This window comes from Ptychodera flava, chromosome 7 (genome assembly GCF_041260155.1).
Source record: "Ptychodera flava strain L36383 chromosome 7, AS_Pfla_20210202, whole genome shotgun sequence".
Lineage (NCBI taxonomy): Eukaryota > Metazoa > Hemichordata > Enteropneusta > Ptychoderidae > Ptychodera > Ptychodera flava.
In genome coordinates this window covers 24,737,565-24,798,512 of record NC_091934.1, presented here as the reverse complement: position 1 = coordinate 24,798,512, position 60,948 = coordinate 24,737,565, and the positions used below count along the sequence as shown (strand labels likewise).

The window sequence follows — 60,948 nt, the reverse complement described above, 5'->3', positions numbered from 1 at the left end:
GTGTTGCGAGTGTAGCGAAGGCTAGGAAAAGAAGTCTAATTACAGTGAAATATATCAATGCGCAGCCTATTTTAGATGGGACTATTTTCACATAGAGAGTCTGGTATGGAACAGCTCGGTCTTGCCATCGATTTACATATCGTGAATAATTATGCCTTTAAGAAGAGAAAGAAAGTTGAGAGTAGTAAAAGAGAGAGGGTCATCGGAACTTCGTTTAAAGGACCAGGGACCCCTACAAATAATATAAGAACTATACTAGGGACGTTGGTGATTGATGATAATTTTCAAGATATGTTGAGGTGATGCATGTAGATATTAAGTATGGAATAGAACAGTAAAGTTGTAAAAGAGCAGTCGCGTCGTTACTCGCCAGAGAGACACCAATCTTGTAGCGTAGTTAAGAATGTGTAGCGAGGTGTAACCAAGTCTAGGAGTAAAATTTTGTGAAAATTGGAGAAGGGGGTGTAGCGGACGTAACGAAGTGTAGCGAGGTGTAATAGGCTGTAAGATGGTCACTTTTTACTCGCCAGAGAGACACCCATCTTGTAGCGTAGTTAAGAACGTGTAGCGAGGTGTAACCAAGTCTAGGAGTAAAATTTTGTGAAAATTGGAGAAGGGGGTGTAGCGGACGTAACGAAGTGTAGCGAGGTGTAATAGGCTGTAAGATGGTCACTTTTTACTCGCCAGACAGACACCCCTCTTGTAGCGTAGTTAAGAACGTGTAGCGAGGTGTAACCAAGTCTAGGAGTAAAATTTTGTGAAAATTGGAGAAGGGGGTGTAGCGGACGTAACGAAGTGTAGCGAGGTGTTAGGGGCTGTAAGATGGTCACTTTTTACTCGCCAGAGAGACACCCATCTTGTAGCGTAGTTAAGAACGTGTAGCGAGGTGTAACCAAGTCTAGGAGTAAAATTTTGTGAAAATTGGAGAAGGGGGTGTAGCGGACGTAACGAAGTGTAGCGAGGTGTAATAGGCTGTAAGATGGTCACTTTTTACTCGCCAGACAGACACCCATCTTGTAGCGTAGTTAAGAACGTGTAGCGAGGTGTAACCAAGTCTAGGAGTAAAATTTTGTGAAAATTGGAGAAGGGGGTGTAGCGGACGTAACGAAGTGTAGCGAGGTGTTAGGGGCTGTAAGATGGTCACTTTTTACTCGCCAGAGAGACACCCATCTTGTAGCGTAGTTAAGAACGTGTAGCGAGGTGTAACCAAGTCTAGGAGTAAAATTTTGTGAAAATTGGAGAAGGGGGTGTAGCGGACGTAACGAAGTGTAGCGAGGTGTAATAGGCTGTAAGATGGTCACTTTTTACTCGCCAGACAGACACCCATCTTGTAGCGTAGTTAAGAACGTGTAGCGAGGTGTAACCAAGTCTAGGAGTAAATTTTGTGAAAATTGGAGAAGGGGGTGTAGCGGACGTAACGAAGTGTAGCGAGGTGTAATAGGCTGTAAGATGGTCACTTTTTACTCGCCAGACAGACACCCATCTTGTAGCGTAGTTAAGAACGTGTAGCGAGGTGTAACCAAGTCTAGGAGTAAAATTTTGTGAAAATTGGAGAAGGGGGTGTAGCGGACGTAACGAAGTGTAGCGAGGTGTAATAGGCTGTAAGATGGTCACTTTTTACTCGCCAGAGAGACACCCATCTTGTAGCGTAGTTAAGAACGTGTAGCGAGGTGTAACCAAGTCTAGGAGTAAAATTTTGTGAAAATTGGAGAAGGGGGTGTAGCGGACGTAACGAAGTGTAGCGAGGTGTTAGGGGCTGTAAGATGGTCACTTTTTACTCGCCAGAGAGACACCCATCTTGTAGCGTAGTTAAGAACGTGTAGCGAGGTGTAACCAAGTCTAGGAGTAAAATTTTGTGAAAATTGGAGAAGGGGGTGTAGCGGACGTAACGAAGTGTAGCGAGGTGTAATAGGGCTGTAAGATGGTCACTTTTTACTCGCCAGACAGACACCCATCTTGTAGCGTAGTTAAGAACGTGTAGCGAGGTGTAACCAAGTCTAGGAGTAAATTTTGTGAAAATTGGAGAAGGGGGTGTAGCGGACGTAACGAAGTGTAGCGAGGTGTAATAGGCTGTAAGATGGTCACTTTTTACTCGCCAGACAGACACCCATCTTGTAGCGTAGTTAAGAACGTGTAGCGAGGTGTAACCAAGTCTAGGAGTAAAATTTTGTGAAAATTGGAGAAGGGGGTGTAGCGGACGTAACGAAGTGTAGCGAGGTGTAATAGGCTGTAAGATGGTCACTTTTTACTCGCCAGACAGACACCCATCTTGTAGCGTAGTTAAGAACGTGTAGCGAGGTGTAACCAAGTCTAGGAGTAAAATTTGTGAAAATTGGAGAAGGGGGTGTAGCGGACGTAACGAAGTGTAGCGAGGTGTAATAGGCTGTAAGATGGTCACTTTTTACTCGCCAGACAGACACCCATCTTGTAGCGTAGTTAAGAACGTGTAGCGAGGTGTAACCAAGTCTAGGAGTAAAATTTTGTGAAAATTGGAGAAGGGGGTGTAGCGGACGTAACGAAGTGTAGCGAGGTGTTAGGGGCTGTAAGATGGTCACTTTTTACTCGCCAGAGAGACACCCATCTTGTAGCGTAGTTAAGAACGTGTAGCGAGGTGTAACCAAGTCTAGGAGTAAAATTTTGTGAAAATTGGAGAAGGGGGTGTAGCGGACGTAACGAAGTGTAGCGAGGTGTAATAGGCTGTAAGATGGTCACTTTTTACTCGCCAGAGAGACAACTAGAGTGTAGCGTGTTACGACGTGTAACCGAGACTAGAAGTGTTTTTCTTTTTGAAAATTGGAGAAGGGTTAAGTGTTTTGTAACCTATTCTAGAGATTTATTTTTCCCAAAATTGGAGAAGGGGTGAGCGTGTGTGGATGTTTTCTTCATGATAATTCAAGTAACCAAACAAAAGGTTGCAGAGTGTTTTTATAAATTCTTAAGAAATTACTCGAGCATTTTCCGCCTGAAATTGTCATAGTCTTTCCAAATTGGCGCAAAGGAATTAATTATTTACCCTCGCGATACGTTATCGTTTTTCGACACGATAAAACCTGCGCAATTCTTCTCGAATTGGAACTTATAATACTGGCGTCACTAAATACCAGCAGTGTTTCGACAACATTGTCTTACTGGTTTACACATTTACAAATTCAGCCGGTAACCTATCTCTCTCGTGTAAGTATTCTGCGTAATATTTCCGTTGTATTTCAACCACTTCTATGTAATATTCAGCTGTTATTAACATTGTATTGTTATATCAACTTATCGTACATGCCCAAGATACTGTCTAAATGGACATACACACACTATAACCAGGACTAACTCAGGCAAGGGACACAGGACTCAATCACGCAGCTAGACACTCACAGGCAGACTCATTGACTGGTGTATCAGTAGCTGGGCCGTGAGGCCTAGGAATGGTTCCGTATTCAATAACAAGATCATGGACGTACTACAGACTAAGATCAATAAAAAGTTTCACATACTATTTTCTCATGTTTCTAGTAACGAGATCGACAGTGACAGGATCTTTCTTTGTCATGACAACATCCGAAAACAAGTAAGTCTTTTGACCGCAAATGAAAAATGTTGTGACTGATTCTGAGGCAGTTCACTGCTAGATTTCAAAACGAACAAATACGTGTTGGAAAACACTCGAAGCTCCGTGTACACACAATAGATAATTCTTGCATAGTAAAAATACGTCAGTTTCGAATTCATTCATATTCTTCAACAAAACAATCTTCGTCAAAGTAGGTTGTCAGTTATAAAATTCCCGCACAAACGTGTCAGGGGTTGCTGGGCAAGCCTGAATGTCACGAATTTGAAGAAATTTTCGTATTATGTTGGGCCGGGCTAATTTATGTTTTTAGTGTACGTCAGGGGTTTCATCAAGAGCCGGCAGCCGGCGAAATTGACCGGTTACTCTTACGATTTCGCCGGCTACCTTTTTGGAAATTTGAACTCTTTCATTATAGCTAAAATATGTTTTACCTTCTGAAATGATACGGACAAGTTTCATAAGATGTGTAATCAAACTTTTCAACGGCTTTTATGTGAAACAAAATTTAGAAGACGAGCGACTACTACGATCGCTTTGTACTACGATGCAGCACGGTCTTGCGTATACTGCCTCAATAAAAATCGGAATTGCAATTGACGATTCTATTGGCTACCTGAATTGCTGATTCCTATTTGGTGACCTTTATATACGCTAATGAAAACGTGCATACTACACCTGTCGGCCGTCGTTAGCTCAACTCAAAATGGTCGATGAACAAATGAAGACGGAAGCGATCGCAAGGTCAAGCTTCGCTGTACGATCCTCGGTTTTGAAGTGGACCAAGAAACAAGAGAAGGATAATTACGTGGATTTAAACTGTTTTCGTAGGCAATGACCTGATTTTTTTTCACGAAAATCTTTTTAGTAAGCCGATGTGCGTTGCACTGCGGTTGGCGTAATTGTGAAGGAGTATAGCCAGCAGGACGTATGATATGTACTGACTGCTCTTCGGTCTATCGACCCAATAAGAACGTCGCGCAGAGTGGTTACAATGCGATCAGACCTCTAAATTCACTTCAAAAGATTTCGTCAAGTTCAATCCAAATGTGCGCTTCTGCATGAACGTACAAATTTTCATATCCTATATTAAGGTTCTTACTTTGCATACCCATATAGTCAAATAACCCTGAGGATCTTGGATTCTATTTGCGAAATATGGTAATGATTGTCATTTTTTTATCATTATTCGTTATATAAATTATCCTTTTTACCTCCACTTTTTCATCTACAGATTTCCATACCAAACATCAGGGTTCTTAATTTAAGCATAACATTATGCATTAATAAGTTTCTAATTTACTGTGCTTAAAATATGAGTTTTTCATCCAGGATGGCATCAACAAGGGGAATGTTTCCCCTTTACCAGAAAATTTCGGGGGCATTTCACCAGTTCATGTGTTCTACTTGTACCTCTAAGGTGTGACTGACACCATTTCATGGCAAGAGGGGGGGAGTGGTCCCCTTGTCAAATTAATTGGGGGGTGCCAACATTTCAACAGAGGGGGAATTCCCTATCCCCTATCTAGATGTAACACTGTATAATATCATCTACATATCAAATTTATATCATTAATAATGGTGAATTATTATAGTTTACCTCCTAAAAGCATAGAGGCTCTAAAGACTTCAGTTTTCTTTGTTCAAATTATCGTCAACATTACCACATTTTATCATTTTTAATTATGAATTATCATATTTAGGCCTAATCTCCCAGGAAAATGGCTTTTATGATATGAACACAAATTGCCCTGGAGCACTGCTGACAATTCCCCCGAAAATACTATATAGAAATTCAAGTGACTGTAAGCTGTAAAAAGTAAATTTTAGCTCATATTTCAGGGTTTCCAGCCTTCGGCCGGGAGGGGGAACACCCCCTCCCGGACCCTCCCCCGATGACGACTGCTTTGTGGTCATGGCAGCTGCAAGCCGCCTACTTTTCCATTCTAGCCCCCAACTTCAAACTTCATGAAACCCCTGAGGTAGGCTGTAGGTATTATTCATGCTCGGAAAAGCACGTTTCATACATCGGGTAAATATCGGACATGATGTCGCTTGAAGGATGTGTGGTTTCCATGGCCATGCTTGTTAATCATATGTCTGTTAATGCTAGCAATGTTCACCAAAGGTGAAATAGTCTGTAAAACCTACGACCAAATCTGATAAGTAGAATGCCGGTCAATTTTAATTATACTGGCCGTCAGCGACAAATAAGGGACAGAAAACTACGGGGCGTGGATGTGGGCCGGTGTTTTTCGAAACACCGCTACATCAAAATAGTGGCCCTTCAAAATTTCTTGCACACAAAATTAGTGAACATCCCCTTATCCGTGCATGAAAATCAGTGACCCTCCCCTGTTACTCGAAGCATTTAGGGGTGGACCATTTGTTATCCTTGGGGGTCTGAAAGATTGGGGACATTATTGTTTTTTTTCTACATGTTCCACTGGATTTTTTTCCTTGTGAATTCTGGCATTTTTTTTTTTGGGGGGGGGGGGCATTCTTCCTTCACAGAAATGTTGTAATGCAGCGATGTTGCAAAATCAATCTGTTTGTCTTACATCAACGGACTTGTACAGAAAAAGGGACCGGTCCCCCTATTCCAACTTTCGAAAACAGGATGACCCCCATTCAAACTTTCGAAAACAGGGTGACCCCCCTGCGCGCGACAAAGGTAAAACAAAAATTGGAATTAAATTGAATAATCCAGTGTGTGTGTATATATATATATATATATATATATATATATATATATATATATATATACAAAATGTATACAATGTGCCCTCCCGGTTATCACCATAATGGCTTTATGGCAACCTATATATATATATATATATATATATATATATATATATATATATATATATATATATATATATATATATATATATTATATATATATATATATATATATATATATATATATATATATATATATATATATATATATATATATATATATATATATATATACTTCTTTAGTTCAAGATCAGCTGGAGTGCTCAATACTAGAGTAGAGCTAAATACATAACTCAGTTGATCAGGGTAATCTAAAAAATTACATTTCCACTACAAATTTGTTTCGTATAGGCTTCAGAGCCGCCTACACTCATCGGGTGGTTGTGATCGACTTAAACGTTTGGGCTGCTGATTGCATATGTTGTTAGGCGACAAAAAATGCAATCTGTGCCTCCACGAGAAATTCATACTCCTCAGATATCCAAAAATGTGCTCCCTCAACAATAGAAACGAATTAGTATCGACCTGCAGACACAGGAGAAAATTTCTCCTGTGCAGTCACTAATTATGCACCCTTTTGCAACAAACAGTGCCAACAAAAACAAAAGATATTGTTCCCCACCTAACAACATATGCAATCAGCAGCCCAAACGTTTCAGTCGATCACAACCACCCGATGAGTGTAGGCGGCTCTGAAACCTATACGAAACAAATTTGTAGTGCCTGTAATTTTTTAGATTATCCTGATCAACTCAGTGTGTGTATATATATATATATATATATATATATATATATATATATATATATATATATATATATATATATATATATATATATATATATATATATATATATATATTATGAATGTTTAAAATATACCAAAAAATATATATATGTATAATATTTTTGGTATATTTTAAACACTCAGTCATACTGTATTTTAATGGAATTGTAGTCATGTCAGTTGTAAGATACGAACTTAAAAGTGTCCATTCTAAAGTTTGAATACAGTATATTGAATGAGCTGTGAATGTACTCCACTCTTTTTATGCATAACCAGATGTCCAGAACTGTTGTAAGAAAAATGTGATTGTGAAATATTAGTGCATGTTGCCTTCTAATACTGAATTCTCACAGAGAACAGAAAAGTATCAGGAACTTGTCATGCTTTTCATATGACCAGCAGATTTCATAATGATCAGTACACTGCGCAAAACAGACTTTCACTTTACAGACATCAAGATATTTCTGACATATATCTCTGATATGTTAATTTACTGCGACCGAAAGGGCGCCGAAAAATATTAAACATCCAGATATCTCTGATATACATAATATCTGATATATGAAAGTCACGCAGCTGAAGGGGATGCTGAAAAGTATTATTTTATATTTTAAAGAAATGCGCCCGAAGGGCGCGCCGAAAAATTTTAAACATACAGATATCTCAGATGTATGTATGTCTGATATATTACGTTTTGCACTAGGACGGGGATCTGAAAAATATGTCTTATTATCATTAAAGTTACGCGACCGAAGGGCGCGCCGAACGATGCAACTGAATAATGAAATTTGTGGCTGACACAATGCATTTTATGTAATTATGAGCCTTGTCGAAATTAAAAAACACACTGACACCCTACCCCCCCCCCCCCCCCATTGGGCATTTCAAAACATGGTGACCCCCTATCACCAAAGTCAAAAACAGGGTATGAAATTGAATGATGAAATTCATGGCTAGCACGATGCATTTGATGCATTTTAGGCAAGTATGAGCCCGCGTCATATTTAAAAAACACTGACCCCAATAATATTGGGCATTTTAAAATACATGTAGGTGACCCTTCACCAAAGTAAAAAAACAGGGAGGACCCCATGAATCCACCGGTCACCTAGGCCAAAGAAACTGACCAGTCCCTCATTCCCGCTAATTTTAAAAGTATCCCCGAAAGTATCTTGTGCGAATTATCATATCCAAGCCCTCCCCCAGTATATTTGGTCACAGTGCAAATTCGAAAGAGTTATTTCTGCCATAGTAATGAAAAGATACTGGGCCACGCCCCAAATGAAATGGGAAAATTGGACATTTGGTATATTGGAAATTGAAAAAACGGAAATGTGCATTGTGGGAAATTGAGTTTGTCAGAGAGAATTTGAATGGGCGCAAAGTTCCATCCTCTGTATACACACCCACGGCTCGAAATAAACGTTTTCGCCTGGTAGTCCACCATGGGCTACCATTTCAGGGCTCGAAATTAGCGGTAGTCCCGCGTCCACAGACTACCAACTTTTCCCTGGGGCAACCAAAATCCATGAAATGGTAGCCCATACGGACTACCAAAAGCCGGGACATAAAATTCAGCCAGTATTTGGCGTGCAATGGCCAATATCTGAACTGACGTACTTGAGTGACAGCACTGGAAGTGATGGTCAATGAAAACGCATTTTCATTGCAATTGGATCATAATGTATCAATCACAGACAATATGTCTCCTCCCAACAGAAAGCCCATGGTCTATTTTAGCACTGCTACAGTATATCTAGTCTCGACGTGCTGAGAAAGTCGTGGTCGTTGTCATGATGACTATCAAAATTTTCATACAACTCTGAGAATGAAACAAGTTGTCAATAGATTACCAAGCTTTGAGTATCACTGTTGTCCATTAGGCCAAAATAATAAAGATCGTTTCTGTCAGCTGGTCACCGCGTGCGTCATTTCAGAACCTGCGCGTCATGGCTTTTTTTGTGGGGGGGGGGGGGTTGTTACATAGTGATCAGTACAGCTATCCTTGATATCCCTGTTTGCATGTCCAAAAATGCTAAACAGAAAACGGAAGTATTATGCAGCCAATGATAAATTACTAGAAATTCACTTCATGGGCAGAATCTTGCAAAATCGCTTTTTCTTGTCTGGTTAGTGAAAAACAATATCCCTGAACTAAAATATGCATGGGCTACCAGCCATTGTCACTTGGTTACCAACTTCAGAAAATGGTAACCCAAGTGGAATACCAGGGAAAACGTTAATTTTGAGCCGTGCATTTCATGGATTTTGGTAGCCCCAGGGAAAATTGGTAGTCTGTGGACGCGAAACTGCCGCTAATTTCGAGCCCTGACACCTATACATATGTAGTATACATACCCGTTTCCTATATTCAATCTCAGCCCAAAGATTTTAAATTTAGAAATAGGCCTAAGAGTTTATAATCAAGATGATAAAACCATTAGAAAATTGAAAATATAGTTACATTTTGATTTTCTTTTTTGAACATGCAAATTGGTTTATGGTTGGAGGAAACGTGCCATGGATTATAATACTTGACGATGACAGTTTTGTTTTAACATCTTCTGAAATTCTGTCATTTGTCTTGTCAGTGTGATCTGTCCATGTCGCATGCAATCATACCAGCGTATTATTTATTGGTCAACATACAAGAGATGATATGCATGTATCGACAGAGTGTCTTCACTTATCTAAAATCAGTGAACAATTCAAAAAGCAAAATGTAACTGAAAATTAATTTTAAGAGGCTTTTGGAAAGACAAGAAGGGTGCATGGAAATGAAAAAGTTACATCCCAAAGGTTCTTGCTGATACTGATAGATTTTTTTTCTTCCACATTAGCTTGCCAGTTTTTTTTACAGAACTCATCTAAGGCAGAATTTTTTTCCCCTTGTATCTGCTGGGATTTTTTTTCTCGAAAATCTTCCAGACCCCCAGGATATCAAATGGTCAACCCCTTAGTAAAAATGTCGGGCCCGACAGACACATCTCTGCGACATTAGCCCACAGGTGTGAACATGTTAGCTGAAATTGTTAAAAACTATCAAAGGTGCCAAGTCATGCTCTGCACAGTTCGAGCAAGATTGTTTTTAAGGTGTTTCGGACACTAGTAACGATACACGACGACACTGCACAATGTGGATCATATATAGACACGCTCATGAGTAAGGCTAAAATAGCCGGTATCAACAAGCTAAATGTTAGTGATTTCGGACTCTAATATCGATAAGACAGTACTACACTCTTAAAATATCTCGACAGCCCGGGTCTGCGAAATCCGCGATGTTTTACTCGATAAATTTCGGCAATTGCGGGATTCTAATATCGATACCGGACGGTACTAGATTAATTTGCATTCAATTTATGTCTCCTCACGCCGGGTCTGCGACTATTTTGATTCTAGGCCTATATGCCTTTATTGTGTATCTCGTTTACTCGCCTTGACATGCTGAGAAGTACTGGGAATCTTCAAAGTAATGACTACACGAGACGTTCAGAGTTCGCTGGTACTATAGACTTTATTTTTCGGTAGATAAGCTTGGCAGTTGCAATCGCCCAAGATGCGCTTCTGCCATAATCAAAATGTCTTGGGTCCGCTGTGTTCCTCTTTCCAATGTTCGTTGAATTGTCTTATAATATGCCTTTAAACATTTTTAAGGCGTGGCTTTGACCTTATAGGTATGAATTATGGATAAAATGGTACATCCAATCATGAATACAAATCTAACAGTTAATGTTCAAACGTCACTTTTACATGTTGCAAAACCCATCATGTGAAATTCCCGTGTTCCTATTTTCATCACTAAACATATAACACGATTGGAACTAATTTAGGATAATTGGATGGTGAAGTAAGGTCGTTTTAACCTGAAATGTAAGCTCAATTGTTTTTCTTTTTACGTTACACACTTGTTTTATGAGTAATTACAACATTCAGCTATATGGCATCTAATACTTTTGAGAAATTTGAAAAATAAGTTAAACAAATTATCCCAAATTAGTTCCAATCGTTTACAAAGGTGACAATTGCAATGTCATTTGAACTACTGGAGGAATCAATTACATCTTACATCTGTAAGGAAGCTTCAAGTATACATCAGTGTACAGCTGATACAATGTCAATACTACCAACTGGGGATGAGATCTGATTATGATCCCATGAAGCTTCAAGTATACACATAGATGTATACTTACAATTTTCTTGAAAAAATAATGCTTTCTATGATAATATATGAATAATATCTCTGACACATTGAAATTGGTGGGATTCAAGTTGATGACCTTGCCATTTGGCACGGAGTATTAATGTGATATTCACGATGGCTTACATCTATTTGAATATATTCCAATACATTGTACAAAACACAAGAGACACACACAGATCATCCCACAATATGACAGAGACAGAAATACATGTAATGTTGTATAAAAGCATGTTAGGAACTTTTATTTACCATTAAAATATCTGTATTACATTGTAAAAGAGTGATACACAATCAACCAAGTGTTCTTACATATGCAGGCCTTGGAAAACAATAACATATATTTTACTTAATTACAAAGGTGACAATTGCAATGTCATTTGAACTACTGGAGGAATCAATTACATCTTACATCTGTAAGGAAGCTTCAAGTATACATCAGTGTACAGCTGATACAATGTCAATACTACCAACTGGGGATGAGATCTGATTATGATCCCATGTAAATCAGCATGCAGTATTGTGATAAAAGTCTTTACTGTGTAACAAGAGAATTTCACAATACACAGCTTTAATACTTGGCTGCATATTTTTACAGGCATACCAATGAGCACATAAAGCCTAAGACTGATCATTGTACATAATCTGAAATATTCTGAGGAAAATGATGCATCATACCTATAGCTGCATAAAACAGGTTCACAAAGTTTTCAACACTCAAACATGTTGTTTTTAACCAACTGTACTGGGGTCCACTTGACCTATTCAAGTATAGGTTGAAATGTTTAGGGGAAGAAGAGTTATGCCAAAAAGTGACCTAGCGGCTGACAGAGTCCTGCTGTGGTGTGCAGAGAATAACTATGTGTGAGACAAATGTGTTGATGAATAATGTACTTGTCGGTTTCAGTGAGTGTTTTTCCAAGAATTTTGGAAAGGTGGGACACCCTAATCCATGATGGTTAAATAGGGGGTCACCGAGTGAGTGAAGCAAAGCAAAGTCACTGAAGGGAAAAGTACTAGGGGGCGTTTTCCAATTGATAATCAATGTCATGAATACATTCATTTCAAAACAACATGGAAACTATCTTTTAATGGTTTGTGACATATTGGTATCATTAAAAGTTTTTATTTGTAAGCAAGCGTAATGGCAGCTGATAAAGCTCAGCTGTGTTATGTAGAGACTACCTATTTCTGACACTTATGATGAAGAGGGTGGAAATCTTTGATAGCTCATTTAAGGACAGCTGTAAAAATACACAATGTCACAATAAGATCATCCGTAAGAACATGTCTGCCAAATATTAAAGCTATCAGATGAGCATTTTTGAGAAACAAAGTTTTTCACAAAAATGGCAAAAACGGCCCCAAATAATACATGTTTGAGTCATGGCTAAGGACATGAAAAAATTGTAACAAAATGGTCGCCATGCGGCAATATTGGATCATATTGTAACACAAATTGATGTGCATATGTGTGATATAGGTCAATGTCCTTGTACCAACTTTGAATAAAATTGATGTTGAAAGTGCCCGATTTTTGGCTCCGTACATGAATAATTATAATCAAAGTGAGACTTGAGTGGACACGTGGGTCATCAGTATGTATTAGGGAGATGGTGCAGTGGCAAAGAATGTGAAATTTTCAGAAGAGTTACTTTCAGAATGTGCTTAGGAATACAATTCAGAATAACATTCAGACACTCACTATGTGAGATAATATTCTGTATATTCCAGAAGAGTCCTTTCAGAATGTGCTTTAGAATACAATTCAGAATAATATTCAGACACTCACTATGTGAGATAATATTCTGTATATTCTAGAAGTAACAAGTCATTGACAATGACATAGTCCCCACTTGTAATAGGAGTATTAGTCTTGATGGGGCAGGGAAATGAGGTCATTAAGAAGTATCACTGGAGTGTATATGTTCAGATCTATGGACACATAGGTCTATGTCATTGTTCCCATTTTGAAACAAGAGGCATGTCTAAGTTATGGTTCTAAATCGGGAAAAAAGATCAGACCTCCAGCTGTATTGGCCTGCCAAGAAATACATATGTGCATAATAAATGAGGTACAAGATGTGACATCTTAAGGTCTACTATCCTATCAAAATTGAAGCGTAAAGAACTTGTGGTTACTGAGTTATGCATATATATGCATATTCAAGGTCAAAGGTCATCAAGGTCACGTGACATTTTGCGAAAAAAACCATTGTATTGCTAATTAATCCATATATGCCAAAATTCAGACCTCTAGCTCTATTGGCTTGCCCACAATTATATATGGGCATAATTAATGAGGTAAAGCATGTGTTGTCATAAGGTCTCCCATCCTACTAAATATAAAGGACATAGCACTTGTGGTTACTTATTTATTGACATAATCGTGTATTTTAGGTAAAAGGTTATCGAGGACACATGACATTTTGTCAAAAAATTTCTATCCTATAGTCTGTCCCTATATACTAAAAATCATACATTTACCTCTATTGGCTTGCTCAAAATTAGATATGCACATAATTAATGAGGTACAATATGTGGCGTCATAAGGTGTCCCATCATACCAAATATGAAGGGTGTAGCACTTGTGGTTCCTGAGTTATGGACAAATATGTATATTTGAGGTCAAAGGTCATTGAGGTCACGTGACATTTTTCAAAAAAAATTGTATTGCTAAGTTATCCCTACATACCAAAAATCAGACCTCTAGCTCTATTGGCTCGCTCAAAATTAGATATGTGCATAATTAACGAGGAACAATATGTGGCGTCATAAGGTGTCCCATCATACCATATATGAAAGGTTTAGCACTTGTGGTTACCGAGTTATGGACAAATATGTATATTTGAGGTCAAAGGTCACGTGACATTTTGTCAAAGCGTATGAGATATCTGCATGAACGGATGGACTCACATGGATGGACTAACGGACTGACATGACCCAATCTATGAGCCCCCTGGACTTTATCTGTGGGGACTAAAAACTGTGTCACTGCATCCTTTTTGCAATATGAATACGATGAGAAACTAAATTTTTATTTTTCTTGGCCTTATACATGGGAGTCTATGGACTGCCTTATACATGGGAGTCTATGGACTGCCTTATACATGGGAGTCTATGGACTGCCTTATACATGGGAGTCTATGGACTTCCTTATACATGGGAGTCTATGGACTGCCTTATACATGGGAGTCTATGGACTGCCTTAAACATGGGAGTCTATGGACTGCCTTATACATGGGAGTCTATGGAGGTGAAAACTAAAAAGTCCTCTAACACGGCCAAATTTGATCGCATTGTGAAACAAATCAACGTGCATCTGTATGAGGTAGAGTACTATCCTTTTACCAAGTTTGAACGAAATCGCTCCAGGCGTCTCTGAGATATCTGCGTGAACGAAAAAAGTCATAAAATATGCAAATGAGCAATTAATTAATAAGCCACACCCACCAAAATCTAATCAGATCTAAGTCTCATCATGATAATACCAAATACCAAATTGCATGACATTGGACCTAAGGGTTCTTAAGTTATGAGTGGAACAAATCTGTCTACGGACGGACGGACGGACAGACGGACGGACAGACGGACACACACACAGACATTGTGGCGACATAGGACACCTTTGGTGCTTCGCACCACGGTGTCCAATAACAAAATGGCTGTCATGCCGGCATATTGGATCATTTCGTGAAACAAATTGACGTGCATATGTATGATATAGGTCAATGTCCTTGTACCAACTTTGAATAAAATCGGTTGAGATGTGCCTGAGTTATGGCTCTGCACATAAAAAAATCGTAACAAAATGGCCGCATGGCAGCCATATTGGATCATATCACAAAACAAATCAATTTGCATATGTATGATTTATGAAGTAATCCTTGTACCAAGTGTGAGTGAAATCGCTCCAGGCATCTCTGAGATATCTGCGTGAATGGACGCACGCATGCATGGACAGACGGATGCACGGACATGGCCAAACCTATAAGTCCCCCGGACGGTGTCCATGGGGACTAAAAAAATGACAAGAATTGCCTCAAAATACAAATTTGCATATTTCACTAAAATTTGAACAATTAACCTAACTGAGGTCACCCCAAGTGAAATGCATATAAAATTTCAAAGCAATCAGATAAGCAACTTCAGAGAAATAGATTTTGTGACCAAAAACAGCAAAAAAATACCTAAAATATAGAAATATGCAAATTCTGCACGAGTATCAAATTTCAAAGCAACCAGACAATTTATGTGATTTCAGAGAAGAGCGCAATTGTGATGGATGACGGACGGACGGATGATGGACGGAGGGAGAGATGGGCAATGACGTAAAATCAGCCCATTTGATAAGCTCCGCATTGCTGACAGCAGAGCTAAAAGGCTGACAAACAACAATACATATCCACTCATTAGATTAGCTCTGCTTTGCTGATAGTGAAGCTTAAAAGCAAATTCACCCCCAAAAATGCTAAAAGTTGACGGATGACCAACAACAACACACACCTACCAGGGTACACAAGATAGGCTCATTCACACTAACTGCAGAGCTAAAATAGAAAACAGTTTGATTCCCTGTCTGTTCTTTTAAAGTTATATCCATTAGAATACAAATAAACAAGTGATGATTACATATATAAATCTCTATTTTTCATAAGCTTGTCTGACTGCTAAAGGTAATTTTGTTGAAATATTTTCACTTATTGCAACATACACCTTCGAGAAAATGGGACAGGCAACTGCTGTGGTTTCTTTGTGTAATCTTAGTAATATTGAAATATATTAAGTTTATTTGCCAAGCGGTCCCCAACAACAATACTTGGTACTTAACATTGAATCTCATGAACGATCAAACTGATGTTCTGAATATGTACACTTTGCTCTTGCATAGCACTTTGCGAGTAATGAGGGTCGATGATTGCAAACAATAGTTTTTATCTCCAAAGCCAACTTCAGATGTAGTTTTGAGCTTTTTTTCTTGATAATGGAATGTGACTTGGTGTGCTGTATTCATAAGTTAGTCCCATTTGCAATAATCTGCAACATTCTCTGTATCCTTTTGTCCACAAGTTGACATTGCCTGAAATCCATATCGCACAAGCTTGAAGATATATCTCCTAGGGAGCCATCATTAGTTACAGCCTGGGGGTCAGATGAATGTGAAGGGGTCACCCAAAATATTGAAAGCTATAAGGGGGGTTATTCAAAATGTTGAGAGAAAGAAGGGGGGGTTATTCAATTTTTGGTGCAAATGTATTGAAACACCTCTCAGATTGCCTACTTCACACATCAATTTCTACAAATTTTTACTCAGTAAAATTACACATTGAAAATACCTCTTAGATTACACCAAACTGCACCAATGCACACTACAATTTCTCAAACTTTTCCATGCAAGGGAGGGGAGCAAGCCAAGCGGACACTTTCCCCATCAGCCCTGCATGTTCTTCAATCTGTACTTTCAAAGTCTACCCTGTCGGATATCCTAGTGAGGACCCTGTTATGATACCCATACATACAACAAAACTGTATGTGGTTGTATACTGGTTATAGTGTAACCTTTGACATCTATGTTTTGTTGTGACTTTGAATTTCATTTTGTTGGTTTCACCTTGTTCAACCGTCATGAGATAACCAATGATTATCTCGCAGGGTACACAAGGATTTGAATGGTCTTTCCTCTTGCTGTATTTATGTAAATTGTAGAAATACATGTATTGAAATTTAACTTTTCAAATTGAGTGTGGGGGTCAGTCAAATTTCCATGTAAGGAGGGGGGGGGTTACTCAAATTCATCATGGTTTGGGGGGTACTCAAAATTTAGAGTTTCCGACGAAATTCCTCCAACATCTCCTCTCCGACCTGTACTCCGTAAATAATGACAGCTCCCCATGAAATTTGGGCTCCAGTTGCTGTAATTTTTTGATGAATTTTTCACAATTTCTTTTGATATCAACTCCAGTTTTTTGTTCTTCTTCTGGAAGCTCATTGGGAAACAAAGTGTATCATACATGTGCACATTGCAATGTTATTGACAAGTATATGTAAATCTGGGTCCTGATTGACATGTACACCCTCTGGAGCAGAAAAAGAAGTTATAATGGAATGTTTATAAACAATCATCACAAGTGACAACTAGCTACAGGTCCGTTTACTATACTACAGAGATCACCATGATACTGAGGGGAGGCATGAAATAATAATTGTCTTTTCTCAGTGCTCTGAAAGTTGAATTTTTCCTCTCTATGAGCTGGATATATAATTATATAATTATATATCCAGGTATATAATTATATACCTTCTACCTTCAACAGTTCTGTACTAGCTGTATCTGATGATGCTTAGTATTGAGGGTTTTGTCTGTTAAGTTGGCCACTCTTTATCTGTGGTAGGTGCTATGGTTTAGGAGCCTCTGATCCTAACATACACAAATCTGTGTGCTGAGCAGTGTAAGGGTGCACGTCTCTCCACCATACTGACTAATAGGAAATCCTCTACCAAATGGAGGTGCAATCCCACTGTCTTCATCTTGAGACAACTGTCCCTGGTGGTTGGTTCCTTTCTTTGAATGGTAAAATGCTGCCTTATAGTCGGTTTTGGATTTATCCTGCTTCCTCTTCTGCATGGATATACACACCTGTTCCCTAACATAGTAATAATAATAACTCATGGAAGATAATCATGGACAAATCATGGAAGATAATAATTTCTCTTCACAAAAAGTTAGTTTATTTGTGTGTCACATATCCAAGAATTCTTGTGTAAAGGACCAATAAATTTATTTTTCTCTCCGCTATATGCATGTTTCTCTAACCTAGACATCTAAACCATACTTTTCCTTCTTGCTCATGTCATATGTAATACAATGTAGATTGGCAACAACCAATGTCCTGCACAGTTTAAGAATGAGGATTGCTGTCACATGCATGTTGTGTATAATTCAGGATGAATTAGTGTAAAACTGATGTACCTACATAGTTGCAGCTGGCAATGTCAATTAAAATACAGAAATGTATCACTAATATTTTTGTGAACCTGTGATTCTAAATAGTATTCTTGTAATTGTAAACATGCTAGACATGTGTATAGCTATAAAGACAACTAACATAAACACTTTGTGCAAGTTACAAGATACCAGTTCCAGCACATCTTTGCAACAGCCACTTGTGTATATATACTGTGGTGCAAGGACTAAAATGGAAATTTACCTGTTTTTTGATCATTTCCATTCATCTTTCGTAATAATGTCATGATCCAAGTCCAATCCCAAGCCCTCCACTTTGTCTTTAATGCTCTTTGTCAAGGTCAATGGTATTTCTCATCCTTGATATTGCGCAGCATGCACTGCTGATCCTGAATTGTAAACACATAGACTCGTGATTACTTATAACTCTTTAAATAACAATGATAACCGGAATGATTAAAATACATTTGGTGATGGGATGTACTACAATGAATTGCAAACACTCTGTATGTCCTTAACCCTAATGATGATAAGCATTAGACACATGTAAACATTCTAAATCACGTGTGCATACCAGATGTATTCTCTCATTGGAATATACTTCATCATAACAGTTTTATGGATCCTACGAATGAAGCTACATGTATTGAATGTCTAGTCATGTGCATTTATCATATCATCTGCATTTCACTAGGCAATTCATAGAGTGCCAAGTGGCAAGAAAATTTTTTAGCAAATTCAGCTAAATAAGAGAAAATAACTTTACCAAAAATGTGTAAGCAATGATTATCACAACAAAGTTACTGATTAAATAGTATGGTAGAGGTGTAATACATTTGATCTACTCAAGAGGGTATTTTAAAAAAAGGACTACAAATGTGTATGACAACAGCAGTGTTTCCGCTGCCATTCGCAAGAGCGTGAAATGGCAAATGAAATGTCTGCAGATTGGGAAATATTTTCAACTATCCTTCGCCAAACTGGTCTGTGCTATTTTTCAGGGGGCTGATCGAGAGTGCAGTTAAAGCCGCACTTTTCAATCCCAGGTTCTCGCATTAGTGGAGTTCTTCTCCCAGTCAAACACTTGGCCAGTACGATGTTTGATTTCTATAACATTAATTACACAAACTGATCTCAACCTTTTATCACCTTTTGCTAATCCTGCAAACAGAGTTTATACAAGCGTTTGATTGACGGTCAGTTTAAATCGCCAACAGTCACAACAAACACTCGAATTTCCTAAAAAATTGTCTTCTAGTCGCGTTAGACTTTTAATATAACCACAGAGTCCGATCGGCAGCAACTTCACGCTGACCGCTTGGCAGTCTGTCTGCCTTCTTGTGGCCGGGGAAAACTAAAAAGTGGCATTTTCTGGAGCGTGTAACCTTGTGTTGACTGTTTGGTGTCCACTAACACAATGAACGCTGCTATAGCTTTGCGTCCTTTTAAAGGGAGGCTCCACCTTTAAAAGGCAGAGAGATTTTTTAACATCCCTGGCTGGTCATTCTTTCCTTGCTTTAGTGTGCAGTCTCAGAAAACTATTATAATCAGTAACTTATGAAGTTATATGCCATGCTTTCAGATGGCTGCATGCAATGACCTTGTTATTTTATGACAAGTGCTTTGTAAACAATGCTTTAACATAGTCAGGAATACTGATTGCAGTATATTTTCAAAAACTAAGCAGACAACAGCAGCCAATGACAGCAAGGGTGGTGAATAAAATGAAACCAGTGTTTCAAAAACGTCACCGTAGGACACTACTGCAGCAAACTCAGAGGCAGCTATTAATGAGCACAGTGTGGTAAACTGTCAATTGGATGACGTCCTGAGCCAAACTTCATGCAAATGTTATAACCTATGCAAATACAATGACCCAGGCCTATCCACAAAACAATTACTCAGCATCGCAGGTGACTCTGGACTATCCAGAATACACATACAGGTACCTGCTATGGAAGATGACCCAGGCCTATCCTGAATACAATACAGGTACACATTTTTGAAAATGACCTGGGCCTATCCTGAATACGATACAGGTACAGACTGTTTGTATTAATGATAGGCCTTAGTCATCTCCCATTTTGTATTCTATATAGGCCAGCTGATTCATCATACATGTACATACTGTGTGCATGTATGTGTATTGGCTTAGGCCATCCTCCATTGCATATATTATGTGTATTGTGGATATATGTCTGTGCCATCTTCCATACCATGTGAATGCATTTGGATTGAGGATAGGCCCGGGTTATCTTCCATACTGTGTACATGTATTTGTGGATATAGGCTGGGGTCACCTCCTGCCATGATGTGTACACGTACTGAGTAACACTGTATTGTGGATAGGCATTGGTCATAATATTTGCATGAAGATATGCCCAGGATGTTGTCCTGTTGAATGTTTACTACGCTGAACAACAAGCAGCACACTGCGACATGCTAAGTCGTGTTCGAGTACAATTAAGCAAAAAAGATAATTGCACAGGTTGTCCGCAGAGTTGCAGGGTAGTAGTAGTTACAAAAAAGAAAGTGTACCAGGAATAGTTTGTTGAATTTCCATGACTAGTGTTTTAATAAGAGAAGAGTCAGCTTTTTTTTTCTGTAAGACATATAAAGTGGCCAGACAGGATATTTTAAAATACATGTATACACCCAGTTTGATTTTGAAACTATTAAGCATTTACTGCTTGGAGTACACCTTCTTTAAGTGACAGTTGGTTTAATAATCAGACTCTGTGATTGGAGAACTGAAAGCACTTGATGATTGAGGCAGAAGCTATGGATCTTTCAAAGGAAACATCTTGAAGTTACCCTGTCAATGATGCAATACTTGTAATACATCTTGATACATTTACAAAAGTGCAAAATTAAGTCACATAAGTGTGTGGCACACAGGAAATAAAATTTGTTGTGAATGTTATTAAGAAAGCAGTTTGTTCCATAAAAAATAGTTGTTTATTTTCATTGCCACTAATTATCAGTCGGTCAGGATGAGTCCTACTTAAATTTTTAAATCACAAATGTCCAATGGACCTGGTAATGTATTACCTTGAATAGAAATGATTATTGGACCAGTTTAATGTCATCTTGCCACTGTAGCAACTGATAGGACCCACCTGAGTATATATATACAACTGTCAGTTGGATAAAAATCATAAATGCAATTACATGTAATTTTGATGGCTATAGTTCTGGCTAATCAATTTGGTCTCAATTAGCCAGAATGGTTTAAGGGAAAATTTACCCAGTGGAAACACTGAACAGTGTAAGTACAAACCTGTGCCACAGCAAGGACCCATTGTCTTAGGAAAATAAATATATTGATGAAAGATTCCCTCAATTCCACAGGTTTTTGCTCTGCATTGATGACAACACCATCATCTCTGTTCAGTGTTGGCTCTCTGCATAGCCACACACTGTGTATATGCTTTGCAATGGAGGATGGTATTGTCACTATGTTGCTTTTCACCTGGTTGTCATTGCCCAGTATGCACTGTCTCAGCAAGGGATCTTGAATCTGATTGGGTGAAAAGAAACATTAACTTGAATCATGCAATGTAAATATTATCTCCTGCAAATTGCTGACATTAGTTTACATCAGTTCATTCTAAAACATGGCTTTTTATATGCAAGATAAGACAACTTGATTGTTTATGACTTCTGTAATTTTAATTAAACCTTCCATCACTGGTATAACTTTGCCCTAAACCCATTGTAATCACTGGTGATTGTGGACCTTTTTAAAGGAAACAGGTACATAATGTAGGTCAAGACGTGTATTCAAGCAAGTAGCAATATCTTTATATATTTATTTCAAAGAAAGACCAACAGGAACAAGTCACATTAACAGGCTCCATAAAATAAACATAATAATATGAATGCATGAAGTACAATAAACAATAAACAACAAACAACAAACTATATGAAACCATTAAAAATGTACAAATTTAAGCATGGCATTCTGACCAAGCATCTGAAACTTTGACAAGATAAAGTGTTGTCAATGGCAGGGTTGGAAATGCACGATTCATTTAAAGTAGCCATACATCTTTGAAGAGCCAAGTACCTAAAAACATCGAGTTTTATACTGCGAGTTCTTGTACATGTAGTTTACTGAGAAACATCAAAATTAATATGAAACATGATTGGGACAATCATACATATTATTCACATATTTGTATAAAAAAATAACTCCAATGATAAAGAGGCTAAAGGTTAAAACGCTTGCAGAATTATCCATTATTATTTCAGCTGTAAGGATGCTATGTTTGAAACAGAAGAACTTCATGAATTTCATTTGCACTTGCTCTATTTTGTCCTGTTGAATTTTTTGCCAAGGAGATCACACTACAGACGCATATTCTGAAATACTTACATGTATTAAAGTTACGTAGAGAGCATTGAGGGAGTTGATGTTGAAGAAAGTATTACAATTCCGCCAAATAAAACCGAGCATGTGAAAAGCTTAACTGATAACGAACGAGACATGTGCAGGAAATTGAAAATCAAATCTTACCTGATGAAGGATTTTGTCAAAGAGCAGTTATCAATCTTTTGATTCTTGTTCCTTCTAAGTTTCACATACATGTACCTCTGAGGCTTTACGACCAGGTTACGCGAGGTATACTAACAGCTGTAGGCAAATGTCAACGAATACAATGAATTAGAATCTTGCAGATAGTCCTATTTCTCACCGTCTGTACAATGGATACTCAACTTTCTAATCATAGAAGCTATGATATATGGGTCAAAGATCAGTAAAATCATACACTCATTCATTATGTATTACCATGCTATAGACATCTCATTTAATTGGTGGAGCAGAACCATGTGACTGACCACAAATACACAGTATGTAATGGTTTGTTTTGATGTCCATGAATATAAATAATGCTGCTAACATTGTGACTTTTCATCAAAAATGTAAATTGTCAATTGTACAAAGATCATAATCAATCACAAAAACAAAATGAAGCACTTGTGGCCCAAGTTATACATTTTTTTAAAAATCTCCAGATTTGACAAATTTTTAGGGTGGCCATGACTGTGCATTGCTTATTACATGCCTTGATGTGAGTGCAAATCAATGAATTGATTTGAAAAGGAACATCCGGGGAGTTAGGGGGTCGGTGAACGATGTACTGACTGGTTTCCATGGTTACCAAGGCCAGTGAAGCCCTACAATGTTTTCGACATCTAAGTAGACCTGAATGATAGATGTAAAATATACATGTGCACACTTCTATTTTGACCTTCGTTAAAATCCGTTTGATGCTGGTCAATAATGGTAAAACTGTTTGAAAATGTCCAGCATATAACTAAATGTCATACAGCATTTATAACCAGAGGCATGTAATAAAAATATTGTTGCCTGAATACATGGGTTTATGTGCCCTCGCAGCAGGAAACGATTTGCCATCCTGGTGTCTGGCAAATTGTCACCTGTTCTCTGGCACATAAACCCATGTATTCAGGCAATATTGCACAAGTTCTGGGGCTCCGTTGTCTTTCACATGGGAAATTTTTGTAAATCTTGATGATTTTCTAGGGTTTGTTGGTAATATCATGGAAATAACAGGCTCTGCCCCGACCATTAACGTTTATCTATAGGCTTTGGCAAGACTGAAAGCCAAAATAAGCTTGCTCGCTAAGCCTTGTAAATTCTTGACTTTCCTCTCGCCCTTGGCCATAAATGAATAATAATGGTCAGAGCATCACCCATTATTTCTATAACATTAATTACATTAATCATTAATTAATATTGTTAAAATATCTGTGATAAGGGCATTTATGTACAAGAAATTAAATTTTGGAATTTCACCAAATGCACTACATGGATTATATGTGGCCTCTGTTCATTTACCTGCCAGCCTTTCCCCTGAACCGGAAGTTTACAAGGTCCCGTTCGATTGATTTCCCTGAACGCTACATGTAAACAATAATTGTAGAGCGGACTTTCAGACCTTCAGAATGAAAATGATTATCAAATCTGTGACTCCATGAAAGTTAAATATGCAATAATTTGCAAAGTTAAATATTAACTATGCACACACCGGAGTTTTTATACACCAGTTTAGCATGGAGCCAGAAATGGTATTTGTTCCTAGCTCCATGAGTGTAGGTAAGGAAACTGTGAACACACACTCATGCTTACGATCCATGATACTGTACAGCATGTAAACCATTTTACTTGACAAAAATTTCGTCAGTGCATGCACTGTCCGAACATAAAGCATACGGGCTCGGCACAGCTGCTTCCGATCCCGTGAGAACAAGCTTGATCTCACCATGGAGGTAATCTCTCCTTCTACCTCCATGATCTCACAGTGTGACCTCTATCCGTATGATACCTCCTGGCCGCTGATGCCATATCGTTTTAATCAAACATCTCTGTACAGTACACTGAATCGCCAGCGTATGTAATGCAATTCAGCTCCCGTACGTATGTACGTGTACGTGTTCCACATATGAAAAAAATCTAAGACACGAACACGAAAAAAGAACGTGTGTGACTAAGCAAGTACACTACGTAGCCCTGCGTACAGGTCTGTATTCCCGGCGTTACGGCCTCCGCCACGCCTGAGACCTGTACGCACGGCGATACTTATACAGTGAATCATCAGGTTACCTCAGCTGACGAAAGGGGTAAAACCCCCAGCTCTGCGTGGCAGCAGGGCAATGTTTTACCGGCGTTATAAGGCGGGAGGCCGTATAACCCCGGTAAAACACAGTCCTGCCACGCACAGCTAATATACCCATGCCGTGAATAACCTGCGGTTTCGTGCAACGTTCACTCTTTCGATCCTCGGCGGTTCTAGCGTATGACCATATGTTGACACAACTGTCACACCACATATGATCGACTATACACCGAAATCAGTGCAATGAATATATCAAATTCAGTCAATTCGAGTATAATATGATCGAGCGTACCTCTGCGTGGCAGGGCTGTGAGTCAGTGTGTTCACCGTCCCTCCACCCACGAGGGACGGTGGTGTGTTGAACACACAGTCGACTCGTGGCACGCACGCACAGCTACTAACATATATTTAATTGGCAGTACAGAAGTACTTACGTGGGAGGATGGACTTCACAACTCGAGCAAATAAGTTATCATCAGAGCTGTTACCCTACAACGGTGAGACTTGGCTTGAGTACGATGTAGCCTATACGGCGCCGCGTTGAGTTAACTTTCGCCGAGGCCAAGGGTTTCATTCTGCATCCACAGTACCGGTCACCGCGCCGACCGTGTGCGGTCAGCGAAACATAGGTCCGCTTTACACATGTATATCCTTCCATGACAAGCAATCAAGTACGCCATTCTCAGCTTTATTTCGACAATACGTCAACGAAACTGAATGTTCAAATTTTACAGAATGCTTTATACAATACAAACCAACACTTCTAACACATTAAGCTTTCAATTGTAGTGTTAATTTAGCTTCGCTACACTTCGCGACACTTGTTCTCATTTGCATACAACTTTGTATATCGCTTCTTGCACTAGATGTTTCGCGGTCAGAACTTGTTTCAGCGAGCTTTGTTTGAAAAATAGCGAGTATGCAAGGCAGTATAAGCTGACTACAAACAAACGAGGTTTAACAATAACTTTGCATGCAGACAACTGGTAGTGTATAACTTACTCAAGCTGACACTCTTTTGACTGGACTTATTATTAAAACATTACATGGAAAAGTCAATGCATTTTGTTTTTATAGAACTATAAATTCATTTAATTTTTTCGCGCACACACCTGACATAATTATGACGCAGTTTTAGTTTCATGACAATGTTAGAATGACTAAGGACCTAGCCATAACACACTGGCACCTGTCGAGTTACTTAAGTCATAGGCGCAGGACAGCAATAGTGTGCACAGCCAGCTTGGAACTATACGTTATGGTATGTCATCTGAGGGTAACCTTGGTTAGCTTCTGTCTCAAAAGTATAAGTATGCATGTAAAAAGACCCTTTATGATGGTGTAATGCGCATGACAGCATTAGAAACTACAATATGATAAAAATGTTATCAAAAGTTACAGCATAGTCTCCTTAATTAAATGATAAGTTCCTTGATGAGTAAAAATATATTCGGAGTCTATGGAAGTGTGTACTTTTTACGATGCCAGGCAAGTTGAAGTGCACACGTACACAGAGCGCGAGAGCGTGCTGAACGGCAATCTTGTTTTGTAACTTGGTGCAACTTGGTCGTGATAAGTGGAAAGTGATAAAAATTCTCTAAAAGCTGCAGTACTGAACAGGAAAGAAGGACCAAAAAATAGTCCTAAGGCGGATGCCAATTACGGTTTATCCTTGATGTCTCTATCGTACTCGTGACGTCTCCGCAGACAACAAGTACAGATCGATTAACAATGGCGAGTGACGTTTGATATTTCAAATTTTTTCGACAATCTGCAGACACTGCTTGGAGACATAGGCATATAATATGGAACTTAAAGAATGGTGTGATTTACTATTTGATCACAACACTGAGTATACAATAAAAAACGCACCATTGTGCAGTAGAAAGAAGATCTGGATCACAGAGAGATTGCGCTGAACAATAAAATTCTGTTTTTTAAGGGACAGACCAGTAGACCTTGCGGAAGGTGATAGCCGAGCCAGACACGTGTTTTTTGTCCACGCTCCAAACTTTAACTGAATATGTTTTCGGATGTTGAACAACATATTTCTATTTGCACTTTTTCCAAAAATATAAATGGGTAGAATGTTTGCTCTAAAGATTCGGGTTTCCATTTTGACCATCCCTCCCTATATCTGACGGTCAATCCCTGAAACAATTCTTGACACACTGAAACTCTACCATACACCCGTTCCAGATAATTTGTGACACGACGATAGAAAAATTGTTGCAGGAAAAAATATTATAACGAAAAATGAAGAAACACATCAAGAAATATATTCACGACGCAAACAAGCGTAAATTCTTCTCTTATAGGGAAGGTGTCGTTTGCAAAATTGGAGACGATTTGTCATCTATTTATTTCTTCATTTATTCGTTTTCTAGTATTACCTTCTTCTTGAACTGGGTAACCTTGTTCTGCGCTAAAGGATACCGAAAATACCCCATTTAGCAAACTTTCCCAGACCGAGGAACCTGCTATCAGAGAAAGTTCAAAGTCTGGAATTCAACAATGCATGCATGTTCGAGGGGTTAACTTTAGCGTATATAAATTGTCATAACCTAAGACGTACGGGATGACAATTTGATATCTGGGAAGGGCTTTGAAGATGGAAAGGGCAGCATTATTTTTGACCCTGCTCAATTTTGAATCATTATTTTTTCAACTTGGCCAATTCTAGCGATTTTATATTTAAGAATAATCTTTTTTCCTCGTTTTTCTCCGTTTTAATTTTCTATTCTTTGCATGACATAACAAAATCGGCTTCAGAACAATTATATGCAGGTGCAAAAACTTCTTATGTAAATGTAGGCATACATCATCGACTTCAGGAAGTTGGAAAGAGAATCAGAGGCGAGGGTACCTGTACTGCGGTACGACTACCGGTTGACGACGATGTGATGGGAATATATAGAAAGCATTGGGGACTCAGTCTGCGAAAATAAAAGACGCCGCTACTTGTCAGTGATTGCAAAGCGAACCAATGAATATTCTAACTTGCTTTGGGGATAGTGAAGAGAAGCTGTTGAAGAAACAAAATTAATTAATCCTGAAAAAATGCCACGTTAAAAAGTGGATAAGTGTAAGTCAAAACGAAAAATATGAGTTTCGGCATTCTTCATAACGGAGCCCACAGGTCTGCTTTGAAAAATTCTGTGAAATCATGTATTATGAAAATGGAGCATCCGAATTCGAACGGCACGTCCTGTCTGAAGGTCACAATACTGTCGGTGCATTATTTTTTCACTTCGTGTCTGCTTTCAATATTATTTTCCACGGACTGTTTTTTCTTCGAAGGCAACTTCTAGAGTCTATTTTTCCCTTGCATCTTTCAAGCCCTTAGGATATCAAACGATATACCAGAAGTGTTGGAATGACACATTCCCGCCTGTGTATGAGTTCGTCTCGACTACATATTAAAACAGGCATATGTTTCAAAATTGCCAAAATTTAGAATTCGCCTCTGTTCGCCTTTTACAAAACATCGACCAGAGGACTCATGTGTCCCCATTGTTGGTTTTCGCTAGCCTTAGGGCGTCCAATCCCCGGCACTGTAAATTTCGTGCGCTACAAGGCTGGCTGAACTAGTTCGCACGATCGATGTGTAGAATTCAAGCACTTGACACTTCCTGCAATCGGCGTAATGCAAACAGGTAAAAATATCCAACTATCCTCACAAAATGACGTGTCAAGTGACTGTGGGTGAGGCAATCACCGTATAAAATGAGAAAGGGAATATTTAATCAAAATCCAAGAAAAGATAATGGTGCAGGAATACTTTCAGTTTTGGATTATTCGATTATTTAAACAAAGAGTTCTCTGTTGGCCTGTCCCTCCCCACCATTCTTAGTTAACTTTTTATCGTTTTTATTGCGGTCATAGTGATCCGCGAACTCCCCGTGTGCTTTCCCTGGCTGGTGTAGTTGCAACTTCCATCAACAGCGTACGAGCCTTCGCTTCTGCGCCTGCATTTGTGGGCGACATACACAGCCAAGAAAGTGATGAAGAGAATAAGTACAACCGCGGCTACGACGATCGCCGTCTGCCATTTTGCCAGCGGCGAGTTTGCGCCCTCTTAGGGAGCGTCTGTGCTTAGTTGTTCATCAGCCGTTAGTTTCGGAGGCTTATTTGTAGAACCGTTTTATTCTGGATCCGTCGTAAAGGTGGTAGGTTTAGCTTCTTGGCTGACGAAAATTTGCACTATTTTAGTAAATCACTACAATGTGTACGACAATGCTCCTTCACAGTGTAACATTTGCCATATTGGACAGGTTTAGTTACACGTATTTACGCTCCTACAGTACACGTGACGTCTCCATCATGGTACGTGAGGCTCAGACTTAATGAATAGAAAACCGTCGAATGGATAAAACCTCTAAGTAAATCGTCCCCAAAAAAATACTCTCTACCTGTTGTCAATGATTGAACAGTGCATCAGGTGGTCATCAATCTTATCTGTGTTTGCATGACCTTCGATAAAGAAATCTGGCAATCTTCTGTTTTTCATGCTCCGTAATGTTAACTGTGAAATCTGAAAATATGAATGTCCTTCAGAAGTGGTGACTCTGAAGCTGAAGCCGTCATGCCTGTCCTGATCTGCAACTCCAATCACTGATCATAAAATTGAACAGTAAACAAACACCTTGCTTCTTCTCTGCGGGATCATACAAATATCTTCGGACGGAGTTTCTTGTGAAATAATTCTAACCAAACTTACAAAAATTGGAAAACCAACTGAAAAACTCTATCAGCAGCTCGGCAACAAGAGAAGTCAATGATCGACCGTCTAAGCTACTGGGCTAACCTTCTACTACTCATTTAATTTGCTCCTTGCTTTCCTCGATCGTTTGCTACCACCCTTTCAGAAAGTAGGTAGTATGTGACAATCTTTTGGATGTCTCGGACTACCCTAACATATAGCGTGCCAGTGTCACAGCATACGACCCCGGGGATCTTGAAACCCTTTCGCGCATGCCCATTTTAGCTCTGGTCAAAGTCCAACCCTGTCACATGAAAGAACATTGCATGTCCAAGAATTTCATCGGCGGACGACAGGTCAAGGGTAGTTTTTAAATGACGAGATATGGCTATAACAGAAAATTTCCCCGGAGCTAATAATCCTACCAAAAAGTCATCTTTCAAAATTAAAAAAAAGCGTTAGTCAATATTCGATCGTACATTTATTACCTCTCGTAATTTTTCATTGTACTTTGTACTTTACTAGAGCGCAGTAAAAACCAAGTTAATTCCTTTACCTTTCCGTCGTGTTTTCATAAAAAAAAAACCTTTCCATTCGTGTCTATGTGGGTATTTGCACAAGTACCCAAACACTTACAGAGGAAAACACCATTTTGTCGGCAGTAGCTTTTCCGGTCGCCTTTAGAAATTGTGTAAGACAAGCTAATAACAAGAAACTTGCAGACCGAATGCCCGAATGCACATGACAGTGCAAATCATATATTTAGTGCAGGCTGAGAAAACGACCTTTTCTAAATTTTCTTGTTCAAACATCAATCATTCTCTTCATTTTCATTTTATAGATCGTCAAACCTTCGCCAACACCAACACTACGGAAGGCATGGGGATACATACCAAGCGAAGAGTGGGGCCACATCTTCATAGTTATTTGCAAGTTGTCTTTATTATCTGGCGGACGCATTTGGGCGATAAAGCCGAGCTGTGGATGTCACTTTTTAGCATAGTTTGGTTCTACATCGACCCAAAACTGCGTATAAGAGCACGTCGTGCCCAATTTTTGACGGTCTAAATAATAATCAAATGCCAAAGTTTACCACTCAGTTGGCCGCTGCCGCTGATGTGTCATACAAAAAGGCACAGACCAGAGGAAGAAATAAGTTATAGGTGTTAGTGTAGTACATATGAACCCAATATAAGACATTGACAGCTAATTTTGTGCAGTGCTGTACTTTATTCACTTCGTCAGTTGATGGAAGTTTGATAATGTAGTGTTTGTGCCATCTTCAACCATCAATATTCACATTTTCATTTATAATCACAATGAAATGTTGCATTTCATAGTTATTGAGTGATGAAAAACGTTTATATGACAAAGGTCAACACATACCGGTAGCATTGTAAAAAAGGCAGCAAAAATGACAAAATTCAACAGCAAATGTCAAACACGAAGTATTCAACATAATATTCCATCCTCAACAACCGCATTGTTTGAGTTGCTTTGCACTACAAATTATATGAAAGAATATTAAAAAAAATATGATCTTGTATGATAAACGCGAAACTTCAAAAGAAATGGAAATAAAATAAAGCAGATTAAAATGCGTATATCAATTTAAAATCATCACAAGTTAGCATTATCAATCAACCAGTCCCTACAAATTATTATCATTCCAACCTTTCTAAATGGAGTTCAGGTTATAGGTAGTGCGTCACATGCAAAAAGGCGCTTGATTCGAGTCCAGGCAGGGTATTTATTATGAAAAACATAGTAAAATTAATGATTAAATCCTTCTCCTCTTGTGTAATAAATGAACTGTTCCTTCCACACACGTATCAGTTTGGCTGTAGAAGACGTTGATAGAGTAAGGATGAACATTGGGGCACCTGTTTTCAATCATCTTTCCCTAAGTCGCCATTTAAAACCTAACCGTTGACCTATTTCCCATAAGTATACATATCGTTACTTATTGGCTATATCACTTCTATAATGTTTGCCGAGAAGGATTCCGGATAGAAACGCTACACGACCCGAGCTTGTAAGAAAAAAAAGAAAAAAATGTGTTTGTAAACTATTCCGTAGCATGATTTTTACTGTACAATCAATCCTAAATGCATAACTGAAATCGAAAATAGGATCTTTGAGTGATGCAGATAATTAAAACAAATACACTGGCAGCCTTCAATAAATTCTTGCGCTTATAAAACACCGAAGAACACGCTACCTTTATGATGTGGAGTGACTCAGGGATAAAAAAAAAAACTTGTTGCAAATTCTCTGTTCGTAATGAAGAAGGTTAACATATTCAACTTGAATACAGTGATATTGATATAGCAACACTATCATTTGTTTTTAATATTCAATACTCATTTTCAGGTTTTCGGACAAGCAATATGTGAATTTAAAGGCCATACGTAAAATACAAAATTTCACCTTTTTTTAAACAAGTACACGCTTTCACCCTTTACATCAATATTAGAAATACCTCACATGCAATTATGCGAGCCTTATTCTAAATACCGGCTTACTTACTTTGTTTACAGAATGGTTTCGTTCCGGACCAGGTGGCATTAGCTTGACACGTGCGTTCATTCTGCCCTACTAGCTTGTGAAAGGCGTTGCAGGAATAAATTATTGTATTTGGGTACGTGAAGTTATCGTTGGTAAAGTTACCATTATCAATTCCTTCTGGTCGACCGCAATCAACACCTGTACATGGGAAGAGCATAATATTGTACCAAATTTGAATATCGCAAAAAAATTTGAAAAATATATACAAAGACTAGGAAGGGAGAGAGTTAATAAATTTACTAATATGCTAAACTGCAAATTTACGAAATACTAGTCCTGGAGTCTAACTGTAACTTTAGTACTTTTAAGATACTCAGTATGTCTATAGCTGTAAGTTGGCTCTACATCTCAAGAAAGGCTGCTGTAATTGAAAGGGAATCTAATGCAAAGGTATATCCGGAGAATTTTTTATCAGTCCATCATCCAACAGGCGTAAGGCCAATTACAGGATGAGGTACGCATAACCCATTAACTCCAAATGGAGCAATGAGGAGTAAAGTGCCTTGCTCAAGGGTACAATACCGTGTTGGAGTCTCGAACTCACCGTCCTCCAACAGTGAGTGTGTTACTCTGGACCTACTCTGAACTCACCACCCTCTGATAGTGAGTCAGTGCCACGAAATGATTATATTTTGGTCTCCATAGTTCGCATAAATACATCAGGAATGCACGCGGGTATTCGATGACGATGACAAAGGTTTAAACATTGTAGCACTACATTCCGTAATATATATCGATCACCCTGTGCATACACTAACATCCCTCTTGCACTGGAACATCGATATGTGCATATTTTCATCTATAAATAAGCTGAGCATCGTGGATTTCCCCAAAACTGACGATATGTATGATTACCACTTGTGGTGTTGAAGTCTGAAGTCACCTAAGTGTAGGATGTACCTAATTTGATATGGAGAGATAAACATTCTCACGTCAAGGTATATACCACCGGTCTGGCGCTGCAATATATTGCAAAACATAGGTGTATATTTTGTGAATGTAAAAAAATAACTAGCGTTGGTGAACTTGTTTAAAGCGTGCAGTTTTTTTACAAATATAAACATCATCATTGGTATACCTGTTACATAATATCTGGCGATGAAGTTATATGGCGAAAATTGCGATGTCACAAGTTTCAGTTTCATGGTGTTGCCAGGTAATTGAATTGCAGCTGGTAAGTTGTTCCTTCTACTGTTTCCACACAAAATTAGGAAAACACGCGCTCCTATCAGAATCTAACAAATAAAGAAAGGAGACATAACTAACAATGTAACAGATGAAAAGGTGTTCGTTTTCTTAGGTAAAATGAATGCCTAATGTGATTGAAATAAGTTGTAGCATATTTAGAAAAAGTAATGTTTACAAATTTGGTTTTTCTTGTTCTTGTTAGCTGATAGTTGCTTTACTGAATCTGACAAACTGCCGTAAATTTAGACGACTATCTTCGGACCAGAACAGCAATGAATAATCCAAGGTAGAACTTTCGTCACATGTACATCTGGTTTTGATCACAATGACAGATGCTGTGCTTCTCTACTTTTGGGGATGTGCACATGGATATATATTATCACAGCATATTGAAATTCACTCGGTTTACATTGCGAACATAAATAATTGATAACAGAAGACGCAGTCGCTCTAAAACAGTGCTCACTTAACAACGAGTGTGTGATTTACTGGTTGGGACATGTTTGGGAGAGAGAGAGAGAGAGAGAGAGAGAGAGAGAGAGAGAGAGAGAGAGAGAGAGAGAGATGGGGGGCTAAATAGAAAACAGATACTTCGGTATGATATAGCATTTTAATGATTACTAACGCTGACACGCGCAGATGTCTAGATATTTGGTGTCCAAACGTCCCACCCTGAAAACGGTTAAAAATTAATCAAAGGAAAATGAGTGACGGGCCGAAGACAAAAAGTTATTCTTATCCTCGCAAATAATAGCTATGTAGTGTAAGCCTCTTTTGATGTTCTCTCGAAAATATAACATAAGAATAGTGGCAATTTTAACATGTGTAGAATCGACTTAAACATTCCGTTTTCATAGCTGTACATGGATTTGGTGATCTTAAAACAAAAATAAAACAATAGAAATGCGTCACCGCACAACGTTTTGAAGAGACATGGGATGCAAGAGAAACTTCACTTTCTAGGTACATTAAAAGTAGAACGCTTGCCATTGTTGAAGTTGCATTGACTGTAGACTGTATCAAAAGGAAATAAATATCATTTATGGCTTTTGGTCCTAACATGACTCTTGTGCGGCTCTCCTTAATTTGAATGACGAAAATTATATATTGAAAGTCTCTGTAGAAAGATCATGCACCGCTACCGTAGAAAATACTGATCATTTAAATTTCTACGGAATGATACTTAAGTTACAACAATCACATCCTGAAAGTCCTTTCAACGCTTAGGGTAATTCACTTATTCCATGATGTTTCATTCAGTTTCACGTTTACACTACTGAGACTTGCAATTCGTATATTCTGTAACGTAGTTATCAAATCTTGCAATCAAAGATTCGGTATTGGACATTTCTTCATACATTATATTTAGTTCCTTAATTTTTCCATACCTTTAATTTCCCGGAGCATTCTTTCCGCCCTATTTCACCGACTTCAAAGTGATCGAACTCTAAGTTGATGACGTAACCAATTTCCACTTCGATCTTCCATGTGAAGTGAAAATGGAAATTATTTACGTATGGTAGAAAATTGATAACGCCGGTGTTTTCATTCATTGATCGATGTCTTCCTAGGGACAATCACACATAAACATCAGACAAGATAAAGAGTATATCCTGGATAGGTATTTATCGGTCGAAAAGTCATAGCAAACGGCTGTGTTGGCTAGGAAAGGTAAGTGTTTATTTTGTCTTTTTACAGACAGACAAACACGTTATTGTTATAAACTTTGTCTCACTAAAAGTAAACAGAGACCAAAATGTAGCCCGTGCTATTGTCGAAAAATGTGAGCGAGCACGTTGTACCCTGTTTCATGATATAGTTAAGAGGTGATTTCGATGACTCTCTTTATGACGCTACTCTGCCTATCTCTTGAACTACTCAGCCCATCGAAAGTTCAAGAGTTCTTGAGGATAACCACTTGAATGGTTGGATTTGAAATGTTCAAGGGTTTTCTTTTTAAGATTGATAGTAAAGGCCTCATAAAGATTGTAGATAGCGATAAAAACAGTCAAAAAGTCCACGATACAGTAGAATTCAACTCAGCCGACAAACTCGATTCAACTTGGGTCGACGATGCAATAGGAAAAGCAAAAGTAATGATTAGCCTGCAAGGGATGACCTTGTGGCAGTAAATGATGTTAATTTAAACAAAGAAGATATAAAAGACAGTGACATGGCCAACATGGACAGCCAAATCAACGATACAACAAAAGGCAGCTTGACATAATGGGTGGGAGACAATACATCGATAGGAAACATGCACTTCGGATTAATTTTGACATCGCGCCAATAAACGTTCCCTCTCTTCTAGATTGATCATTGCAACGTCTTCAGCGTGGCACATGTACAGTCTGTTAGTTTTGCACCAACAATGGACAGATTTGCCGAGTACAAGAGTTGATATCTGATAATCAATTAGTGCAGTGAAACTGCTATTGAGTTTGTGATGGAAAGTTTTGCGGAGGAGTGTAAAGGAGATTTGACTTTAATTAATGGTTCACATGATCACAGATCACTTTCTTGGAAAAAACATGGAATAGTTAGCATCAGTCTTAAAATTATTGGTATCTCGGTGATAGTTTTCAGTATCGTCAGAGGAACTGCCATTAATTCACAGCATTGATTCATAGAACAAAATTGCTTCAGGTATGTCGCACAACGGTCATGATTTTATAGTCAACCAATTATATTGGTTTGCTCTTTATAGTATTGTCCTTACCTATTTTGCCCTTAGAAACTGACCAATACCTTACTTACTTACTTACTTACTTACTTACTTACTTACTTACTTACTTACTTACTTACTTACTTACTTATTTATGAACTTACTTACTTACGAACTTACGAACTTACTTACGAACTTACTTACTTACGAACTTACTTACGAACTTACTTATGAGCTAAGAACTTACGAACTTACTTACGAACAAGCTTTGTAACAAAATAAATTAAGGTAAAGTGCGACGAATTCGGGAGCGCACACGTACGGTGGCCCGAAACTACCTGTTCTACGCATTTAAAGTCTGCGTCGCATTCAATTGTTTTTCTCTCACATATGTCGCCGCATTCAAAGTCTGCGTCGCATTCAATGTTTTTTCTCATGAGAGAAAATGCCGAGAGAGTTTGACCGGTTGACCTCGCTGTTAATTTTATGCAGGAAATTACAATAACAATGCTTGGTCGAATGACGCAGTGCCTTGAGGGTGGGATCACCAGTGGTATATGGGGAGGAGTACCTTCCCGATGGTGATAAGTGGTGCAGATTACCGTCGCCTAGGTGACTGGCGTATACGCGTGCCAAAAGACACCTATGGTTGATTTCCTGCTGACCAGTCGGATGGCAGAGTTGCAAATACCTGGACTGAACCATTTGGTTTTTTGTGGGTGTCGGTGGTACTTTGACAATATAAGTAAAAATGCACATATATTGAGTTTATTGTCTTGTTTATGAGCGGCCAGTATTTCCAACAGCATAAATTATGTGCATTTGCCCTTGAAGGAATAAATAATTTCGAATAAAACATCGCGAATGTAACTACATTCCTTAAGCTCGACGTACACTTAAGTGCCCCAAAGAACCATGAAATCGCCCGACTTTCGATTGAAGAGATGAGTTTTGCCAAACCGCGTATACAGAAAAAGTGGCAGATGACTTTATTTTTAGAATCATAGACAGTATAGCGAGATGTAAAAAATGTGAAACAGGCTCCCCACCTAACTATCCTAAATGTTTTTGTGTCGAGTTTGTGTTTGATTCGTTTCGAAAATGTGTTCCTACATTCTTATCCGATTGTTTGTGTTAATGAAATGTTTGTTTCGCTTTGATATTTGTAGACAAGTTTGGATTAGTGTGTACGGTAATGTTTTGTTTGTGTGGGGAAAGCTTATGGCGAGACGCAGCCGGACCTATGTTGTTACAAAAGTTGATAGAGTCGCCCTTTGACGCTTGCGTTTCGAAACCCGAGTGTGGTTTCTCATCAGTCGCAGTGTAGATTCTTTCCTTAGTTTGTGTTTGTGAAAATTTATTTTAATGCATTTTAGTGGTCTTGCTTTCCGATTAGCGAGGCAAGTATATTAATTTTGGTCACGTTGTGAGTCCGTTTGGTGGTTCGGTTGTTTGTTCTATATTTCTTTACTTCGGTAAATTTTGTTTTGACTGGTGTGTCTTTTAGATTTTTGCGGAGGTTTGTGAATTTTTAGGCAATAAGTACCACTGCGGGGTACGGATTTTATGTTTATTGGATCAAGATACTTACAAGTATCCTGGTTGATGTGCTTGTTCTCGTACATTTTAATTAATAGTTCATTTACTTTGTTTACTGTTTGTTCTGGCTTGTTGTGTATAATACTGAGTGTTACGTAATTGCCTTTCGCATTCGAGTACGTAATCGTTTGTGTTGACAATAACGAAAAACCGACCCTTGTCGAAGGGTTATTTTCCCAAAATTTGTCCAATGTTTGCAAGCTGGTTTATCGCGATTCTTTTGGCACGCGACATGTTTTGTTTCCTTGTTTGAAAGGGTATCTCTAGAAGTGCGAGTTTAGCAGCTTCAGATAGCTTTCAAGTTTTTGTTTTTTTTGTTGTTCGTGGAGTCCAATTTGACTTTTCTTTGAATTGGTGTTGTTCCTATTGATTGTGTCGTATTTTACGACTTTATTTGTTGAAATTCTGAGGTGGTTTTATTCTGTTTGGTTTTGTTGGTGTCCGAATGAATTTTAAGGCTTTTGCCTAGTACTATTTTTCGGAGTTTCATAGTTTGAGCGATGATAGGTTGTTGTTGAATTTCATGTTGTTGTCGGCTTTTCTTTGGAAATAGCTGATTTATTTCCACGGCCATGTTTTCTGTTACGTTACTGTGATTGTTTATTTTGTATTTCATGTTGTGTTTCAGTTGTTTGTTATGTGTACGATTTTTGTTATTTCTTTTAAGTGTTTGTGTGTTCTATGTCATCTTATCGTATTTTTTGGTAGTTCCCTTTTTGGAGTATTTGGTGGCCCTGAAAGGGCCGCTTGGTTTGGGTTTTTGTTAGCGCTTGGCGCGTTTGTTTTGGCGATAAGCCTAGCTTTTTATGCTTCTTTTCGCCGATTCGATGTGCTTGGTGAGTAGGTGTTTGCCGCCTTCTTGTCACTGTGTGTGCTTACATGGACAGTCTGCATAGCCCTTGCATGTGGTCTCGATTTTGATCAAACTTACAATTTAGGAGTATATATCAAAACTGATAAATGATTTATGTGATTACTGTAGCTATAGATAGGCTACATTCAGGACGGGCAGCGACGGGCAGTAATAAGTAGGCAAAACAGGTGGTTTTCACCGTGGGCAGAACTCGGTGCAATGATACTGAACATTAATAGTAAGCCTGTCACCTTGAAGGTAATGCTGTAGGTGAAACAAGGACACACGATGGTACAAACAACACCACAAGTGAAACGTACACACAGAAATACACGCGTTCCTACGTTGTGCCCACCCGTGCCACGCGATTAAAATATGACTGATACTGCTGGATAGTGTTAATTGGGTCGGTAAACAGTCAATTAATAGTTTAATTGACTACCTGGGTGATTGGCAGGTCGTGTCCAACGACGCATATGCAAAGCAGGCCAAAAGACAAAAGCCCCCAAAGTTATTGACAGCTGGCCAGGGGTCACCATGAATACGTAATGAAGCTTCACTACGCAGAAACTGCGTAGTCAAGCCCTTCTTAACCGGTCAAACTCTCTCGGCATTTTCCGGCATGTCTCACATATGTCTCCGCATTCAAAGTCTGCGTCGCATTCAATTGTTTTTCTCTCACATAATTTTATGTCTCCGCACTCAAAGTCTGCGTCGCATTCAATGTTTTGTCTCTCACATATGTATCCGCATTCAAAGTCTGCGTCGCATTCAAGTTTTTTTTTTCTCTCACATATGTCTCCGCATTCAAAGTCTGCGTCGCATTCAATTTTTTTCTCTCACATATGTCTCTGCATTCAAAGTCTGCGTCGCATTCAATGTTTTTTCTCTCACATATGTCTCCGCATTCAAAGTCTGCGTCGCATTCAAGTTTTTTTCTCTTACATATGTCTCTGCATTCAAAGTCTGCGTCGCATTCAATGTTTTTTTCTCTCACATATGTCTCTGCATTCAAAGTCTGCGTCGCATTCAATGTTTTTTCTCTCACATATGTCTCCGCATTCAAAGTCTGCGTCGCATTCAAGTTTTTTTCTCTTACATATGTCTCTGCATTCAAAGTCTGCGTCGCATTCAATGTTTTTTCTCTCACATATGTCTCCGCATTCAAAGTCTGCGTCGCATTCAATCCTTTCTCTCCTAGATAGGCCACAGGCGGCCCAAACACTATCAATAAGCTTATTATTGAGTTTTTCTCAGTTTTCTCTATCAGTTCTTCTGTTTCTTCATGCTCTGACTGATCGTAGTAAATAAAAAGAAATTACTTTATAGCCTAAACTAGCCTCTTGACTCTTTATTTTACACCCCATTACAAGGACGTTTATCTCTCATATACACAAATCTTGTAATTAATTAGTCCACATGACTAATTATGTTAATTTGTGGAGTTATCAGGGATTTTATATTTTAGTCAACATCGCGAAAGATAGGAAAGGTTACTAAAGCTCCTTTTTCATTTACATCTCTATCTTTCCAATGTTGACCAACCTTGATAAGTCCACGGATTAGCATAATTAGTCGTGTTGACTAATTAATTAGAAGATGTGTATATGAGAGATAACATCCTTGTAATGGGGTGTAAAATAAATAAAGAGTCAAGAGGCTAGGTTAGGCTATATAGTCATTTATTTTATTTACTACGATCAGTCACAGCATGAAGAAAAGGAGAGGGACTGACAGTGACAGAGAAAACTTAGAAAAACTCAAAATAAGCTTTATTAATAGTGATTGGGCCGCCTGTGGATAGCCGTCGCAGTCAATGATTTTGTCACCAACACATGAAGGTGCTGGCCAGTTTTGGTGAGCGTGACCCTCGCTCCATGACCAATGATTGCATCCGGAAAAAGTATCACTCTTTTAGTGTTCGTGATCGCGAAAAGCTCATTTTGAAGGTAAGTGACAAATATATTCATTGTATTGTAAGCTTATGGGGTTAATGATCTAGCCAAGGGGGTACGCTGCTCACCAGTATGGACGCATGCTATGGGTCCCACATAAGCGTCCAAATGTAAAATGGCAGCCCGTCCCACAACTGCCAATACATCCAGGGCTAGACGGTGGCAAGATCATTAACCCCATAAGCTTACAATACAATGAATAACTTTGTCACTTACCTTCGAAATCAATGAGCTTTACGCGATCACGAACACTGAAAGAGTGATACTTTTTCCGGATGCATTCATGGATCATAGAGCGAGGGTCGCGCTCAAAAAACTTGCCAGCGCCCTCATGTGTTGGTGACAAAATCACTGACTGCAACGCCCATCTAGGAGAGAAACAATTGAATGCGACGCAGACTTTGAATGCGGAGACATATGTGAGAGAGAAACAATTGAATGCGACGCAGACTTTGAATGCGGACACATATGTGAGAGAAAAACAATTGAATGCGACGCAGACTTTGAATGCGGAGACATATGTGAGAGAAAAACAATTGAATGCGATGCAGACTTTGAATGCGGAGACATATGTGAGAGAAAAAAAAATTGAATGCGATGCAGACTTTGAATGCGGAGACATAAAATTATATGAGAGAAAAAAAATTGAATGCGACGCAGACTTTGAATGCGGAGACATATGTGAGAGAAAAAAATTGAATGCGACGCAGACTTTGAATGCGGAGACATAAAATTATGTGAGAGAAAAAAAAATTGAATGCGACGCAGACTTTGAATGCGGAGACATATGTGAGAGAAAAAACATTGAATGCGACGCAGACTTTGAATGCGAAGACATAAAATTATGTGAGAGAAAAAACATTGAATGCGACGCAGACTTTGAATGCGGAGACATATGTGAGAGAAAAACAATTGAATGCGACGCAGACTTTAATGCGGAGAACATGTGAGATAGTTTTGGGCCACCGTACATACGCTTTAGAACGTTTCTGCGCAGATTTAACTCCAGCCTGCCGCAAATGGGTTATTTTGTAAAGCATGTATTTAACATCTCCTGTCATTGTTGAAATTGCGCGTTTACCTAATTTTTTGACCCAGTCTCCTAGAAATACATGTGACCTATAACCTTTTCATATTTTGAACCCCTTGGAAGCTGGTTTTTATTCAATATGAGCGACAAAATTAACATTTCTCTCCCATTTACATGGCGCATATTACCCATTCACCTGGAGATATTGTAAAAAGTAGCGTGGTGACACCCTTTTATTAAAAGTGTAAACAAAATGGTATTATGTCAGGATTTTATTCGCCAAGTTTGGTCAAAATGACACCATTCAGAGAGACAGGAAGAGAGTTCTATAATTATTTAGTGATAAAATGTCGATATCGTCATTTTGTAATCGATACTCATGTAAAAAGGTCTTTACAAACATCATGAAAACTATACATTCGATAGATGTGGATCTTAAGTCTTGGTATTTATTAAAATAAACTCATTTTCTAAGCTTTTTATAATTGATTTCTTTAGTTTTAAGTGAATTATTACGATTTTTTAATTAATTTCTAACGACGCCAATTTAACGTCCATTTCCATGGAAACGAGCGTGATGACCCCCATTTTTTATTTCATTTTTGCACTTGCACAACTTCCTAGAATATTTGTGCAGAGTTTCAACAAAATGACACCACAACTTCATTTTGACGTAATTCGTAGTACTTCACCTTAATAGTTTTTTCAAACTTTCTTACCAAGAAATATACATGTAATACATTGAGCTTTAACTTATTTTCGGAGAGTCAAATTCACGTGCGCTACTGTTCTGAGCATGTACTTCAAACATTGCTATACGATATTTTGAATTGAAGGTTACCAGTCAGGTGTGATTTAGAATTGATTTCAAGTCGATTGGTAGTAAACGCTCTGGAGGATGGAAATTTAAGTCGATGGGTTTGATGAGTTTGCTTGAAACATACCATTTTCAAGGTCTACTTACGATAGCAGTGCGGTTGAACACCAGTCCATGCCCCGTCTTTGGTGCACAGTCTACTCATAGACCCATCCATGTAGCGGTTTTCATCGCACTTGAACCAAACAAACTGATCGTAAGTGGAATTACGGCCAATAATACGACCATTCACAGGCGCCTGCAGAGGACTGCATTTTGGTGCTGAAGAAGGGTCTGAAAAATATGAGTACTTTTCATAGCTGTCTATATTTATTTTTGAAAAATTGTAGTGTTTCTATATCGGCTTTTCTATATCACTATATCATATTTATTTAGTGGAAATCTTGGTTTAGATATAATTTAATGATATGTATCATTTCGCCACATTGAATACTCGTTATGACTTGTCTCTATCAAATGGTTTTTGATGTCTTCTTGCAAACAAAGTTTGTTAATTGTTGTGCTCGATATGGGCACTACACGGATGACTCATAATAATCACATTTTATAGCCTATAAAAGGCTTTTTTGGTACTGATCTAACAATCAATGAACTTAAAGGAATGCATCAAATGTATAATTTGTTTTGATCCCATTTTAATCCTTGAGGAAAGGTCGAGAGAAATAATAGTTTTACCTATAGATGAAATATTTTTTTCTAAATAGAACATATAAGGAAGAATTTTCATTTGAAAATTCCAAAATAACTAAAAAATGTGAAAGCATAAAGGATATGAAAAAATACAATTCATTATTATCCAATGTGATTGTGTTATAATGTATATTTAATTGAAGAGTACTGGCTGAAATGAGATTGCGATTGCCTGTTTAATAAACAAGATATGCAATCTTATAATTATTAGTTACCTGTTATATTGTACACTGCCTTCACTCGTCCGTCTTTTGAATATATATGCCCTGCATATCGAATAGTCATGACGTTGCTTGTTGACTGGATGATTGCTGGAAGGTTTGTTAAATGTAAATCTCCACAGAAAGGCCCGAATTCTTCATTACCAGTGTATATCTGATGAAAGAGGACAACAGCAACGCGAAACGAATGTAAATTCTAATTAAATCGTAATGATGAACAACCAAAGTGCATTATTCAAATAATACGTGATTAGTATTTGTAACCTATCTCGGTACTATGTAATTAAGAGATATTATGACGCACCAAATGTTTGAAAAATAACAATCGTTAAATGTCTAATGATAAACTCTGAATCATTCTTTCAGAGGAATCTTGAGAATGCCGTAAAGAAAAAACAGTTTGAGTCCATAATGATATGATCATTTTTTTAATTAAATAACTAGAAAAAAGAATAAAGAAAGGCACTTAAGAAACAAAAACAAGAATAGACCAAAAACCCAAAACAGATAAAAGAAAAAGGTACAAAAAAGAAGTATTGGTGATTTTATTTGGAATTATATTATTGAAATTATGCCATTATTTTGTTATTTGGTCGCTACTATATCGTTATTTTGTAATTATTGTGCATATGGTTAGTAATTTGGTTTTAATTATCTGATTATCATGCAGAGTAGGGCTTTTGACACAGAAAACCATGATCGTGTACCATTACAGCTGAGCTAGACCGAGTCAATTTTAATTCTGAGAAACACCTGTTTATGAGGGCATGCTTAATCTTGTTCTGACCTGTTGAGAAATATTGCCGTGAGTAAATCCCCACAAGGTCCCACATTTGGCCAAATTAAAACACCGACACTCAGTCCAGAACAATACCTAAATCCCCGATTTTCAAGTTGACAACGGTGTTCAGGAGGTTTGTTGCCAAGCGGTGCAAAAGAAGCTTCTGTGAAGTTGGTCACAGTAGAATGATTTCTGCCAGAAATAAACATGAAGACACGCCAGACATGTCAGTGTTTAAAATGCCTTCGTATTGTCAAGTATTCTCTAAACCTACTTATTTTTAGTCATATCACCTTCTCAAGATATATTCTTCATGAAGGATACTATTATCTGGCACATGGTTCATAATTTTCTGATTGTTTTTGATAGTACTGTCAAAGAATGACATTTCAATGCCCTTTGAAGTGTCCATATGTTCCTGTTAAAATGTATCAATGAATATTTCAAAGTTATCCCAGAAATCGTTTATGGAGTGAGCAGAGGACACAAAGATGTTAAAAATGTAAACTGTTACACATACCGGCTCTGGCTGGATATTTCTGAGTATGTCGAACTGTAAACATGTGGCAATCGCCCGTTGGCTTCTACTGATTTTGCGACACTATAATCGATAGTGCAGAGAGTTGGTCTGAAAGGTTTTGTTAAATAGTCAAACAAGATTATAAGCGCGAAACATGTTCTTACCTTTACAAATGTAATTCCACAATCAAACCAAGCAATGGTGGAAAAGTGACTGAAACTTAGGGCAATGACATACCCTACTTCAGCAACAATGGTCCATTCATGGTCGTAAGATGTGTCCTTACTGAGGCTGTTGCTGTCAAATTCACCAGACTTTTCTGTCAGCAAAGTAGTCCTAGGTTCGGCTGGGGACAGAAAATGTACGATATGTTTCACAAGGCAAACGCATCATTAACAACAGGAAAAGAGAACAACAGTGTTTGGAAGTTGTCTTCCCATTTATCGTAAAAATCAAATACTGAATATGATAAATATACAATTAAACGAAACGTTTTCTCGCTTTTCGTGGTCATAATAAAAAGAAAAATTAGTCTTCCGTACTATATTTAACTCAATCAATAAAATGAAACGATTGACCGGCCAAAACCGCACTAAAACTAATACGGAAGCGAACACCCCTCTCCCCCTGCCCCGACACACACACACACACACACACACACACTCTCTCTCTCTCTCTCTCTCTCTCTCTCTCCTCTCTCTCTCTCTCTCTCTCTCTCTCTCTCTCTCTCTCTCTCTCTCTCTCTCTCTCTCAAATATATGTCTCGAACTACAATTAAGCCATTTGATAGCACGACGCGATTTCAAGTTTTCCATAGTGAGAATGCCAGAGCGAAAGTAACATCCCTTCATAATCTTTTATGGCACTGTATTTTCGCAATATCTACGCATTGCTCGTGCAACACTTCTAATAGAAGACTTTCTTCTGAAAGTTGCCAGCCTGTACAACAGGATGCTGTCTCAAGGAGGAGAACGACATAAATACATTATCAGACAGTTTAGTAAAGCTATGTCAAGATATTCTCTACTTTTTAAAAATTCGATACAACACCTAAGGACGTACATAACATCAGACTCCGAATAACTTAAGGTGTGGTGGTACCTGATCAGTACTGCCTCGGGAGCCGAAGCAGTTGGCTGTATTATTTTCAAATTACCGAAACAGTCGCCTTGGTAAATAACAGATGAACACTTATGGAGCTTTTGATGATGTTCATTCTTTGCTACATGATAATTGTTATAAACTAATCTTGCTGGTGTCATATCTTCCTCATTCATCTTACACCATCTTAGAGAACACGTAATGATCCACTCTTTGCATTTGCATTACGTTACTTTACACCATTGCTGTACTTATTTCCGTCAGAGTGAATTTAAACAGTAACATTACTTGTGAATGTATATATATATATATATATATATATATATATATATATATATATATATATATATATATATATATATATATATATATATATATATATATATATATATATATATACACAACTATATATATATATTCAAGATGAGCAGTTAATCCAGTGCGATATAATGTATGAAAGAATTTCAAAATATCCCAACCTGTACAGGTCCGACCGTCAGAATGTAGTCTATATCCAGGAGGGCATGAACAGAAAAAGCCACCATAAACATTGTGACATGTATTATTACAACCGCCATTCTGATCAAGACATTCATCTATATCTGAGGGTCAGAACATATTAATAATAAAAAATCGTCAGTAAATCGAATGCGATAAACATGTTTACTTCCTATGTAGTTGGTGAGAATATTACATTACGGAGATTCAGTATAATTTTATATTTCTTTTTTAAAATTCTTAATCAGTAAATTAGGTAGTTGTGAGGTTTTTTACCTTCTGAGTGATAGTAAGCCTTGAATCCAATATCCCATTTCATTCTACAACCGTACATTGAATCGAAAGTTACTGTCAAGTGGTTGTTAGGAGACCTAATTGTCCTTTTTGGTTGTTCACGTGATATGTGTCTTCCACAGAAAGTGCCGAATTCTACGTCATCTGCATATATCTAGGGTAAAAGGTAAATTCGTAATAATTTGTCTCACATATTTTCACGGTATTTTGTAGAATCAATGTTCCATACCACAAGAAAAGCATTACCCTGTATATACTACGACAGATGGATTTTATGGTGATGAACAGTTTTCTTTATTCGATACATGTATGCAATTAATTTCAAATGTTATTTAAATGTTACTGTATAAAGGGAAGATTTTATATATTCATTGAATATTTCGTAATAATTTCAACAAGTGTGAAATATAACGATGTAATACGAGCTGAATGAATTGATTTTCCTTACTGTTAGTGATTCACCTGAACAGTAAAAGCTGCATTCCATGTCAAAGTCTACGAAGGTCAAAGCAACTCTCAATCCCAAGGGTACTTCAATATTCCAGACTATCATGGAATCGTTTGGGTACCCAAGGGGGTTTTCCAGTGTCCACACGCTTGGGTATCCACGAGGATATTCTGGAGACTGCAGCCATCCACTAAGACCTGTGAGGTTGTAGTGTTCCGAATTGACGAAGGTTACAAGCAGAGTGTTCATGAGGAAATATGCGGTTGATACTTCTTTAAACCTATTTGGAAGCAAGTAAGGTTAGAGTGTCTTAATAAGGAGGTCTGGCTTAAGGAGGCAGTGCAAGTATTGGTCCCTTACAAAAATGAAATCTCTGTAAAAATACTGAGCTTGTTACCACATTAAAGTGTATAGATCTGAAAGCCTTGACATTGGTAAATGATATAATCTTTTTTAATCATTGTTTATATAAGGATCATATAACAGAAAATTTGAATAACCTCCAAAAATTAGATTTTTTCCTTCCCCTGTACAACCACTTAGGTGTTGCCAGTCGACATTAGCGCCTAAGATACTGGCAAAATGAACTTGAAAATCATGTCTCAGATTTATTTTATCAGCCCTAGTTTTTTGGATTTACTCAACGCTTTTGCAAATGTCAACCGGAAACACTGCATCATTTGTACAGGGAAAGACAAATTAGTTATGATGGGTTCTGTAGTCCTTTCAAAAAAACATGATGATGAATAGATTTCATCGTATTTGTCAATATCGAAGCTTTCAGAAAATATGTTTTAATGAGGTTACGTACGAATGTTGTTTGCAGAGTAAGGGTCCAATGCTTGTTCTTGAAACTTAACATTCCAAAATTGTCTTGATGAAAAGTAAGTTCTCAGTGTGCAAACATGATAAGTTACTTTTAGCGATAAAGAGTACCGAGGGTAGCAGGAATCATTTCTTTTCAATTCCTCTTTGTAATACACCCTATAGTTAAAAAGGGACAGAAAATAAATACGTTTATGTTTTTGTTATCTTATGTATATGAAATAGGATAAATATATTTGACAAGATAAAGTCTTGCCACTGACTTAATGATAGAAGAAAACAAGAATGTCATAGGCTCAATATTCGTCCATCGATTGGATTAGATTGTTGTTATACAGGATATCTAATTACCAACTTTTGGGGGGGGGGCACCTGTTTGGTTTTAGTATAGTTCTTCTTCTTCTTCGTCGTCGTCGTCTTCTTCTTCTTCTTCTTGATCGCTTTTATTCTATTTGCGTATCTGTTGATTAAGTAAGTTGCATTTCTTGTGGACTAAAAGGCCATATTCGTAAACGTTTTCCACAGTATAGATCGTCAGAGCATACTCGTAATGATATTGAAAATGCACATGTAGACGATACTCGTGTTCATGAGAATAGTGGTTTTATTGAAGCGGTGAAAGTCGTGAAAATGTACATTGAGTATGTGGTTGAAATGTCTGATCAGCATATGAATACTCATGAAATCATCGCTGCAACTTTGAATAACACCTCAACGTCAACTAGATTTGTTGAGAATAATGAGGAAAAATCAAAGTCCGCCCACGAAGTCATATCAGTTGATGAAAAATCTGAAAAGGAAAGTCCCCCATCTTAGTAAAAACTGTGAATCCACCGAAGTCAAAGACAAAAAAAGGTGAGTATTCTGCTGCAGTCGTCCAGTCTGCAGTATATATAATCCCTCCTTCTCACTGCCCCTCCCTTCAACTCAATCGTTAGAATTTCCTGAAACTTCATTTTCAGATGTTATTGATGAGTGTCAGGATCTGTTCTCTTCAAAGTCCCAGTCTGTCAGAAAAAATCTCAAGTGAGTTTATATGGTCTTGGGTGAAAACATCAAATTCGTTTGATGTTCTAAGCGAAGTTTCTGATCGTCATAATGAGTCCGTTTCTTCTGAAATGTCTGATTTGTCAGAGTTGCAGAAACGTATGTAAATTAAGCCTTCTAATTTTTTTTTAGTTTTCAGCAAAAAAATCTAAGCTTTCAAAATTATGATAGAACAAAAATCAAGATTATTGTTCAGATTTTAGTACCAAATATATTCGACAGTGTAAAAACCTAAACATAGAAAGTAAAATTTCTTTTGTTTTTGTTTGTCTAGTGATGGCAAGTATTTCACTCATTTCGGTGAAATGGTTTTCATGATTCTTTAAAACGGTAAATCTTGTCTTCCTTGAAGTCCAACTATTGCACTGATTTTTATTTTCTACAAAAACTCGAGGGGCTAATCAAGCACAGTGGCAAGTCGTTAGGCATACGCCTATGTACTTCTCTCACGAAATGAGTAATTCTGCTAGTGTTGGAGTGCTGTTTCCGCGAAACAAAAATGTTGATATTGTTTCTGTCAAAGGTGTCGTTCTGGGTCGTTTACTGCATTTGCATGTTAAAATAGATGATATTTCCTGTCATTCACTCAATTTTTTAGCTTCTGTCAATGGAGATGGTCGCTGTATTTTTTTTCAAAATCTTCTAAAATTATCCTTGATTTTGATCTTTACAATGAAAATTTTGTCATAGGGGAGATTTTAATTTCACTGTTGTTCCTGACTTAGACAGATCGTTTCACATTAAATCATATTTGAAGACTTCACAAGTCGTTTCTTCGCTTGTTCATCGTTGTAAACTTTCTGATGCCTGGCGTTATTTTCATAAGCAGTCTCAATTTTTTACGCGGCAGAGAGGAAAGCAAAAATGTCGCATTGACATGCACACTTTCTTCAGTAACAAGAGGTTGATTTCGAAAATTAAATCTGTGTCTATTGACTATTCTTTTTATTTATTTGATCACTCTCTTGTTACTCTTTTTATATCTACCAATCCATGTACCACCAAAAAGCCAGTTTGACGTCTCAATACGAGCATCTCAATGATGAAGATAACTGTACTTTAATTCAGGAATTTTGTGAAAGATGGCGTAACGAGAAAGGTAGGTTTTCTTCTCTTTAGTCTTGGTCGGATATAGGAAAACAGAAAATTAAGTTAACAGTATAGCGTTGAATGGGTTCATCATTTTAAACGTTCAAAACAAAAGCTTGTTGAGGAAATTCGCGCTTTGGAATCCTTGATTCATACACAGCCTTCTCTTAAAAGAAGATATCACAACCAAAACGACTTGTTAGACAATTTAAACTTGTTATGCCACTCTCCGCCTCGTGCCCATTGTTCTAACTATGCTTTCTAATTTCCATAACCGAATATTTTATCATTACCACCTGGCTTTCTTTTGTTTAAAAAGTGTCCGATTTACAAGTTCTTTTGTTTAAAAGTGTCCGATTTACTAGTAAATGGGACACTTTTAAAGAAAAGAACTTGTAAAATGGACACTTTTTAAACAAAAGAAAATCACGTGGCGACGAGTAAAAAAAACAAGAGCGAAACATTAACCAGAAGGAATTGATTTCACCATCAAGTACAGAGTAAAGACACTTTAAAAGAATCACCGGACTGAATTAGTTTTGCGTGACTGTACATCTCAAAATCAATTACAGGTCACCGGTATTGATTGCAAATATCGCTCTGTGTTAGGGTTATTTTATCATGATCATTCGAAGCTGAAATTTAAGACTTCAAAGTCAGTTGTCAAACACTGAATGTGGAGATTTCAGTCTCCTTTGGTAAAGTTAAATCTAGCTACAGGCAAATACACACGCAGTGCCACAGTCATTGTGGAACTAGACATATTGGTTTTTTTTTCGTACTTGCAGTTTCTGTTGCGCGTTTCTCTGACGTGGCTGTGTAGCTCGGTCTTCCGATTGTGGCCGTTAGCACTGGCGTGACAGGGAACTTTTCTTTTCCATCTTTGGCTTTGGTAGTTGAAGTGCACCGGATACAGCTTTCATTTGTTCTTCATCCGCCACATCGAACTACGTAGAGCGACTCGGCAATTGCATCTATGCTGCTCAAAGTTTTCTACCCAAATGAGCAAAGCGTGACTCTAACGTCCATCTGCAAACACCTTTTCACTTCATTCAACCAACCAACCAATCAAGCAAATTTATACAATTCAAATAAAACCGGTTGCTCAACCATGTCATCGCACTACGATAGCAACACATGTCAACTTTGATTTATCCAATCATGGGTTGTTTTTTTATACTTTCGTTCAACAAGGTGTCAAAACGTGTCAATGTTTTCCTGCCAAAGTTTCAACGTGCACTGCTATAAAATTACAAATAAAAACTTTCGGCGTGCAAACAAGGCTCTAAACCTCGGCAAAGTCGTGGTATAACACGGTAAGCGAACTCGTAGTCGGCGATTTACGGAATTTAACGGTACAGTTTGCCATAAAACTCCTCGGCCCTACGGGCCTCGGAGTTTACTGGCAAACTGTGCCGTTAAATTCCGTAAACCGCCTCCTACTCGTTCGCTTACCTATAGATACCAGAAGTGCAGTTATTCGTTCTTGTTTTCAACAGTTCAATGAATCTGACATTAATTCCCATTTTTCTTATCTGTCAACAAATACAAAGGAAGTTATAAAACCATTACTCATCTCCCACGTGGAGATCATACAACTATAGAAAATCAGAGAGATATTTGTTAGCTTACACGCTAGTTTTATCAAAATCTTTTTACTGCTGAGCCAGTTTCAACTGAGGCACAAAATCCACTGCTTCATTATCTCCCTCAATTACCTGCTGACAAAGTTACTCTGCTTGATGAACCTATAAGTCGTGATGAGAACACCTTTGCTCTCAACACAATTGCAAATGGTAAAACGCCTGGTGTTGATAGCATACCTTGTGAATATTATAACAATTATGGTCTTTTCTCGAAAAACTTTTCCACCAGGTTTTTCAACGGTCAATTTCCGATGGCCTTCTTCCCACGTTCTGTCGTAGAATTGTTATCATACTCTTGTTACTCGTAATACGGATTGTTTTTGTAAAATAATGGTTTTCTGTCATTGAAGTAGGCCAGTAATGCAAACACAAACTATCGTAAGTCTCAAGGTCTTTGGGTAGGCTAATGGCATGAGCGTTATGATCATCCGCTTCAAATTCTGTGCAATAGTATTGGTCTCAAAGCCCTTGGTACTTATTTGGGTAACAATAATGAGTATTTTCCAAAACACTGGCGTGAGTGTTTTATCAAGATTGATTATACGTTATCTTGGTGGAATAGATATGCCCCTGTAATGTCATTCAAAAACGTGTTATTGTTATTAATCAACTTGTTACAACCAAACTCTTTCATTGTTTTATTTTGCCTCTGTCCTCCTGCTTTTATCATTGATGAAATTCAGCATATATTTCTTGATTTCTTCTAGCAAGGAAAACATTGGTTGCTAAGTTAACCAGTTTTCACTCCATTGAAGTTAGGAGTGCAAAATCTTATCGATCTCTTTGCTCGTTTGAAAGCTTTCAGGTTCAATTATCTTCAAAGATATCAATATTCAGGTCTGGATCATCCTTCATCTTTGTTCGCTGATTTTTATTTTAGAAGTGTTGATAATTTCAATTACACCTCTCAACTTCCTGTAGTCAATTTTCAGTCTGTTCCAGAATTTCTCGCTAAATTTTATCATGAACTTTTGAGAGTCTGGAAGAGAAAAGACGGACCCACTTCAGTCCATGACATTCTCCTTGAAGTCTTTTATACAATGACTGTGTTAGTTTTTCAAATTCTCTTGAAAGCACTTTTGTTAATCATTTTATCAGTGTTTGCATTGCAAAAAATGCGAGATCTTGTTGGCTTTTTCCCAAAAACTTGGCGCCCCAGCCAGTTTATAAACATTGTTTCTATTCGTTCGAATATAATTTTATCAAATACAGTCAAGACGTTGGTTGATTCCTTCCCCTTTGATTGGAAAGACAAAATCCAAAATGCTCTTGAAAAGAAAATTGATTTGTATGTCGTTCATGCTTTTCATCGTCCTTCGTATTCTTATTTGTTAGAGCACTGATGGTAGTATTATTTTGCATTGTCCTCTGTATAAATTTGAAAAGGGTAGCATATATAAATACTTGATTATGTCTAATTTTGTCAGGAGTAATTAATGTCAAGATACAGTTTGAGAGATCTGATTTCACTTCCAGGAAAATCAAACTTTTGTTCGCTTTTTGTTGTCTAAGTACAATTCTGAAAAAAGACGGTGATCTTCAATGACGCCTTATCCATGGTGCGTACGCAACTACACAACCGGCTTGTTTATGTTCCATTCTGAATATAGCTCATCCTCCGATTGTGTTTTCTGTAATGTCAGAGATGACATTTTACACATATTTTTAGAATGTCTTTGTCTTTCTCCTTTGTTCATTCTCCTTAGCAAACTCTGCCACCGTTTTTTTTTTTTTTTTTTTTGGGGGGGGGGGGTTCAGGAATGCAAAGATTTATACTGATGGTTTGCTTTAGGCCCTCCTGTGATAAATCGTACATGGACAAGAATACCTGTGCGCTTTAAAACTTTCTTTTTAAAACAGATAAAATTGCAATTAATGTGAAGACACGAAATGCAATTAATGATCATGTATTCAGTTACATTCTTGTTTCTGTTGTAGAAGGCGAGTTTGTTCTCCCATTTTAGATGAATACAATTACTTTACGCCCAATTCAAACATGAGTGCTTTCAAAAGCATTTGATGTGTTCATGACATCATTGTTTCTGTAGACATGGATGAAAAAATTAATTCAATATTGTTGTGAACTCACCTGTCTGATTTTTATGTGTTTTTTTTTCTTTTAAACATACTCTCATTTTTGCCTACTCCTAATTCTTATGGGCCCCGTACTCCGAACAATGAGAGTTGGAAGTCATTTGAGAAGACCATGGCTGACATGTCCCTTCTCGTAGGCGGATAGGAGACATTTTCTGCAAGATGTAAGGTATTTTTCTTTTTCTTTTTCTAAATCTTTGCAAATTTCTGTTTTGCTTTTCCCATTCAATAGAGAATTTTCATGTACCTCTCATCTTCCATTCTGTCATTGACAAAATTGTGGGTTTTTTCCAGATAGCATTGGTATCATGCCTCATGTTGCTATGTTATAGCTTACTGTTTGTCTTTTTCACGAGTTTACCCCTGTTTGTATCATTTTCAGTGCCATAGCAATTTTACAGTTATCAGTTTATGCTGTTCTTTATAATGCCAAACTTTGCTTAGTTTTTTTCAGTTACTGATCATCAGATGTTATTACCTGTTTGTCTGATTTGGATATGTTCTTTTCAGTTCAGGAGTTAGTAGTAAACGTTCATTTCAAAATTTAAAAGTCTCCTTCTTCTTCATCTTTTTCTTCTTCCGTCCATTTTATTTCTGCATCAACGACCTCTTTTTAGCTTCTAAAACTGGGCAACTAGCCCAGGCCCTATGACTGTTTTGACAACTCATGTGCATAACCTTGACATGACGGTTGGTCATGTGACATGGCCGCCATGTTGGATTTTCCGAAAATCTTATAAAGTGGCTTCTTCTCAAGAAACGCATGGGCGATTAACTCAAACATTGAGCCCCTTACAGCCATATTGTATATTTTAAAAATATCAAAAAGAGTAAGTAAGGAAGAAAAAAGGCATTTCTGTCATCATATACCTACATAAATTCCAAACTGCACTAGAGTCCTAAATGATGTGCAGTATCTGTGCCCGATTCGCGTTGTTTGGTAAATTATCTTTACGGCCCTGGTACGGTTTTTGCAGACCGAGGTTGTACGGAAGAATGGGCCCAAACATACGAGGTACGTAAACCGTAACAGGGCCATAAAGGTTTTTTTATTATATACCTTATGGCATGAGAAATATGTAGTTTAACATATTGTGCAAAGATTTTAAGATAGAAATTCATGCAATTTCAAACATTTATCGCCATTTTAGTATTTTTTTTGAAAAGCTTTTGAAATATTTTGCCCTTAATTTTATGGGAACTTCGCGATGAAATGACCGAGTAGGACTCTTGGAAGCTGGGCGACGGGCGACGGCTGGCTTAGCTTATCTTTCGCACGATCGCACTCGACCTTATATTCAGTTCAGTTTCAAATCTTTCAAAAAACGCAGACTTCATCGGTAATGTGCTTAGTCAACACTGGATTTTAACATCAAACCGTGAGAAATATCACCCGATTTCGAAGAACTGAGGAGACGTTCGAATCTCGCGCTGGCTTTGTTTACAGATGGAACGTTAGCTGATAGCAACGCGCCTAGTAACCAGAATGAAGCCAGTTCTGAATGCACCTGCTTGCCCATATTTAGACAAAGTGTGCCTGGGCGTGACCTGGGACTTGTATACCTGGCGTGAAACGGCAAAGCATTACACTAATGTGAGGGCGTCTTCTTCCATAACTCGAGGTATATGAATTATGATAACACAACGTATACAGGACAACGTCCGTTCAGAGTGTTGCCTTTGCCATGTGTAAACATTGCTCGTTATTCAGTGTTTATGTAGGGCAGGGCAACATTGCCATACACATCGGCTACATACCATTTATAACTTCATTGAAAAGACATTAGTAACGTTAATAAGTTAAATATTTGATTGAACTACATATGCTTTGCGACCCTTTGAACTGGGTAGTGTGTTTTCTCACGTATTGATGCCATGGCTATTTGTAACATGACAGTGTGTGTCGCTCTCCGCCACGCCATCTGCAGCATTTTACACCCTAACCAAACTTTAGTGATGCATTCATCTTTCCTTTCATCGTGTTTTCATGAAAACAAACTATTTTAATTAGCTGTTTATGTGGATATTTGTACAAGTACTCGAATACATAGATGACTTACCCTGCAGAATAAAACGCCATGGCTGTGTCGGCAGTGATTTTTCGTAGTTCTTTCGATATCCGTTCAAGACAAGTTCACAAGAAATTTGCAAAGCGGTATAGGTTGCCTAGCAAATATGACGATGCAGGTTCTATATTAAGATCGGGCTGAGAGGCAACTGCGAGCAAATTCCACTGCGACAGTATATTCATGAGACATTAGATTGATCAAGTCATTTGAGACGTAGGACACACAGACAATGGACTTTGAACATAGAAATTTCCGCTGTCAGCACACTGATTTGTAAATAGGATTGTTATTTTGTCAGGCTGATTATCAGAGTCAAATCTTTATTTGTGATCTTGCTTCTCACAACAGAGATTGTAACAGTTTGGTGTGAACTGTAAGGTAGGGCCTATTCAACTATTCTCTCCCTTGCGTCGTTTCTGACCAAATTTTACACAGGGTATCATTTACATGTAGCAGATATCTTTGTTTTGTGATACTATGAAGGGCAGTGCTTTTTTAGGGGAGTATTGATATTAACCGTGGCCGACCAAAGTTCAAAAAACGCAATATCTGGCCAAGGTTGTATGCGCTTCGAAAAAGTGCGGAAGGATCTCTGTTTAGAGAGCGCACGACGTAAATCGGCTATAAAGCTACACATTTGTAAGGAAAGATCACGACAAATACTTAGCATAAGAAATGTCGGCAACATTGAAGAGCTGCCCCAAATACACGACTGCTAAAATAGGGTGAGTTGATCTGTCAACACCGCAGAAGCATGACGGTCAAAACCCAATATCCGGTCACCGATATTGACAACCGAAGCGTGTCTTCAAGGTGTTATCAGTGACGTCTATGTATGCCTTCTCCTTTTAAAACTGACTCCTTTAGAAACTGAATTTTAAAATGGCACTTCTGGCTTAACAGTCACCCTCCAACTGACGGAAAGACTTTTCCCGGAAATTACAAACATCTGTCGCTCTTTATGCTTGTTTCCGGCGAGTTGTTGTTGTTGTTGTTGGTTTTGTTGTTTCTTTATTTCCTTCTTTGCAAAGAAGAGTCACAGCAACATACATATTTACATTTTAAGAGTCATAACAGTTATATCAGAGAGAAGAATGAAACTAATTAACGCAAAAATACTGTCTGAAATTCCAGGGAAGTTTTTACCAGAAACGTGTTATCCTCAGAGCTGAAATCATTAATGACATATTCGTTTCCAACCATTACTGAAACAAAATATTCATCACTGAGGTCATTAAGGAAAACTGTAAAGTGCACACGTGTGTGGTTAATCAACTTAGACCAAAGATCACTCCTCTGTTGTTCTGTTTTCGTGCAGGCTACAGCAGAATGGATAAGCAAATTATTCGTGTCTTCCTCACATTTTGGACAATGTAATTTTTCCAGATTTGCAAGGATCTGTAAAATATACATCGCAGTATCTTTGAAGAAAGGAAACAATTTTGCAAAGCGCAATCAGAGAAGTGGTTCAATTTTTGGATGCACAGTATGAAAGAAATCGAATTCCCTTTTACTTTCAAATCTACCCTTCCGCAAGAAATTTTCTCTTTCATAGACAGTGTCTTTAACTATTAAAGAGGCACTCCCATTTGGTAACATTTTTAAAACACATTTTTTAAATGCCAACGGTCGATATTTGACGTGGCAACTGCGCGCGGATCGCGAGATATCGATAAAAACATGTCATTTCCCGAGCGTATTTTTCACATCCCAAAGTTTTACGATCGTTTCTGATTATGACGCGAAATCCACCGAAGATTTGTTGTTGTGCTGATTGACGATATTCTTGGGAGTCCATAATAAGTTCGAACGACGCAATTTTACCTCCCACTGCGAAGACTTATATACAGCATTATGCCTTTACCACAGGTCAGTTTTCGAAAACTTCTTCTTAGCTTTGTCGTTGTCATTATTCTAAATCAGTTGTATTATATTTTTAAGCAATACCACATAAACATAGGTTTTTACGTGTTAAATATTAGCCGCCTCCGATGACTACATTTTGTCGTCTGCCACACAGTACGTGTGGTTCGCCGCGCACGTGGTATGCGTCTATGCATACCATGCGGTGGCCGCTATGTATCAACCGTACGTAACTGGTTAGTCACCTATGCGAATTCTGGTGGATCAGCAAAAATTGTTTTTCGTTTTATCGCCAAGTCAGTAAGACTCAGCTTTCCCCCACGGGGCATGACCGATCACCGAGGCAAGTGGTACTGTGGCGTACAGCAGCGTCAGTGTAGACTCGTACTCCATAGCTTAGTTTACAATGGCCCCCAGTGCCGAACGTTCGATGTTCGGAAGCTTAATTCAGCTGGGCCACCGGAATTCAAACTTTTACTTTTTTGAAGACATCTTTTTATCGATATCTCGCGATCCGCGCGCAGTCGCCTCGTCAAATATCGACTGTTGGCACTAAAAAAATGTGTTTTAAAAATGTTACCAAATGGGAGTGCCACTTTAATTTCCAAGTTGCTTTGTTAGGAAAGAATCCTGACAAATAGAATTCTTCCAGAAAACATAACAGGTCATATTTTGCTAAAATACGTAACACATAAGGAATAAAGAGTCTTTTACTTTGAATGACTGATAGTTTGAATTCAAAAAGACGATTTAGGAAGACCTTTTTGCACAAAGCAGAGTTACAAAGACGAAACAATGTTCCACAAAACTTAATTTACATAAATGTATGTGTGCTTCCATTGAGTACAAGCCAATCGTACTTATAGCAACGTCCGATGAAGTTCTTGTCGGTAAACCTTGTATTATTTTTGCAGCATATCGCTGGCACCGTTCTAACATTAACATTTCAGTATCAGAGACTGTCCAAAGTTCACATGTGTGGAAAACTGCAGGGATTCACATTTTTTTCCAAACCTCTGCACCAATGATAGGATTAATTCCATTTGGTCCAACACCAGAGCTACTAAGATAATTAATAATGGATCTGACTTTTTACACGCAGAAACTGTCCTATCTAAAGATGACAAAGTTGAATTGCATGCCAACAGTGGTAATAAAGTCAGTTTCTTGTATTGCCTCGTTATTTAGAAACACAGCACAATGCATAGGTCTACTTTTGTGTTCAGATTTCTTTTTTCCGAAAATAATAAGACGGCTCTTACTTGTTGAAAGTTTCAGTCTCCAAAGGGAACAAAAATTACTAACAATGTTAACATGTTGTTGGCAACTGGAACGAGAAGGTGTCAAAATTGAAATATCGTCAGCAAGTGCAGGTGCGCCTAGAAATGATGAACCAATAAAACAACCGACTTTACTAGACTCAAGCTCAGTAAATAAATCATTGATGAAAATAAGGAATAACGCAGTAGAGAGTACACTACCCTGGCGAATTCCCTGCAGTATTGGGAAGTTTTCTGAAGTACATCTACCCACGACAATTTTTCAATGTTGAACATGAAACATAGTTCGTAATAGCCTCGATGTTTCGAATTAATTCCTACATTAACATATAGCTTTGTAAAAAGGCTATTCCACCACACAGAATCCAAGGCTTTGTGAATGTCCAGACTGCACATGTACACCTTGCTATGGCGTTCAATGTGATGAAGGATGGTTTCCTGAATACAAAACGCAGTAGTGATATTACTTAGACCAGGTTGGTAGCCTGCTTGAAGTGGGTGGGGAATCTGTCTTTTCAAAAGTCATGGTTGTAAACGTTGAAAGATGCATAATTCAAAGAGCTTTTGTAATGATGGCGTAAGCGAGATCCCCGGTAATTATTAATATCATACTTGTCTTTGTTGTCACCTCTGAAAATCGGGATGAGATAAGCACATTTGAAAGTACATGGGATATATTCAATATCTATCATTGCATTAAACAAATGTAGCGGACATTTTTGTAGCGCAGGTCCAACGAAAATAATGTGCTCATATGTGATGGAATCTGGGCCTCCAGCTTTTCCACGCTTTAGTTTTTGTATAGCAGAGGTAATTTCATCAAGTGTAAAGTTGGATGACAAAACATACTCACAGTTCAAGGTACTTTCTATGGCTAATCTGTCAATGTCGTTATCAATAGTTAGTTTAAAGTCATTTGAGAAGGGGCGATCTTCTAAAGGTTCATATAAATTCTTAAAGAACTTAGCAAATGAGTCCACAACATCTTTAGGATCGCAGATTTTGCGATCGTCAATTTTGAGTACAGGGTTGGTAACGTTTTTCTGTTTCCTGCAAACATTAACACAGTGCCAAAATGTAGATTGATCGAGTTCCAACGCAGTTTCGATGAAGTCATACTTTTTCTTGTCATTTTCTTTCTGTTTCTTCCTCAGTTCTCGGCGAAATTCTCGTTTAGCGTCTTTGTATAAACGAAATGTTTCATTTTACATCCCTCGTGGCCTTCCAGACTCTATCCACCGCTTACGGCAATTCCAAGATTTTTGATGAAGCGCTTTGATCTTGGTCCAATAGGGTTTCAAAAATGGCTTGAATTGTGAGGGTGGTACATTTTTATTGGCAGTGTCACGCATTGTTTTAATCAAAATATTTGCATACTGTTCAATGTCAGGTGGACATGATAACTGCTGGTTCATTGATAGCAAGTTTAAGTTATATAAATTTCACTTTGTGGCTATAACGCTTCGACATCCTTGCCCGAAAAGTGTTGTCGAGTGGCTGCTTGAAATTTCCTCTAGTGTTCTTAAAAACGCTCATTAAGTGTACTATTTGAAGAGCGCAAGAAGGAAGATCAATCCGCTATTCAAGCAGCTGTTCGACAGCAGAGTTCAGAAAGTCAACACAAACCTCCAGAATTGTTGTCTTTTTTCAGTCAAAGTCACCGATAAAGAACAACACATAGACAAGAGAAAACTATAAGGGGTCAAATGAGTGAAAAATCCACAACTGAACGCAAGTATTGGAAATATGAGATACTACCTATCTATGGTGATGTCATGAAAGTCAGTGCACAGGTAAATGTTCACACTCAATTAACATTTTCGTGGCAATGGCATGTTTTCATGATCACATCTGGTGTTTTCTCACATCTCCACGCGTACGGTCACTCCCCGGCCGTGACGGCTGCAGCTGATTAAATGTCTATATTTGGATCTTTCAGATCAAGTGTGGACACTGAAGAAAGACAAGTGATTTGTTCGAAACATATCTTTTTGCTAATTTACATTGGAAGAAGAAAAAAAAATTCTGATCATCAACATAAATGCTTCAATGATAAACATACACAGTAGCACACTTCACTTTAATTCACCTGATTTGAAGCATAGAACGTAAATAAATGCCAATGCACCTGTAGTCTATAATATGTTAAAA

At 38.0% G+C, this 60,948-nt stretch overlaps 1 protein-coding gene and 1 long non-coding RNA gene across 2 annotated transcripts; both read right to left on the bottom strand.

The window, feature by feature from the left end:
• Nucleotides 1-11,503: 11,503 nt before the first annotated feature.
• LOC139137088 (uncharacterized) lies at nucleotides 11,504-25,737 on the bottom strand. The gene is made up of 5 exons (XR_011553306.1): nucleotides 25,329-25,737; nucleotides 22,770-22,886; nucleotides 21,531-21,770; nucleotides 18,495-18,639; nucleotides 11,504-17,930 (listed from the first exon to the last, which is right to left on the bottom strand). It is a non-coding gene; the product is annotated as an uncharacterized lncRNA (long non-coding RNA).
• Nucleotides 25,738-30,806: 5,069 nt separating this feature from the next.
• On the bottom strand, nucleotides 30,807-55,865 carry LOC139137086 (mannan-binding lectin serine protease 1-like). Its single transcript, XM_070705052.1, has 11 exons — nucleotides 55,646-55,865; nucleotides 46,885-47,164; nucleotides 46,419-46,590; nucleotides 46,124-46,246; nucleotides 44,708-44,889; nucleotides 43,237-43,396; nucleotides 42,419-42,604; nucleotides 34,741-34,919; nucleotides 33,243-33,399; nucleotides 32,126-32,302; nucleotides 30,807-31,628 (listed from the first exon to the last, which is right to left on the bottom strand). Exons 1-11 carry the CDS (start codon nucleotides 55,663-55,665, stop codon nucleotides 31,615-31,617), a joined length of 1,650 nt encoding a protein of 549 aa, XP_070561153.1. The 5' UTR covers nucleotides 55,666-55,865; the 3' UTR covers nucleotides 30,807-31,614.
• Between the last annotated feature and the right edge of the window lie 5,083 nt (nucleotides 55,866-60,948).

Coding starts and splice junctions, on each gene's coding strand:
- LOC139137086 (XM_070705052.1), bottom strand. CDS start 55,665: ATGGCGTTTTATTCTGCAGG. Junction 43,397..44,707: donor GTGGAATTACATTTGTAAAG/GTAAGAACATGT, acceptor CTCTTTCATCAG/ATATACACTGGTAATGAAGA. Junction 33,400..34,740: donor AATGCTCCGGGAAATTAAAG/GTATGGAAAAAT, acceptor TTTATTTGTTAG/ATTCTGATAGGAGCGCGTGT.